A 72089-nucleotide genomic window follows, 5' to 3' on the forward strand; every position below is an offset into this window, starting at 1 on the left:
TCCTATTTTCCAGTCCAGTCTTTCTCAAAGTCATAAGCAATTCGTAAATCATACTAACCTGATAGAATTAAATAAAGAAATTATCTAATTTCCCTGTTTCCTTTCCTCTTATAGTGAACTCAGTAAGCAGTCTCTTGTATAATCAAGTATCCTAAGCTACTTGATTCACTGTCTTCAGCTATCATCTCTTAATAGAGCTTACCAGCTGCTAGGTTTACCAATTTCTTTAAATGCTGTGGATATATTATATATTAGAAACTTTCTTATAGCTCCCATTAAATCACCCACTTACAATACAAAACAGTTACTTTCAGTAAGAATTTGATATTGCCAAAATAAGCAAACAAAAGCACAACAATAAAAACTCCTCAAGACATCAAAAATAAAGCAAAAAAATCTATTTATGATAACATTGACATATCTCACTTATTTTTCCTTGACAAGAATTTAAAGCAGAAACATTTTGCAACTTTGCTATATTCCCTTTTACAAATGATAAACATTTCATTTTATGGATGCCTACTCTCTTAGGAGCATGCTTGTGGACTATCTGTTAAATATTAGATTATCAGAATCTAAATTTGAAGTTCAGTTGTAAACCAGGACACCACTGGAACATTTCCTCTGACCCAATCCAGATTACATTCCAACATCATGAATCACCTTGGCAGTGTTTTGACTGTTGCCTTTCTCAGTTGCATTCCCCGCAGAAAGTGCTTTTATTTGACCAATTCAATCTTTTCAACTTTCACTTACTAACAATAGCTGATTGCTCTTGTCAAAAAATCATGTCATAATAACTATGCACTAAACTCTTAACATGACTGATAGTTGCATACAAGGAGCTGTTGGCATTGAAACAATCCTGCTGTGGAACATAAGTATTCAAAAAATTAGCTCAAAATAGGTAGAAACATCTCCTGTTAGCTCTCCTTTCTTTTTCAGAAATTAATGTTTCCTGTTACATTTCTAGCTGAGGCATCATCTTGTGAGGGGATTAGTTGCAAAAGTGGTAATCACATTTCCACCAACACTTAACTCCTGGTAGACAATTTAAGGCTTCAGAGATAAGATATTTTTTAAAAAATAATGAAACAAACAATGGTTTTATGTGTTTTTGAAAAAGCATGGAAGACAATGTCTATTCTTAGCCGCAAATATTAATTATCATGATAGGAACTACATCTTAGTACCTACTCCTCTGAGCTCCCTCTTGGGTGCATTATCTAATTTAATTCTCATAACAATGCTGCCAAGCAGGAATTATTTTTCTCAATTTACAGATGAGAAAACAATTCTGTAGAGAAAAAAAAATTTTCTCCATTTTCACAGAGTCAATAAATGGAAAGATTACATATTAAATACTGTGTTTGAACAGTACCTACCCCTTTGCTAAACAGTTTCCATTTCCGTGTGTGTGTGTGTGTGTGTGTGTGTGTGTGTGTGTGTGTGTGTGTGTGTGTATTCCTCTTAGTCTTTCTGGCATCAGAACTTAAATCACTCTGCTCTGTTCTAGATGCAGTAAAAATATTCAGCATTTGGAGCAAGAAAAACCTCAAGGACTACTGTATGAATAACCAAAAAAGAATACTTAAGGAAAAACTGTTTTACTTATCTCTGGATTTCATGAGGTAAGCATCATGTCCCCTCTCCTACTGCTAGATACCCTCAAGGTATATCCCCATTTTTAGTTTGGCTATTTAGTTTCCATAATAATAGCTCTAGCATACCCAGTGAATTTGCTGAATTGAACAGGTGTACATCCATTTCTAGCAGAGGTACTTCAGCAGGTATTTTGGGGTATGATTTGTGGGGTTGTAAGTTATACTGTGTAGGTAGCTATCAACTCTGCTGCTTGGTAATCTTGACCCCAAAACTATAGTTTTTCTGGGGGAGAAAAAAGAACTTCTGGAGTGTAGAAAGAGCAACCAAGAGAAACCAAGCAAGAACCCTGCTCAAAGGACTGGTCCATAATCAGGTATGTCTTTCAGAGAAGGTACTTACACATGTAAGGAAAAGATAAGAATAAAGATAAGAATCCATTTAGGAACCAAAGCTCAAAGTCAGATTGGAACAGCACAGGGCTGAAATTCTGAGTAGGATTAGGCTTTTAAAATTCTTCAAACAGCCCCATTACAAAGTGGGGAAAGGATATGAATAGACACTTCTCAAAAGAAGACATATGAGCAGTCAATAGATACATGAAAAAAAAGGCTCAGCCTCACTAGTCATCAAAGAAATGCAAATTAAAGCCACAGTGAGATACCATCTAACTCCAGTCAGGATGGCCATCATCAATAACTCAAAAAACAACAGATGCTGGAGAGGATGTGGCCAAAAGGGAACAACTTACACTGTTGGTGGGGGTGTAAATTAGTACGGCCTCTTTGGAAAACAGTGTGACGATTCCTAAAACATCTTAAAATCGACCTCCCATACAACCCCATAATCCTCAAATCACTCTATGAAAAAGATACCTGCACACACATGTTCATTGCTGCATTATTTACAATAGCAAAAACATGGAGCCAACCATGCTGCCCATCAAAAGAGGACTGTATAAAAAAATGTGTTACACGATGGACCATTACACGGCCATAAAGAAGGACAAAATTAAGAACTTCGCAGCAATTTGGATGGACTTAGAGGATATAATACTGAGTGACCTATCACAGAAACAAAAACCGAGTATCACATGCTCTCACTCATAAGCGGACCGTGAACAACTATTGTAATACTCTAAGAAAGGGATTGGCAGTAGTGGGAAACTGCCAGGAGAGGGCGAGGCTGGGATTAGCAGGAGTGGGAAACTGCCTGGGGAAGGTGGGCACACCTCATCAACAAGGGTACCATCATAATAGAATTTGTATACCTAACCCTGAACTGTACTCCACATATTTAAAATAGAACGTTGACAAATAAAATAAAATTCTTCTAGATTTGTGACAAGATTGGTTCCAGGGTTTGGGGTTGAACAGTTTGGAGGAATTAATCATGAAAACTAAGACTTACACGGACCAGGCCAACAAGCAGACAGCTGAATAGAAAAGCACATAAACATGTTTGTATCTTCTGATTCTTTCATATCAGGGCATAGGTCATTTCTGGCCATCAATTTACAATCAGTATCACCTCTCCACAAGGAGTAGGTCAAATTTAGCTGTTTTGGTAAATCTTTGTTTTTATACTCTTTTTCTCTTTGAACTATTAAAAAAAAAGATGTTTAAGGATGTATTTATTTGTATGCTACATGTCAGCCAGAGATGGAAGGGATTTGTTATGTCACCTAAAATTAGCTTTAAGAAGAAATCTTTTTTACTGTCATGAATTAATATTATAAGGTAGGTGTCCTGATATTTCTCTTCTTCATCATAGTCATCATTCTATCGTCATATGTAGCAGTGGGTCTCAATCTTAGCTGAACATTAGAAGCTCTTGGAAAGATTTTAAAAATCTCAATAGCCAGGCCACGCCCCAAACCAATTAAAACAGAATTACTAGGGGGTAAGACCCAGGCAATGGCATTTTAAAAAACTTCTCAAATAGTTCCAAAGTAAAACCAAGGCTAAGAACATTACTTTGCAACAATTATCATTATAATCATTTTCCATCAGGAGCAGCACATAATTTTTGTTTGATGTCAAATTGTGCAAGGCATCAAGATAGATGATAAAAAAGAAAAAAATTCTTAAAATAATTATCTGCTTTGCCGTTCCTCACAATCTAGAATTTTAGCATTCATTTCTTTCTGTATTCAATAATAAATATATTCAATAAATATTGACCAAAAGGCTAGACACTGTGCTAGATGCTAAACATACAGTGGTAACCCAACTAGAAATAACTCTGACCTCACAAAACTTTAGTAGAACAGAAAAAAACATAAAAAGACCTTAGGGCATCATCAGTTCATTTTAACATCTGTGAACGAAGATGCATATTTTAACATTTCCAAGTTATATGCCTGAAGTTGACTGGAACCAGCCACCATAACCAACAACCAAAAAATCTCCTGCCTAATACAGTAAATAACTGTGTGTTGCTTAATGAAATTCTTGGGAAGGAAAGGGAAGGTATGAAGTACCATATCTGATGTAGCAACAGTCAAGGGAAGAAGACTAATAAAAATCTGAATTCTTTGTTAGCTGAATGTATGTAGTTCTATATTCTTCAAAATATTATTAGTGGATATAGAAATGTTAAAATAGCTATTTCAGCTGAAAAATACATTAGATTGATCTGTAAAACAGATGCACTGAAGATAATTAAATTAGCAAAATGTTTACAGAATGTATAGAAAACGTAAAGCTTTTTTATTATAAAATTTTTCTAATTGATTTTAAAAAAAGTTTTATAATGTTTCTTGGTCAAATATCATTAGCATATAATAAAGGTATCATGTGGCATACATCTGTGTCAAAATTACTGTGGGCTTTGGGGTTCCCTCGCTGGGACTAATACATAGTTGAGCTAATTAGTCTTCTATTGTTCTTTTAACAGCAAGGCCAATGAGATGTTCTTATTTAGAATAGTAACATAAGAATTCTTTTTTTCTCCAGTGGTTATATTTCATAAGAGGTAGTTTTTGAACATGATATTTTAAAACCAGGTATCTTTTAATACAGTTAATTTGTAGGAAATTGCAAGGTTATAAATGTGCAAGGTAAACTATGAATGCTAGAAAAATTTATGAACAAAATAACAAATTTCTTGTTCCTTTATTGAGTGTTATGACACTAAAAAAATCTATAACAATTTTGATGGTTATGGCTGATGCCCTTTTGACTGTTACAATTTTAAAGATAACTTTAGTCAGCTGGAAAGCATATGTTAAAAGGGAACAGCTCGAGTGAAACAAATTCTTCTTGCATTTGTCTCCAAGTGAACTGCACTGTGAAAGGACACAAAATGCATACGCATTGCCTGAGAGAATTGCAGTATGAGATAAGGTGTATCTGTTGAGTAACTGAAAATCTTTTTCTGCTACCAGAAATATTAAAAAATTGGAAAAACCTGTTAGTTTTTTTTTTTAACAAATGAAACAAGTCACTTGGTTAAAAAAAAAAAGTTTCTTTGGAGAAATATACATTTTTCATGTGAGTTGTCCTGGTAGAGTTCCTAAAAGCTGATGCTAGAAGGCAAATATTACTACATGAAGGAATGTATGACTACTCAGGTATGTGAAATGAAGTGTAGCCAAGGAACATTTTAAAGAAAAATTCAAATTTAAGAAATGAAGTTATTAATTATTTTTATCTTAGCTATTAAAATTCTTCATTACAGAATGAGAATGGTTTATTGCTTCATTCTTGCATTGCTTTTCAGTGAAGTTACTCAGACATTATTTATGATCCTTCTTCCACTTTCTCCCCTTAGATTGAAAGATTTTACTCTGTATTTTACAGATATATACATAGAGGGTGCCAAAAATGTATACACATTTTAAGAAATAAAAATATTGTTTTAGAATTGTAATACTCAATATATGCCAATAACAAAAGATGAACACAACTCACATTTGACTTCTGCAATTACACATTGCTACCATAATTCAATTCAACCTCGAAAAGTAATACATAGATAACATTTCCTAAAATGTATATACATTATACATTTTTGGCACCCCTAGAATACACACACACACACACACATACACATATTAAGCTACAGCATATATATATAATATATATATTCATATAGAGAGAGCATATATATATTCATATATGTATGAATAGAGACAGGTCACTGCTTTCAATTTGTTAAGAAATGTTTTTGCGCAATTGATATATCAAAATATATCTGTACATAATGCCAGCTTTCACTAAAGGTCACATTTCATAGTCAGATTCTGAGAGTAAATGTAGAGAATAACTTCATATGCTCTCTCTTTCACACAGTAGAACTTTGCTTAGGTAGATATGATATTGCTTATGTATAAACATCTTTGTTAAAGATTGTTTTACTCATATAATGAGAAATACAGTCATCCAGGAACTTAGGGTATATATGTTCCTTAATTTGATGATTATTAAAATGTGAATAACTGATTATTTGGGAAAGATTCATTTTGAATACCTTGATTTAAAAAAATTAAAAACAATGCAGTAAAGTGCTTCTCTTTGTAGGAAGTTGGTAATGATGTTCTGATTCGGGTGCATTAAATTTTTAACACTGATTTCCAACACCTGACAGATAAATTTAGCGAACTTTTCTCAATTATCTTTCCTTTCACTATTCATTTTCCTCTTCCCCTTGGCCATGATTTCTCTCTACTGTTCTTTCATCATTTACATTCTCTTTCCCCCTAACTACCTAAATGAAAACAAGGTTAAATTTACTAGGAAAAAGTTCATTTTTATTTTATATTTTTCTTTAAGAGACATATACTTTTCTAAGCAATAAATTACTTTTACTGCCAAATCCAGAGAAGAGTCAGTCCTTTTATATGCTTTGGGACAGAGTGCATGTGTTTGGATTTAGTTTGCTTCACTGGAATATTGAACAAAGAAACTTTCAATTTCTTTAGATTATAAATACATGCATCAAATGATTGCAGGTGTGATCATAGTATAAAACATAATTTGCAAAATTCACTTTCTAATCACTAGAAAGCTGATTCAGAACCATATTCCTATTTTTGGTAGATTAGTTTTACTGTCTACTTTTGTACAAGATGACATATGATCTGCAAATAAAGAAAATTATATAATTATTTTCTTGACTGATATTCCTTTAAATGGTAATACTTTATTAACATTATATATTAAAATATTTTAATAGAGGGCATGTTTTAGTTTATCTAGTTCTTTGAATTTTAAAGTATGATTTATACAAGCACAGGTGATATGTTAATGTGAAAATTTGTCATTCATTTTTCTCACGAAAGCAACTAAAACCACAAACTAATTTTATAGTTTATCTTGATACTTCTTATTAGCTTTCTGTATTTCATCAAAATTAGCCAACTACTTCAAAAGAAAATACAAACAAAAAATGTGACATGTCAAATATTAGGCATTCTAGCAGCGAGTGAATCCTTTTTAATTTGAACAAGGAATTAAGCAATGTCAACTAATAAATTAGAGTTCACCTTTCATTAAAAATAAATCAACTAGAATAATTTTGTAAATTGGTATACTGATAGTTATAAGTTACATGTTAAAGTAGGTAGAGTGATAAAACTTACTTTTCTCTAAAGTATTCATGCAAATATCTAAAGTTGCTCTCACATCTGGCCATCAGCACTCAATATCAACTTCCCACTAGACTCCCACTAAAATTCTCCTGCTATAAAAATATGAGGTCAGTTGCCAAAAAGTAATAACAATAATGAGAATGAAGTCTGATTGGTGCTCTAATGCAAGAATCTTCAAAAATTCATAATCAATTATAAGGTATATTAATATCATGTAAATTCTACAAATCACCCTAGATTGCTATGGCCCTCCTTTTTCTTGGATCACTTTGACTCCATCTGGAGTAATCTACAAGTCATTGGCCTTGAGAATCCAAGGCCCCTTTCTCTTGGCCACTCCTGTGCAACCAGGCTGACCAGTCTTACGTGCCCAACTTTTAGTTTCTCCTGCCACCTATGGATTCAAATAAAGTACATGCTTCAGGCCACAGGATGTGGCCTCCTGAACAGTTACCCAAGGATCCAGATGATGCAGCCTGGAAGTGTGATAGAGTTAGCTTCCCCACGAGTACACTTTGTTTACTGGGAAGCGAGAGACAGCAAAAGGCGTGCACATAAATTCCACCCTCTCCCATCTTCATATGGACTGCTGTTTCTCCCTAGAGTTCGGATATTTTCAATATGCTCATCAGAGATACCTGCAGAGGGACCTGCAGAGAGACCACTGCTCCAAAGCAGTGGCCAACATGGTAATGCATCACTGTATTACTTTGCATCTTTCCTCACTTTACTTTCCTTCTACCTCAATTCTAAGAGATGTCATTCCAGAGGCAACTATTTGAAATTTTTTTGGAAACAGTTAAACTGGGAACTGAGCAGACAAATTTGCCCTTGAGACGCAGTTTATACAAAGATATTTGTCACAGTAGAAGAAAACAAGACACTAATCAATTCACACTATAACTGATGATAGATTTTCAATCTGAATATAGTACACTATTTTGGGATATATCCTAAAAGAAAAAGAAATCTCGATGTCAGAGCCATGGACTGAGGAAAAAAGTAATGAGGATAACATTTTCAAGACTTAAAGGTAGCAAATATCTCTGAAAATTCTCTAATAAATGGTCAAGAAGAAAATTTCAGGAAAACATTTGGCATCTGCAATAGGTTGCAAGGAGTCATGGCACTATAAACAGCAGTTGGGATTCATAAATAAAATCTAAATAATATTAAAAGGTGATAGAATCAGAGGAAAAGAGAAGATGTGATAAGAAAGAGCTACAAGAAATTAAAATGTAATAGCAGCATGGAGCAGAAGTGATACTGCAGAAAATTGAATCAGTCATACAAAGGATGTAGTTGAGCAGCTTTTTCAGTCATCGAAGGAAATGAAAAGATACATAAAATAATAAGAAATAAAATATAAATATATATTTATGAGCAAGACTGGAAAGTCAACATGTTGATAATTCTATGTCTGAGGAATAAAATATAACAGACAAAAACGATGCATTAATCAATGAAAAAATAGGAGAACAGATCTCCAAACCATAGACTGACCTGACACAGTGCACATTCCAAGTTGAGCAATTGTAGAGATGCCTAGATACGTCTTAATGTTTTGATCATTATGAAGAAAAATAATTCAATCATAATTCAAGAGGAAAACAGATTACCTACAAAGAAACAAAGCAATATAGTGTTCAACCTCTCTGCTCTGAAACATAAAATTCCCAAATATTCTAAATTAATATCTTAGAAATTTTTGGTATAAAAACAATTATAGCCCAAGATATTTGTTAATACATTTTCATTTATTAGTACAGGCAAGAGATATTAGCTTCAAATGGCAAAATGTTTTCTACTAAGGAACACAGCAATGACATTGACTGGAAGTTGAAAATATTAATGAGTACTAGATGCAATTAAAGATAAAAATGATTAGATTAAAAATCTGGCTTTAAAGCTAAATGTAATGTAGGAATGACTGTTCAATGAAAATTTATGTGACTTGAAAATATAAAATAGCTATAATCAGTACCCAAAATGCTAGTAATATCACCAAAGCTTGAGTAGTGTGTATGTGTTAGGAGTTATTGGAAAGATAGTAAAATTTTCCTCATTAAAGAAGACTCAAATATATTTTTGATGACAATCAAATAAATACACTTTAAAATCCTTTTGAAAACTTTTTTATATTTTAGAAAGATTAAAATTAGGACACATCCACTAAAGCATTAAATAAATCTTTAAAAAGAAAAATAATCATCAGACAAATGAGAAAAATTATAAGCAACAAGCATCTGTATGTACCGGGAATATAAAAGATTAACATAAGTAAAGGTATATTGCTGAAATTATAAATGAAACTGGACTTCATTTACTAAATAGATTCTAAGATTAGATTTTTAAAAATTAAATTACATTACATACTGTTTTTGAGACATTCTAGAGCACACACACAGAAATTCAAAGTAACATAATAGTCAAACTATATCAGGCAAGCATAAACACAAAGAGAACTTGTGTTGATATTATACTGAAAGTACAATATGTTAAGTGGAACAAATGGTCCCTTTATGTTGTGATGATTATAATTCAAAATTAAGATATGACTATCATTAATCATTACAGGCCAACAAATACAAATATATTTAATAATATATTAATAATTTATGCATAATATATTCATAATATGGATATTTATATATTAATATAGATATACAACTTTTAGAAATATTCAGGAAATTAAGTAATGGAAGATACTAATACACCTTTCAATTTTTTCTAAGAATCAGATTTTGACTTTGTTGATCCATGCTGGGCATTTATTTCTAATTTATTTTCATATATATATATATATATATATATATATATATATATATTACCCTCTCATTTAGATTATTTTGATCTTATATGCAAACATTCATTAGGTGGCTTCTTAAAATTTTTAGTAGTTCTTTAATGTTTTATGTATGTATTTAATATCATAATTTCTCTCAATGTATATCTTTTGCTATATCTTCTACCTTTACCATTTTTTGCCTGGTTTTCAGATTGCATAACTTATTTTGCTCTAGTTTCAAATTATTTATCCTGTTGTTGTCATCACTAATCTGTTATTCAACCTATAATCATTTTTGTTAAATTTCAATTATTGTACTTTTCAGTTTCATTTGGGTTTTTATTTTCCATTTATCTGCTAATATTCACCATCTGTTTCTCCACGGTGACCATTTTTCCTTTATATATTTAGAATTCTCTATAATAACTTCTTGAAATAATTTTCTGCTCAATCCAACATATGAACCCTTTTAGGTTTGGTTATTCACTGCTTCTGTTTCTTGCAAGGGGCCACATTTTCCTGGTCTTTTTTTGCATATATATCTAATTTTTATTATATACTGTGTTAGAGTAATATGTTGTAGCAATTCTGGATTCTGCTATCTACCCCTGAAGAATATTGATTTTTTGCTCTTGCAGATAGACCAATGACTGGCTGGTCACAGTGAACATGTGTAGGTTTGGTTGTGTGCTTTGTTAGGGCGGTACTGTGAAAAACCCAAGGTGTTTCTCAAGCCCCTCTATATTGGCAAGACCCAAACTCCAAGTACTTTATCTCCTGAAATTCTTTAAAGAATTTTAGACCTTTGTTATTTATGCCTTGTTATGTCTAGGATAGATCATACTCTAGATTGTGTTCTTTACTACTCAGGTGTGTCCTTTCTGGTTTTAACTAGATATCTGTGTTGGAATTGGGCTGTAACTTATTTCCTGGCACTGTTTGATCTCTAGTTTTATGTTTCCCCTAGACCCATAGCAGTCACTCACTTGTTAGCCTTGTGCAGTCTGGTTCTGTGCCACTACTCAACCAAAGACTCATAGGGAACCCTAAATGAGCGTCTTTCTTTCCCCACTCCCAAACCTTGTGCAACTCTCACCTCTTTAGTTCTCTGCCCCACAGATTACATTCACTTTAGCTGTCTCAAACTTAGATCTCTGCATCCTCATCTCAGGAGGACCACCATGCTCTGCTTGAACTCAAGCTCCCTATGCCGAGAAACCGGGAAAGCATTTCTAGGCAGAAAAGCTGGAACAAATATGTGATTCACCTTGTGAGTATCCCTTCTATCAGAGACTGTGCTTTTGTGCTGCCTACTGTCCAGTTCTTAAAAGAGTTGGCATATGTATTTTTTTCCAGTTTTATAGTTGTTTTGGGGGGACAGAATTCATTTTGGCACCGGTTCTTCTGTTCAGGCTGAAGTCGATAATTACAAGTCATTTTTATGTTTTTCTTTTTCTTGCTCATTGGTATTTTCTTGTAAAACATATATAATACCTGTCGGGGTCCAGCCCGACCTGAGGGGAGTTGGACCTGCTCCAGGGAATCGGGACGGCGAGAAGAAACCACTCGGAGGCAGTTCTTCTGGGATCAGTCTGATCAGGACTGAGTCCAATTTTATTCAAACCTTTTCCAGCTTATATACCTTTTTCTATAACCTCCAGCAGTATGACAAATACCTGCTGGGGGCTTACAGGTCTCATGATGCATAACGTACTTCACAAAAGATTTTTGCTTAAGGTAACAATTAACAATCAAAATTCCATGATGCATATCGTGCTTCACAAAGCTTACATCAAGATAAGGAGTATATGATTTCAGTAATAGTTTTGCTGTTTTCTATAATATTTAATGATTAATCTGTATATTATAAGTTATTCTTATTTTTACCTAATGTAAAATTTCCTATTAATTTTCCATGATTTAACAAAACACTCAAAATCTATACTATTTATTTTAATGTCCAGCAGTAAAAAATATTTCTGTCAGGGACACTGGTGCCAGAGCCCTCTATGAAATGCTAAATAGTGAGAAGCAGAGAACGCTAACCACAGTGTTTGACAAACCCAATGTATACTTTACCATTGAAATCTGCCGGACACTGAAGTCGACACCTTAAAGTAGAAATCCAAAGTGCAAAAGTATATCCAATAATAAGTGAAAGTACTAAGGAATCACTCTCCAACAGGCCTGTGACTGGGTTTTATCACTACCATACACAGGCATATTAGAGGGCAAATTTCAAGCAGAAGGAAGTGAAGTAGCAAGCACAGGTTCACATAGTGTTATATGTGGGTAACTGAACTGTGTATATATATATTTCTAAACTTTCTGATAGAAAATTTGATCTGAGTCAATTAATCAAATAGTAGTTGTCACACTCTTGGACAATGAAATGCACGGTTGCCATGACGATGGCCAGGGGCGGAGGCAGGCTAAGAGTTTCAGCACGTAAAGAAACTAGGAAAGTTCTACCTGGCTAGACGCAAGAAAACAAAACTATTAAAACAATTTTGGTTGCTAATCTTTAGCTATCGGGAGAAACTGCTTACAGAGTGCTTACAGGAACAAAGGCTGCATGGTTACTTCTGAGAAACAGAGACTTAACAATAGCTCAGAGAGTCAGAGAGAAATGAAAACTTAAAGTACAGTATGTTTTCTGCTGTAAGGCCTTACCCAAAATTTTAGTCTAACAGTGTAAAAGGTTTACTTCTAAATAATATAAGCTTTTATGTCACATATACAAACTGGTCACTATTCATATACCAACACTATAGGTGTCACTGATGCTTTTGTGTCAAAAGCAGATCTCCAACATGGGCCTTCATAGGCCTCAACTGTATAACTGTAGATGTTGGCTCCCAACAAATACCTATACCTATATGTTTTAAATTACTTCAAAAGAAAATGTTATTCAAGTCAGAAGAAAATGGAATGTCCTAATAAATTTAACAGATATTATTGAACACATTTGGTTTTAAACTTTCTAATATCATATCCTTGTATGAATATGTTTTTATTTTTCAGCTTTGAATTTTGTTAAACTAAAATAGAGCTTGAAAGATGATTATGAATTTAAAAACAAATCCTTAACCGGGCTCGGTGGCTCAGCCTGTAATCCCGCGCTTTGGGAGGCTGAGGTGAGTGGATTACCTGAGTCCGCGGGTTCGATACCCACCTGGGCAACTTGGCAAGACCTTATCTCTACAATAAATTAAAAAATTAGCCGGGCATCGTAGTGTGCACCTGTAGTTCCAGCTACTCAGAAGGCTGAAGCGGAAGGATCGCCGGAGCCCAGCAGGTTGAGGCTGTGGTGGCCGGGAGCGGCCACTGCACTCCAGTCTGGGAGACAGAGTGAGACTCTAACTCAAAACAACAACAACAATAACAACAACAAACAAATCCTTGAAAAAGGACAAGGAATATTTCAAAATTCTATAACAAAATACACTGCTATTTAGCTAGTAGCTTGTATATACAATTTATTTTCTAACTCCTTGACATCTAGAATTATAAATTTTAGTAACTTGTACATAGTGTTAAATTATACTCTGACATACTGATACAGCTAATGATTTCTAAGATAGTAATACATAATTTGTTGAGCACTTGCCATGTAACAGATACTGTGCTATGTATAGTATATGTGTATTATTTTATTTAATCTTCATTATATTTACCACATATAATCAAATTCATAACCACTTTATTCCCATGAGGAAATTAGCTTGAAACAGAGAAAAAAGCTACCAAAAAATTATTTTCTTTAGCAAAACAATTTTTTCATTCTAGACAAATATGAGAATTGATAACATTGTGTGCATCTGTACAAAAAGCACTCTACATTGCTCTTCATGTGGTCCTGCTATTCAGTGTATAGCAATATTTCCAATAGTAGTTATAGAAGTTTCATTACATTTTTACTTATCAAAAGGACATAAGGGCTGGCATTGTCTGAGGGACTGACTCAAAACTTAGGCATTAAAGCAGTAACAACATCTATTCTTCTTCCTTTTTTTTTTTTTTTTTTGAGTTGGAGTCTCACTCTGTCGCCCAGACTGGAGTGCAGTGGCCGCTCCCGGCCACCGCAGCCTTGACCTGCTGGGCTCCGATGATCCTTCCGCCTCAGCCTTCCAAGTAGCCGGAATTACAGGCATGTGCTACCACACCCCGCTGATTTTTTGATTTATTGTAGAGATGAGGTCTCGCTGCCCAGGCGGGTCTCGAAAATCTATTCTTCTATCACTTTATCTTCAGTATACTTTACAGGTGGCTTTGATTATTTTATTTGTTGCATGCTATGGGTATGTGACTATGCCTTGGGATGAAGAACATGCTTTGGATTCTAAAACCACATTAGAAACAGAAGCACCAGTCTTCCAAAGCAAATTTGTTGCCCAAACTATTTGGATAAATATCCCCATATGTGCAAAAATCAACAATTATTTGAACAAGGGAGAGTTGAAAAGCAGTTCTGGATATGATTACATAGAGAAACCTGAATGAACAAAACCATCTCAGCCATTGGGAAATCTTAAGTATCCAGTTCCCAGATGAGAAGTCATTAAAATTTCTTCTGACTTTGGTTGGAAAAATGAAAAGAGAGATTAGAGAAAATTATTTTAAGTATTTTTAGAGCCTACCTTAATTGGACACATTCTCATGACTCTGTGTCATAATGCTATGGTCAGCCCCATTTTAAGGGTGGTGAAACTAAGAGTTAAAGATTATATAATGTACCTGGGGTTACATATTTTGTGGGAGATTGAGCTAAGAGCTGGATCCAGGTAGACTGATTTTCAAGCTTGTACTCTTAACCACAGTATTCTTTGGAAACTAATTAAATGTAGGAAACAATGCTTTAGAAAATTTATTTCTTTTTAGTCATGTATTTACATGCCAACTGAAATATATTCTAACTTAATGTTGGTGGCCATCCCAGTTATAAGGTTTCCAGCTTTTGGTGAATATTTTCTTAGGCAATTATTTGCTAAGCCTCTTTTCCCCATTGGTACCCTGCCCTTATTTCTAGCCTCATTTCTTCCTACCCTGTCCTACTTTGAGCCCTCTGAGAGCTTCATGGAACCTGTTCTCCAAAAAGCTTAGAGAGGGATTCTATTTAGTCTTGATTTGTTCCTGCTTTAAAGGTGTTTTAGGTTTAAAAACTTTCAATTATGTCATGAATGGGGAAACCTCTCTTAGGATTGGAAGGGGAAAAAAAGTACAGTGATTTTAATTTTTTACCCCTTAACACAGAAAGAAAGAATAAGATTATTTTTCAATTAAAGGCTCTATCTAGGCCTAAGGATTTAAGATATTCAATCTCTAAAGAATTTGGCTTCCCAGGAGTGGGATGTTAAATTTAAGCTATAGAATTCACTTGAATTAAAGCAAATTAGTAAAATGCATAATTTTACTGGAGTTATATAGTTGTGCCTTAGTAGAGATTTAGTTATACGCAATTGCATGTTTTCTTCACATCGCGGTCACACAATCATTTCCATTGTATTAACTGGAAACTCTTTTTTTTATTGCGATAGCAGTTTCAATTAAATTAATCCAAGCCAAATCCCACTGATTCATTTGGGAAACAACAGGGTCACCTGACAACGAGAAAACAAAAAAAGTTAAAGTGTAGAAAGAAATTGCAGAGCTGTGTGGGAGGCATTATATAATTAACTAAGGCATTAGTATTGTTTTTTTAAAAGACCCCCCACAAAGAAAGAAAGCTATAGGTGAATATCAGAGTGTATTTACTTCTCTGCCTAGGTAGGTGGTCTTTGATCACTTTTTCCTTTGTTGCCTCATTCAGCTAGTCTATGCACCTTTGCTTGTTGTTTCTCAACTGTAGTTCCTAAGCTTATACTGAAAGAGGCAGGTAAAAATTAAACCTCCTTAATTAATTGGCCTTCCCATTTTCCAGATTATGTGTCTAGTAGAGTGACAACATAATATGTCATCTAAACTTGGACATTTTGTCTAGTACAAATGCTAACGGAATGAGACTCTGTAATAGTAGGGAAAATCAGAACTATCCTGGGCAAACCCTAAAGTATTACATCGTTCTTGCATCTCTCTCACTGCCAATATCCAGGATCTAGGTCCTTCAATCTCAGTCACTTCCAAGGCATAGTTCTTTCCAGTTCCACCATGCTGACTTAATCCATTAACGCTGAATTTTTGTCTTGACCTTTACTCTTAAGTTTGATCCAGTTATCATTTATGTTCAGTGCCAGAATGCTGCCCTATACCTCAGACTAAGAGACTGACACCCTTCCATAAACTCAACAGTCTTCTGCTCTTGCACCAACCCAGACTGACACCAGTCGCCACTGAACACAAATGTTGCTTGTTGCCTGACTGGTCATCTGCCTGAGGTTTGGAGTACTGTGCACCTGGTTTCCTTTGTTGCTGAACTCTATAAATCTGCTGGAAACATGCTGTCTCATCAGGCACCTATGATGCTGACTGCTTTCTTAAGACTGGCATATGTTTTTATGTTTCAGGGTCTTTAAGACTTATATAACTATATTTCTGGAGTAGGCCTCTTCAGGCAGTTGTTTCCTTGATTTTTTCTCTTCATTTTTAAACAAGTTTATCTCAAATATATATATATATATTTGATATATATATATATATATATATATGTTTTTTTGAGTTGAAGTCTCACTCTGTCGCCCAGACTGGAGTTCAGTGGCTGCTCCTGGCCACCGCAGCCTCGACCTGCTGGGCTCCGGCGATCCTTCCGCCTCAGCCTTCCGAGTAGCCGGAATTACAGGCGTGCACTACCACGCCTGGCTAATTTTTTGGGTTTTTTTTTAATTTTAGTGTAGAGATGAGGTCTCACCTGCCCAGGCGTGTCTTGAATCCGCGGGCTCAGGCAATCCACTCACCTCAGTCTCCCAAAGGCGTGGGATTACAGGCTGAGCCACCGAGCCCGGCTATCTCAAATATTACTCTAATGTTGCATGTATGACCTATGTAGCCTTGCGAGGACCCTCATTCTGCTCACCAGAGGGCCATATTTTACCAATGTGGTAGACAAAATTTAGAGTATAAAGATAAATAGAAATTCACTTGTAATAGGGTGTATTACTAGAGATTGGAAAAACAATTTATGACAATTGTGTCACTAAAGAGAACCAAAATAAAGAGACCTAAAAAAATTGGGAACTGATTTTATATAGGTATTATATTATGTACATTCCAGTGATGGTAAGCAATGCAAATCAACTCTAAAAATTTAAGTGAAAAAGGCACTTGGGAGGACATTGAATTATTATGTAAAATGGAGGAAAGAGAAGTATATTTTTAATACTTTGACCCTTGGCCATCCAGCAATGAGGTCCTCATTCCTCAGCTTCAAGGAGTGTTGGAAGATGATAGCCCTCAACTGACTCAAGTTCAATTTCCAGAGAGGGTCTGAAAATTGAACTTGACTAAAGAAAGCTGACTTCCCAGGAGTGTAACCTTGATTAGGGTCACTCTCTTTAGCCATGTTTGGTTTCCATTCCATGACAGCTTTATGGTAGAATCATATATCTTTTCCTCTTTGACTCCTTGCCTCAACTTGGGACACATCTGATGAACCATTCTAACTTGAGTGTTCTCCATAGTATTGGCTAAAGGCTCTGTTTCAACTGCATTACAGCCCAATCTCTCCTTCTTCCTAGTCTGCTCCATTCTACCCCTTTACAGGTAGGTTTTAATCCCAAGAACAATCTTGTAGAGGATGAAGTTTATAGTTTTACCAGAAAAACTGTCTTTACATCTAGTGATAATTGGATGTCTAACTAATTCTTGGCCAAGATTGGGGCTGGACTGCTGAACTGATCACATTCTATTAAAAGTCTGAAATTTCTTGCCAAACCCCAAGGTCAGTTTTATATATATATTTTAACTGATGGGTTCCAAATGTTGTACCTGGTTCAACAGCCTGGTTTGACAGCATGACCAGAGAGGCATACAAATTTTTTTGGCACTTCTGCTTTGAGCTCTGTCAAAGCCAAGATTTCTCACATAGATCTTGGTTCAAATTAGATATGAAGCACAGTCCTTGTGCATATAAGGGCTCTTGGGAGCTAGCATCTGGATGTCTTTCTGACCTCAGAGCTTGCCTGTACTTACTTTCTTTTATGTCACTGAGTCTTTTGCCTTTATAAAAAAGTCTCCTATAAGTATGTTCTATGGAGTGTATGAGTCCTTTAAATACCCACACATGAAAAACCTTTGCAATTCCTCAATAAGCTTCTCACATGCAGATCTTAGTCTCAGAGTCTGTTTCCTGGGGAACTTCAACCTGTGAAAATAATGAAGTGAATAATGAACACTTTTCGGAAGTGAACTAATCAGATAAGTTCTGGGGTTTTCAGCAGCGGGAAAGTGGAGATTGTCTACTAAGATTTTATAGCTTCCCTTTGACTTCGATGTCTTTGTTATGGGTTAAATTTTTTCTCTTCAAAATTCATATGCTGAAGTTCTAACCCCTAGAACCCCAGAATGTGAGTTTATTTGGAAATAGGATCATTGCAACTATAATTAGTAAAGATGAGGTCATATTGGGGTAGGGTGGACCACTAATCCAATATGGTCAGTATTCTTATATACAGGGGAAATTTGGATATATAGACACACACACACACACACACACACACACCCACACACACACACACAATGCCAGTTGAAGATGAATATAGAAAATGAATGTAGGTGCTACAGCAGAAGCCAAGAAATACCAAAGATTGACAGAAAATCACCAGTAGCTACAAGACAGGAATCAAACACATTTTTCCCTCACAACCCTCAAAAGGAGTTACTAACACTGCCTTTGCCTTGATTTTAGACTTTCAGTCGTCAGAACTGGGACACAATGAATTTCTGTTGTTTAAGACAACCCATTTGTGGTATTTGCTATCGCAGCTCAAGCAAACAAATGCAGTCTTTTCTTAAGATTCAAATTCCCAGGAAAGTCATTCTATTTTATTTCCACTGATCAGAGAAACAATGACAACAAAATGCTACATCAAGAGACAAGAGAGCAAAGAGTGTCAGAAATGACTTTGAAGTATTAGGCCTATTGATTAGTGGGAGGATGATTCCCTTAACTAGAAAACAGAACACTGGAGTCGAAACAAATATACAAAGTTTTGTATATTTGACTTCGTAATAGTGCTGGAACATTGATGTGGAGATGCTAGCAGGTAATTAGAAATGTAGGTTTAAAGCCTGAGAGGGGCTGGGATTAGAGCTATACAATTGACCATCAGACAACGCGGGGGCTAAGGATGCTGACCCCCAGCATCACATCATCTATAAAAATTAATTCAAAATGGGTCCAGACCTACATTTAAGAGCTAGCTTTATTAAACTCTTATAAGAAAACATGGTGTAAGTCTCTATGATTTTGGATTAGGCAATAGTTTCTTAGATATGACAATAAAAGTACAATCAATGATAACAGGTAAATAGCCAAATGAGATAAATGAGACCATCAAAAAAAGTGAAAATAAAACTACAGAATTAAAATAGGGACAAAAGGTCTAATGAGACATTTCTCCAAAGAAGAGATACAAATGGCCAACAGGCACATGAAAAGACGCTCACGTAATTAATCATCATAGATTTGCAAATGAAAACTACCATGAGATACCACTCACATTAACTGGAATGACTATGAAAAAAATGAAAATAATAGGAAATGTTGGTGAAGATGCAAAGAAATTGGAACTCTCATACACTGAGAGACAGCAAGGTTGCCCTGGAAAACAGTCTGGTACTTCTTTTAAAAGGTTAAATAAAGTGATCACAGCCCATTAATTTTTCTCCTAGGTATACACCTGTGAGAAATGAAAACACTTAAACACACAAAACTTGTATGCAAATGTTTGTAGTAGCATTACTCATAATACCTAAAAGTAGATACAATTCAAATGTGTATCAACTAAAGAATGGATAAACAAAATGTGTCATATCCTTGCAACACAATATCAGTTGGTAATAAAAAGAATGACATTCTGATTCATGTTACAGCATGAATGACTCTTCAAAAATTATGCTAAAGAAAAAGCCAATCACAAAGGGCCACACATTGCATGATCCCATATGCATTCATGCATTGCTTAACAACAGGGACATGTCCTAAAAAGTGCATCATTTGGCCATTTTGTGCTTGTGCAAGTATCATGGAGTATACTTACACACACCTAGATGATATAGCCTACTACACCCACGTTGGATATATGGTTTGGCCTATTTCTCCTAGTCTACAAACTGTACATCATGTTACAGTACCAAATACTGCAGGCAACACAATGGTGCATATCTAAACATAGAAAAAGTACAGTAGAAAAAAGTATAGGCCCGGTGTGGTGACTCAGCCTGTAATCCCAGCACTCTGGGAGGCTTAGGTGAGAGGATTGTCTGAGTCCCGGGGTTTGCGACCCACCTGGGCAACTTGGTGAGATCTAGTCTCTACAGTAAGTCTCAAAAACTAGCCAGGCATGGTGGCATGCATCTATCGTTCCTGCTACTTGGAAGGCTGAGGCAGAAGGATCACATAAGCCCAGCAGGTCAAGGTTGCTGTGAGCATACCACTGCACTCCAGCCTGGGTGACAAGATTGAGACTCCAACTCAAAACAAAACAAAAAATCCAGTATAAAAGATTGCAAAAAAAAAAAAATAGTACACTTACCATAAATGAAGTTTGCAGGACTGAAAGTTGCTATGGGTAAGTCAGTGAGTGAGTGATGAATTAATGTGGAGGCCTAAGATATTACTGCACACTGCTGTAGAACTTGAAATCACTGTACACATATTCAATAATAATAAATTAATCTTTGCTTACTATAACTTTTTTACTTAATGAGATTTTAATTTTTAAAAAACTTTTATACTCCTATAATAACACTTAGTTTAAAATACACATTATATAGCTGTACACAATTTTTATATCCTTATTCTATATCCTTTTTTTCCAGTTTTAAATGTTTTTATTTAGTTTTTACTTTCTAAATGTGTTTATTAGAGACGAAGACACAAACATACACATTAGCCTAGGCCTACCCAAGGTCAAGATCATTAATATCACTGTCTTCCACCTCCACATCTTGTCCCACTGGAACATCTTCAGGGACAATAAACACGCATGAAGCTGTCATCTTCTATGATAACAATGCCTTCTTCTGGAATGTCTCCTGAAGGACCTGCCTCAGGCTGTTTTACTGTTGCCTGCTAAAAAATATATACAAGTAAAAGAAGTAAACACTAAAATAAAAAACAAAAATTACAGTATAGGAAATATATACTGTATAGGAAATATATATAAAGCAGCAACACTTGCTTATCATTATCAAGCATTATATACTGTATATAATAGTATATGCCATAATTGTATATGACTGAAAGCATAGTAGGTTTGTTTACAGCAGTATCATCACAAACAAATGAATAATGTGTTACACTATGACATTGTGATGGCTAAGATGTCACCAGGCAACAGAACTTTTTCAGCTCCATTATAGTCTTATTGGACCTTGTCATATATATGGTCTGCCTTGTCATATATGCTGGTATGTGGCACACTACTGCATATAAAATGCTCAGAATAGAGACATCTAAAGGTATAGAAAGTAGATTCCTGGTTACTTAGGCCTCGTGGGGTTGGAGTGTGAGATGGGAAATTATGACTAAGAAGTGTAGGGTTTCTTTTTGGAGTGATAAGAATGTTATAAAATTGATTGCCCTGATGGTTACACAACTGTATTATGCTAAGAAGCACTGAGTTATATACTACATACACTGGGTAGCATATAAATTATATCTCAATAAAATTGTTTAAAGAATCTAGTCAAGGGATGTAACTGTGGGAAGTGTAGACTCAAAGGGTATGTTTCAGGAACGGGTCCAGTGATTTATCTGTGTGAAACATCAGCATCAAATAGGTACCAAACACAGAGCATCATGTTAATTGATAAGGAAGCTGTAAGAAAAATGCCTCTCCGCTCACTAGCAAGGATATAACTGCTTTAGTGAAGAGTATAAGTAAATATAAACAATTAAAAAAAAATCTCAACTGTTCTATATCTCTTTTCTTCCCAACACCATCTTACTCAGATTCCATAACGTGTATACAATTTTTGGTAATTAGAATAGCCTAATTCTTATGCTCAATAATTAGTCCTTTATATTTAAAATTTAAATTTCCTATCAATGCAAGGCTCATCTCTCTTTTTCTCAGAGCAGGCAGGAGCTGTGCAGAGGGGACTGTTGTCTGGTTCTCAGACCTTTTTCACCCCCTTCTACTTCTCTCCTATCTCTTTCCTCTTATCTTTAAGTGGTGCTACCTCTGGGGTAGTGACAAAGGAAATGAAGAAGGAACAATTTTGCCATACTCCAGAGTAGATGCCTAGGTGTACACACAAAGAGACCTGTCCCCATGTCCTTAGCGCTCTGATGAGAACTTGACCTTCAAAAAGGTTGTGGCCATTCCCCACCCATATGAACTGGCCTTTTATAGTCTTTCTCTGGTATCTTTCCAAACACTGGTATTAGTTATTATTTTCAAAGGGTCATAATTTCCCTCTCTTGTTGCTACTTAGCCTTGACTATTATTCCTCATATTATTTTACTCAAGTTCTTGGGAAGAATATTTATTTTAAGCCATTTCTCCTCTGCTCCCAGTCTTATGCATTATATATGATCTGTTAGTTGTTAGTAAAGGTCAATTATATCAGTTTATTAAAGTGGTTGTTACATCAAAGTACTTTATCTGTGGGGTTGACTTTTTTCTGGTATTGTCTTAATTTGAGGGATGTGGAAATTAAATTGTTAAACACATCAGCAGATAAAGTCACCACACCTCCCATCCTCTTCTTTGTTCTTCCTCTTTTTCTTTATCTTCTATTTTCTCCTATTTTTCATTGCTTTCTTCAAAACATCAGAATCAAGCTGAAACTCTACATTGAAATCCAACAGTATCATTGGAAGTCGGAAACTGTGTGTGTGTTTCTTCTCTAATTGTCTTGCTGCTTTCTATAGGGTTAAACCACATTATTCAGGTGGTGGCATGTTGGACACAAGGGCACATTAAGCACTAAATAATTTACTTCTGGCTCTTCCAAACACTACCATATTCTCTGGTGACCTGGGCAGCAATGGTGATTATATTTGTAGACTTGTCTTCTTTGTCAAAAGTGGCAGTGGCTTTTCTGACACCACTAAAAATGACTCTGACAGTACAGAGTCCTTGGGGTGGCTCACATTTTTTTTAAAGAAAATAAATGTCACAGTATTGTGGAAACAATCATATTACTGGTACTTAAAATCACACCTCACCATGCCACGGTAAAAATAACTCAGGACAAGAGATCTGAGTTTGATTAAGAATACTGTAAAGAACAGAGTGAGAGAGAAACCACACATTTTTAAGTTCTAACTAGTTCTCTCATTCCAACTCCACAGGGTGCAGCAACTAACTCAATCTATGAGCTGGTCAGTCATAAAAAAATTCTCACATCACCTTATGTCCTCTGCAAGTAGATAATTTTGACTTTAAAATTGCTAGCTTTTCCAGATGCCAGGCAACATAGATTTTTGGACAACTTTCAGAGCCACAGAGGAAAAATGGGAGCCCACAATTGGGAAGGAACAATTCGACACCACTTGACTTCAGATTCTGAAGTATAACCCTCACTTCGCTAGCAGCAAAGGAAGATGGTATGCTGAAAGAGGCACATGAGTGTAAACAACAACAACACAACATTTAATCATTTGTATTCTTTATACTTGTGTGCAAAAACACTTCATTTAACCATTCTTGAATTTACAATTTACCTGACTGTCATATACATAATAGAAGAAGAAATTGAGTCTTGTTTTTATAATTTAGTACTATTTTTAGAAATGTAAAACCAGGAGATTACAAACCCAGAGGGAGAAATTATACCAAGGTGTGGGATACATTGAGCCTTTGAAATTGGATTCCACCCTAAACTAATGGCTGTGTTTTCCAATTAACTGCCCATTAATGTGTGAGAAGAGCATGCCTCCCTGCACTTGCTCTGGAAAGGGAAGGTTGGGAGAGTAGCCATGGTTATAATAATCTGTTTTATTTTCCCAGACTTGAGGTCATAGCTTTCCTTTTCCTTAGGGGCTGAAGATAGTCTACTAACCTCACTTATCCCCAACCCTGGCTCATGGCTGCATTTTTCTAATATATTTCTAACTCATCTATCTTCTTCCATTTTCTTCTATCTTGATCTTTCTTTTCACCCTATATATCAATATTAGCTAGACTAACTTTCCTAAACACTACTCTTCTTAACACTCCATTGCTTCAGAGTAAAGATGGCTTTTTGTTGTGTAAGAGCAAATCTAGTCCCCTTGCTTGGTACTTTGTCCATATCCACTGATACCCTCCTCCACTCCTATATCCTTACTTTATTCATCCCTTCTCAAGACCTTTCCCACTTCCTCCTCATATTCCTCATTGCTCCCTAGGGTAAATTCCCAGTACCTTAGCTCTCCTCCAGTGTTTGTCAACTATGAAAACCATTAGTTCAACCAGGCTCGGTGGCTCAGCCTGTAATCCCAGCGCTTTGGGAGGCTGAGGTGAGTGAATTGCCTGAGTCTGCGGGTTCGAGACCCGCCCGGGCAACTTGGCGAGACCTCCTCTCCACAATAAATCAAAAGTTAGCCGGGTGTGGTAGTGCGCGCCTGTCATTCCAGCTATTTGGAAGGCTGAGGCGGAAGGATCGCCGGAGTCCAGCAGGTCGAGGCTGCGGTGGCCGGGAGTGGCCACTGCACTCCAGTCTGGGCGATGGAGTGAGACTCCAACTCAAAAAAGAAAAGAAAAGAAAAGCATTAGTTTTCCTGCTCCCAGAGATTCTGGTATGTGCCTAATTCCTTTACTCCATTAAGAACCATGGCTTTTACTAATCCTACCAGCTGGGGATTTGTAAATCTTTGCTTTCCTTAATGTGCACATAAAAACAAAAATTATTCGTTTGGTCTTTGTAAAAAAATATAAAATTCTTGTAATATTGAATATGCATTTTTTCAAGTAACAACATTCCTCTCCAGTTTAAAAAAAATATATGTATATTCTCCCTCTCTTGAAAATCACGGATATGGTTAATTCCTAATGTCCTAATGTCACCTTTATCTATTCTTTCTTTTTTGAACTCCCGTGACACTTACATGTGACACATACCCATTTATTACTTAGTTCTCATGTGTTATTTTTGAGTTTTCAATGAAATGAGTAAACATCTTGAGAGCAGTATCCATGTCGGAGTTCTCAATATTTCTGTCTAGCCGAATGCCGGGCATATGATAACTGTTTAAGTTCCTATTATCAATTCAGTCTGCTCAATAATTGGAACTTTCTGACATTTTAAATGTGTCTGTCTGAATTATGACTGCTAGCCAATTTTGTAAAAAATCACACACACTGATAAACTATGTATTTTATGGAGAGAAGATTACAGTCTCCAGGCTCTGGGCAAATCTTGTACACATGCAAAAATACTCAGCAAAATAACATTAGGGATAATAAACTACATATTTCTGAGTTAAGTGAAGTTTTTAAGGTAATCACTACCATATATTTAATGACAATTCTTCTCAGGGCTTAACAGTTTCTGGGAATTTGTGGGCAGTTTGTTCACTAAACTGTTGCTTACAATCTATCCCAACTTGTTTTTCCTACACTAATTTGTGCCTCACAAATTATCCCTTGTTCAGAGGGGAAAATGTGTATGAGAAATACTTTCCACTCCTCTTGCCAAATCGGTTAAGAAACATTTCATTTGTTCTTCCAAAGTTAATGTTTACCTTTTCTCATAGATATGCCTTTCATCTGAAATCTGATATTTTAGAAGTTTTCATTTACTACTTTAGAAGCAATATTTTGCCCATGTCATATAGGTATTCACCACCATTACTTTCATTGAATTCTGTATCAATATGATTATGAAACAAAACACTGGAATGTACTGACAAAAGATCAATTATTTTCCATCCATTTTAGCATACACTTATAGTACCCTGTATTTGTATAGATATGTGGAAAATTCTACGTTGTCGGGAGAATGCGACTGCAATTAAAAAAATTGTTTTCTAAATAAAGTTTAATGGTGTATTCATAGATTGTGTTATTCTTCTATTTTTGGCTCTAAAGCACTCAAATAAGGACAACAGTCTTCTGGAATTTTATTTACTCAAATGGGTTTTGAAATATATTGTTCAATAGTATTTTTTTCTTTTTTTATGAAAAAAGACTAAATAAGTTATTTCATTGCTTAATAGCTTAAGCACACTTACTACACATTGTTCTTTTATAGAACACCAAGCTGACCTTGTACATTTGTAATAAATGATCTTCAAAGATAATGAATGTTTTTAAGTATATTTTTTGATTTATGTTATTGGCTCACCAACTATTCCCAGGGAAAATGAGGTGGAATACTTTCAAATATGCCCTTCTCACCTTCCTCCTCACACCTCTCTTTCCTGCCAAAATCTTGTTTTTACAGTTGTATTTTGTTACTGATGCTCACTCTGTGTGGTCCTTTTCTAATAAGGAAATAGAAACAGAGAAACACCCTGATTGATTTTCTCTTTACCGTAATCCTGGCCTCTTGGGAATGTGGAGGTCAGTGATTTGCTCTGTCTCTCCCCCTCCTTCTATTTTCCCCCAGATCTAAGTTTATTGGATGGAGAAAGAACATCGGTGCCTCATGACTGGAGGACCAGGCATATGCTTGCCCTGGCACTTTTCTCTAGGTGCGTCTGCACCTGCAGTTCAACCACTGTGGCTGACTTGCCTGATCTGTCAAACAATTTGTTCTTTTTAGTGAATTAATTGGATATTTAGCTAAAATGGCAAGTCAAAGTTCTGAACTGACTAGGTAAAATGGTGATTTGTATAAGGATAATCTAAATTATTTTTTAAAAATTGTAGAGCGGTGTCATCCTCAGTATGCTTCCTGGAAAAATACTCAAATCTAATGTCATCTGACTCTGCCATTGCACTGATAGTGTTAAGTGGATGACAATCCTGCTTTTTATTTATCATCCAGATGTAACATATGAGAGAAGGTTTAAAGGAATGCTTCCAAAATATAACTGTGTTGAACTAAATTCAAATTGGAAGACAAAAATCAGTTATTTTAAAAGAGAAGCTACATTGGAAATTGAAAACAACAAAACTCTAAAAATTATGAGTTTAGCTTAAAACACCATCATTAACGCATCCCTTTGGAATATAACAGAGAACAATACATTCTCACATTGCTATAGTGCCCTTTGTTCTACAATCCTAGAGCACTTAACAGCAAATACAGTTAAAATTAGCAACAGAGCAACAGCTTTCCTAAAGGAATTATTGTAGACAAATGGAAGCAAAACAAATTGGCTTAAAGTTTAGATTGAAGAAATCAAGCATAGGGGCTTTCTTTACTTCATTTCACAATGTCTTCAAAGTCAGAGGATGTGTGACTCTAAGTTTATGATAGAGTTAGAATTTGGCTGGTAATAACAACAACAAAAACAATTAATCTTCATTTAATGCATTATTTACAGGCACTAAGAGCTTAGCATACATTTATTCAATCTCACAGTGATTTCACTATTACATGAAACAGTGTTCGTTTCCTAGGCCTGCTATAACCACAAACTTGGAGGCTTAAGATGACAGTAATGTATTCTTCCACAGTTCTAGAAGTTCAAACTCTAGCAAAGACAGGCTGCTTCTGGGGACTTATGGGAGAATTCTTCCTTTGCCTCTTCTAGTTTCTGGTGGCTGTGAGGATTCCTTCACTTGTGGCTATATCATTCTAATCTCTGTCTGCACGGTCACATTGCCACCTCCTCTCCTGTGTCTCCTCTCTCTCATAAGGACATTTGTCATTGTATTTGCGGGTCACTAAGATATTTCAGAGAGACTTCCTCATCTCAAGATTTTCAGCCTAATTATATCTACAGAGATCCTGTTCTCAATTAAAATAACACCCACTGGTTCCCAAGATTAGGTTGTATACATATCTTTTGGGGGCCACCATTCAACCCACTGCAGGTAGGTGGTATTGCTGTCTCCATTTTATAGATGAAGGAAATGAAGCAAACTAGTTGACATGTATTGGACTACATGCAAGGTATGAACATCGTATAAGTGTTTTACATACACTGTACAACCTATTTTATGTTCATATCATCCAATGAGGTAGGTACAGTTATTATTATTAGAATTTTGCAGATAAGGACTCCAGGGCTGAGATAATTTATTTTGTTTAATATCACCCAGATAAAAATTTACTCCCTTTCTGAAGGGGAATTGTTTGGTAAAAATAAGTGATATTTATTTGCCTAAACAATTATGTATTTATTATAGGTATTTGCATTAAATGTACAGTATGTCAGATAGTTTTAAGGGGCACTGAAAAAAAAAAACAGAGGAGGCAAGGGGGATAGAGAATTCCACGAGTGGATTACATTTTAAGACAGATGATTAAGAAAGGCCTCACTTAGAAGAGATGAGAGAAGAAAGGAGATGAGAGACTGGGTTGTGGAGAAATCTGGGAGAAAAGTACTCTAGGCAGAGGGAACATCAAGTGTGAAGATGCTGGGGCACGTTCAGTAGCTACAATAAACAAAAGTAGCGTATGTCTGGGTAAGTATGTGTGCACAGAAATGAGAAATACCAGCTACTTTTTAAAAAATATAAGCCATGTATTAGGTACTAAAGGAGTAATCAGATATAAGTAGAGTAACATATATGCCCTGAGATCAGGAGCAAGATCTATAAAGGAGAAAAAATTTGGAAGTCGTTATCAAATATAGTACTCCAACTCCAGTGCTCAGTGCTCTATACCAGAAGGAAGCAGTTTAAATAAATAGCACTTTTGTGTGGAAAGTGCCAATTTGTGCCATGTTGACAACTGTCTTTTTAAAAGAATCTGGAATTTAGTGTTAGTCCTGATGTTGGCAAATTCATTGAACTCCATAAAATGAAAACACATGCTCATAGAACTATAAAAAGTTTACATAGGCCTAACCCTTACATGCTAAAATCATGGACTTCAGATGTGGGTTATGTTTATCATCAAAATGCCATTTGTCCTTTGTCACTACAAGGCAGTTGATGTGAGCCCGTATTTCAGCTTCCAGGGTGGTAGTGTAAACAGGCCTGATGTGCAGACAGCTGGTTGAGCAGTTCAGTGGAACTCTGTAAGTTGGACAATATGGATCCATGCAGCCTAATACCTTCCCTGTACCTGAAAGTGGGACCTTTTTTTCAGTATGATTTTGACATTTAATAAAAGAGGAACTTCTTCAGAGCAGAAGCAAAAAATTCTTCTCAATTTATGAGCTCATTCTTGATGGTTATGATTAGGCTATACCTAATAAACATTCAGTACAAACAAAACCAAGTGACTGACAACACATCATTCAGTTTATGCATCCTTACTCTTTATTCCTGCCATTCCTTGCTACAGAGAACATTACTACAGATAAATTATTGTGGGCTGTATACATGCTTCAAGAAGAATTGTGTTTATGGCAGCCCAGTCATCACTACGGAATCACTTTAGATTTTTAATATATATTTATTTGCCTCTCTTTGCAGCAAAAGGAAGGTAGAGATAAGGTGAAGGAATAGGTAGACTGCTTTAGAATGTCAGTCAGAGGTTTAGGAGAATTGTAGTCAGGGCCGAGGCTTAAGCAAAGGATTTGCTAAATCAGTCTTGGGTCATGAACAAAGCTAAAATCTAAGCAGGGAAATTGAGTCTCAGGCCGCCCAGAGAGAAGACAGAAAGGACTAGTGGTGGGATAAGGGTAGTTGCAAAACTGAGGCACAGAGTCAAGAGTTTGGATCCTACGAGCGTCTGAGCGTCAGCAGGTTAAGATAAACAAGACTTGTTGAGGTTGGACACCATCAATGATGGTTCATTTTAACATGGTGCTTATACTAGCCATGAAAACTTTGTTAGTAAATGTGACCTATTAATTTCTAGGAGACATTAGGATAGTTATGATTTTTTTGTGTAGACTATGTACTAATTCTTCTTTCAGAATTTGTTTGCTTGTTTATTTATTTATTGGTTTTCATCTCTTTGTTCTAACTTTTTCTAGAATGCGCTGAGTCCTGATCATCTCATGAATAACTGGTGTTCCTTCCTGCCATTCAGACCTCTCCTGAAGTGTCACTTCTACCAAGAAGCATTCCTGACAGCACAAATTTAAAAAACCATCTAGAACTTCCTTCATAGCATCTCTTTAAATTTCAGCATAGGGTCCACCTGACATTTTTTTCTCTCTTTCTTCACTTTTTTCTCTTTGTTTATCACTCCTACTAGATTGTAAATTCCATGAGAGCATGAGACTTGGCTGTCTCATTTACTATGGTCGCTTTAGCACATAGGAGAGTATGGATCCTTCATATTCCATATCTTAATTAAAATATAAATAGATAAATTTTTGCTGGGCTATGTAATATTTCTTAAATTTGTTTGTTTTGTTTTACTGAGCTTTTAACACTCTTTTTATATTCTATTGAAGAGGTGCCTGTTGGCCATCCAAGAAGGAGTCATGGGATAATATTGATATCCTAACTCACCAATTGTCCAGTGTCACCTAAAAGTATCTGCATTTTATACCATAGGAAATAGGGTGCATTAGTCATTCATTTCTTAGTAGTAAAAAAATTGTATGTAAATGATTAATAACTCTTCCTGTTTACCTGAAACTGCTAGCATTATATGCTTCTAAGACATTTCTCAGGAAAGGGAAAGTGGGCAACAAATAATCATATAAAAGCATCTTCTCCATCCTGATCTTATATATAGGTAGTTGACAGGAGTACTATGAAGCGAGAAATGTTAATTAGGATTCTCATACACAAAAAAATATTTAATTTTTTTCTCTAAGTAAAAAAGATTAAAATTCTCAGTAAAAGTTTTATGTGTCCCTGACCATTTAAAGAGTCAAAACATAAGGTCAAAATTACTAAAGTCTTTCACAACCTCTGCCTGGTTATTAATTAGAATTACCTAGTGTCACCGCAGCCTCGACCTTCTGGGCTTAGGTGATCTTTTTGACTCAGCCTTCCACATAGCTGGAACTACTGGCCTGAGCCACCACGTCTGGAAAAGTTTTCTTGCTATATTGTAGAGACAAGGTCTCACCAAGTTGCCCAGGCTGGTCTCGAATCCTTGGACTGAGGTAGTCCCCTCCTCTCTGCCTACCAAAGTGCTAGGATTACAGTTGTGAACCCTGTGCCTGGCCATGTACATAGTGATGTTGTGATACACATAATTTTAGACTGATCAGACCGGGGTAATTAGAATATATATTATATAAAATATTTATGATTTCTTTGTGTTGAGAACATTCAATAATTGATTGTATTTTGCAGAGTGTGTGTGAACCATACTATCTATATATCAATAATTCAGGTGTGGTGGTGCACACCTGTAGTCCTAGGTCCTTAGGAAGCTAAGGTGGTGGGATCTCTTGAGTCCAAGAGTTTGAGGCTGTAGTGGGCTATGATTGTGCCTGTGAATAATCATAGGCACCCCAACCTCAGTAACATAGAAAGACCCTGTTTCCACAAAAAAAAAAAAAAAAAAAGAGGAAGGGGCGGGGGGAGTAGAAAAAGAGAAAGCTTCATGCTGTGCTGTTGTCCAGGATTCCTCATGAAGGATGCTGAGTTTGGAGATGGCTCAACTTGCCCAACCTCCTTGAGGTGCAGAGTTCTTAGATCTGTTGGGTAGAGGTGGACAAGAATTTTTGTTGCTATTGTTTTCGACTTTGGGACACAAAACTCTTGAAATTCTAGATCTCCAAATGCTACTAAAAATGGAACAGATGAAAACTCAGCACCTTGCATACATCAAAGGAAGAACAAGACTTAGTTAAATGTGTCAAAACAAAACAAAACGAAACAAGTTTGATAATAGTTTCTTTTTTTTCATATTTAAGAGGAGTAAAGGAGAAAAATACCCCTTAGAACTTTGGTTAACATTTCTTGGGCCTGGGTCTGACTCTGTAGGATGGAAAGAATTCTAGTATTGTCCATTAAGGCCTATCAACACTTGTGCTTTTAGAGAAAACAAAACATTACACCTGGAAGTTCAGTAAACACCTGCTCTGAATGATCATGTTTTAAAGGTGAAGTAGGTCAGGCCTAGGAAAGTCCTGCCATCATCCGAAGTCCAAGGCCATTACTGTTCAGTCAGCCTCCAGTCATGCCTTGCCTTCAAAACAGGCCTCGGAGTGACTGACTCCCAAGCAACTCCAGTGAAGTTAAGTCCGAACACTGAGAAGGAAGGGAATCCTGCACACACAGGACGGATACTTCTTATCTAAGTTGAAGAGACCCATAGTGAGAAGTTCCTGCATGCCAGGTTTTGGGCTCTCAAGGATCAAGAAAACACAGACTTTATGACCTGGCCCAGCCTCGCTTGCTGATGTTCTAGGGTGTTTAGAAATCCAGAAAAACAACTAATCTAATCTAAAATACACATAGTGGATGAGGTTGCTATTTCAGCGTTTAGTCAGCACTCAGGATTTTAGTCCTACAGTCCAGTAAAAATTATTTTAAAATGTATGCAAAAAATGAATCAGAAGGGCAAATTTTACATGCTTAATTAAAAAAAGACACTTAGAAGGCAGAGCCTCAATGCTGAGCAGTAGGATGGTGTATGTTGGGGAAGTTTAGACCTTAGAAAGAATAGCAATACATATAAAATAACCAGCACAAGATGTTCTACATCTGCATTTACCTTGGAGGACTTCTATTCAGAGATAAATCAGGTATCTTATTTTATTTTACTTTATTTTATGTATCTTAGCTTGTCAAAGTTAACAAAGGCTGAAGCAAATTCATTCGCTATGGTTGCAAATTTATTGTTCCACAAAATAATGTCATTCATAATACCACTGTCCTGTGAGGAAAGGAACCAGGAAATGACATGTTTATTTTAACTTTATAAATTATAGCTAAAAAACAAAACAAAACAAAACAAAAAACTCATGAACAAACAAAGCAGAAAGAAGTGACTGAGACTTAAATGGCAAATGGGGAAGAGAAACAATTGATAAGAAAAGAACTTTTATTTCCAATTTTGAATGGGTAACAAAAATAATTGAGAATAAAATAAAATAACACTATGTAGTAGGTGACTGTTTCCTTTGAAGTAATCCTATATAAAGGTGTAAAACTGTACACAGCTTGGAGATGCTTGCTGATTCTCAGACACTCAATTGGTTATGGGCAAACAGGCTTTAGAAAGTGGCTGAGTAAAAAGATGTCATTTCCCCCCCTCAAATTAAAGAGGGTTATGAAAGTCAAGTTTTCCTTTTTATGTGTGTGACACAAACAGTGGTGAGCTTTCCTGACTGTCAGCTTGGATCACTGTGATAGGACTTGCTGGTAAACAACACTGCAGGATGGATTTAAAGAGATATCACCTCTTTTTTATTTGACTGGAAGATGGTAATCAGCAGACAAGTGCTCTCCTGATACACATAGGAGGGAGCAAAGCAGAAGATCAAATGCTTCTTACCCTCTACAAATAACTGTCTGCAAACGCATGGCTCTGTCAGGATTCCAGAAGATAGTGAACATTTCTCAGCTGGTGAAACACTGCCTCTTTGACTCTGATGTCTGCATCTTATCATGGTGTGCAAATTATTTAGCAACTGCCACATTATTTATAGGTAGCAATAGCACAAATTAGTCTCATAAATAATTCATTGGGGGACTGTGAATTAAAAAGTGCACAACAGTAAAATAAAAATCTGTTTTTGCAAAGCTGATAACAATCGTCATTGTGAGTTAGATTCAAAATTTTTCCAAACAATACTTTTAGGACACTGCATGTGGCTTTTTAAGATTTAGAACAAAGATTGAATAGAGTGAGATGAAGAATACAAGTATCTAAACAATCTGTTGGAATATTCTAAAAAATATAGATAATTTGAGGTATTAAGTAGGGATTTCTGGTGTGAATTATCCAGACAATAGCTTTACTTTTTCAATTCACTTTGGGTGTACAGAAAGAAACACCCATAATAAATAGCAGCTTTGAATGTGTAAAATTTTTAATGTATCTTTTTCTTAATGAGAGCTCTGAAATCTACAGAGTCATACAATGAAATCGTTTGATGGAGAAGAAAGTAGGTCTTGTCCTAACAGAGTAGCAGGCTGTCAAACTATTTCATCAATCAAAAAACAAGAATCTGACTTAGGTTCCCCAACATTCATTTAAAAAACTTGAAACAGAAGCAAAAATTGTACTTCCTAACAGTAAGACATAAGAATGTCACTGTGGACCTAAGAGAAAGACAGTCGCAAGTTTGTTTGCTAGTAGACTCCTAGGGAGCTGAACACAAAAATCCAATAAATAATTAGCTCTCCTGTGACAGGCTTCTGAATTACTGTGATACATTAATTGGACAAAATTAGCATGAATTAAGGCAAATAACTATAACATGTAATTTATTACTTACTAAGCATGGTGCTGCAGTGGAAGCTTCGGATTTCCCTTAAGATTGCTTTAACAGCTATAATGCATTCCTTAATTTACTCTGTGGAAAATCAATTTTTTCAGAGTTCATTAAGCACCAATATGTTACAATGCAACTCTCTAGAGCATAGAGCCTCAATACATTATGCAAATCCATGCCAAAGTGGTACCAATATGTAAATAGCAGTAATGTTATTGTCAGCTTCCTATTGATAAGTCTGATCAGAGTGAGAACACCTAGAACTTCTTGAATCCGTTGACTTATTTTGTGTGTGTTGGGGCTGTTGCATGCTGTCTTTGCTGAATACAGTGCCAATATTTCTTGCAAGATATAACAAAGATGTTGTCAACGACTGGAAGCAGTGTCATTTTAATTTAATTCTATGCCTTCTTGACTATGTTAATCAATCAATCAACAAGTGTTTGTTAAGTATATATTATGGGCCCAGTGGAGTCACTTCAAATTTTAATTGCTACAAAGGCATTATTTACCATATTTTAGCCAGAGAAAAAATTCAGGCCACCAAAGCCACAATTTCATAGAAGTACATCTCAATTCCCCGTTTCATTTGGCATCAATCCATGTAGACCATGTCAGCAATAAAAAAACTGCAACACATGATTTGACTAAAAATTATTTTGTAAAAATAAGTGTGTTCAAGAAAAGTGCAATCAAAGGCAATTTGATTGGATTTAAGATTTGGTAGAAGAAGTGATTATTACAAAAAAATAATATCCACAATATATGATTTTGTAAGGGTTGGTGATTTTGGTCCCAATAAATAGCAATTCTACAATCTTTCATGTTTTTTCCACCAAAATTGTTATTTTAGTTTCCAACTAATCTTCCACTATTTATGTCTTCTCTTGGTTTTGTGTACCATTAAAAATTATTTAAGTCTTAATGCTAAATAGTTGTAGAATGCTATAGATTGAATTGTATCCCCCTAAATTCATATGTTAAAGCGCTAATCCACAAAGTGAGGATTTGGTGATAGGGTCTTTGGGAGGTAATTAAGTTTAGATGAGATCATGAGGGTGAGGTCCTTGTAAGAAGAGACACTAGGAATGTGTTGTTCACTGTGTCTCTCTCTTGACCATTCGAGGACACAGGGAGAAGGCAGTCATCTGTAAGCCAGGAAGGGAGCCTTTATCAGAACCCAACCATACAGGCATCCTGATCTCGAATTTCCAGCCTCCAGAACTTCAAGAAATAAATTTACGTTGTTTACACCACACAGTTTATAGTAGTTTATTAGGCAGTTCAAGCTGGCTTAGACATAGAATAACTGTTGAAACAATATGAATGTACCAAACCTGATGGGTTGCATAAATTAATTATGTTGATTTTTAAAATATTAGATGGAGTATAATTCCTTTTAGGAGGCTCCCAAGATAACAAACATATATAGAAATGTCGGTAATATATATGAAATGAAAGACACCAAATACTTGAAAATGAATAGAAATGATAAAGCAAAAAATTAAAAGAAAACCATCAAGAAATCTGAAAATGTACAAAAAGGCTTAAAGATTCTTAAATTGCCTTTATGGGATGACAATATATGATCAATTCTCTCTGTCATATCTATATTCCATGGAAGCATGGTGTAGACTTTCTTGTTTTTTGGCCAGACTACTTCCACCTAGTGTGTCTGACATAAAAGACTCAAACTCAGTATAGTTGACACTAATGGTGATTAGATATTTAATTGTATAGAAATTGGTCATTATAATATGCACCAAAAAAAGAGAGCAAGGTTTATAGGCACCAAAAATGATCTTTCCATATCTCCTGTGATAAAGAAATACTTTTGTCAGTTTTCATGGATGTGTTGAGGCAGTGAGTGTGGGTAAGATGTCCTGTGTTTTTTGTACTGAAAAAAAAATGGACTAAGTGTGTGCTACAATTTTATCTAGAAATGAGGGACTTTGAAGGTAAGAGAAATTTTGATGATTCAGCATTTATGTAATTTTTATTTATTTTCTTTAAAAGAGAAAGACGATGGAAATTATGTGAAGAATAAAATTGATGAGGATTAGGAGAAAAAAATACCTCATAATTCAAAAAATTGGAAATGAGGAAAACATTCAAGAAACTACTGAAGTAAAGTTAAAACATTCAGTCAGGCATGCTGGCTTAATCCTATAATCTCAGCACTTTGGGAGGCCCAGGTGAGGGGATTGCTTGAGCTCACGGGTTTGAGAACAGCCTGGACAACTTGGAGAGACCTCATCTCTACAATAAATCAAAAATTAACCAGGTGTGGTAGCACGCGCCTGTAGTTCTGGCTACTTGAAAGGCTGAAGGGAAGGATGTCGGAGCCCAGCAGGTCGACGCTGGGGTGGCCGTGAGAATGTCACTGCACCCTAGCCTGGGCGACGGAGTGAGATACCAACCCAAAAAGAAAAAAAAAAATCACTGCTAAATTTTATATAATTTAATCTTCAAAAAGAAATCACTATATGTTATCTCCTTGAATAGGAAACATCGTGTATCATCATTGAATTCTTAGTATCAAGAACAGACTGAAAGAGGAGTTAGTCAGCAAGACTAGAGTACTAATCTTCAAAGAGTATCAAATCATGATTAAGGCATCAAAATATTTTATTTTTTTCTTAGGAAGAATATTCTATGAGACAGAAAAAATATTGTGTTGTAGTTGAAGAGTGTAATAAAATATGGTGGCCTCTTATAGGTGCTGGTGTGGTTGGTTCTTTCTGGGGCTTTGGTTTTACTATGCATCTATGGGACCAACCTACTTAACCAAGACTAAGAGGAGGTGCTAATCTCCAAATTAATCTAACCATCCGGAACAATGGGCCCTTTCCTCTTTTCATCATGAAATTCCCAGCCTCTACCCTAACTACATGGAGAAGAGATATTTAAAGAATATCACTTTTAAAGGATATACTGGTGATCATGACTTGTTCCAGTATCTGCTTTCACAATTCTTTTGTCCCTACAACACATAAACAATATACTCTTCTGGTATAGTCACCATCACACTCGAGTTACTGAAAAAGTTTTCAAACCACTGAGAAGAAATCAAATGGCAAAGAGACTAGGGAAAAAATACATTTGCTTGTGGAAGGTTTAATTCAATTATTTCATGATTTTATATGGATATAGATTATGTGAAAAAATTCCAACACCTCTAAAATATTTTGCCCACCGCTAACTAAATTTTGACAACAAGAGCCCATAAATATTTATTTTACAATGTAAGTCTTGTGAATGTGTTTGAGAAACACATATGATGGTAAGGTCAACAAAGCATGCCTCAAAAAGTATTTATGGGACAGAATGTTTTGATATATTGTATCAGAACTCTGATTTATATGGAGTATCCAGAAATGAATTTACATGATAAAATAGAGCATTTACTGCCTGTAAAGTATATAAAATATGAAGCCAATTTGTACTGAAGAAGTTTATATGACTTTTATTACAGGTACTTTGTTACTATCTGCTCGATAGTTATTTCTTAGGGTCCTTGTAATATTCCTTCTAAACATTAATATTCCAAAATTAGATTAAAATCTAAGTGTCTGTAAATAACATACATTGTTAAAAATTACACTGTGAATGAGAACATTTTCTGAGCGTGAGACAGCTATGAAATCTTTTTATGATTTGTTATCCAAGGATGATTATTAGAATGAAAGCTTTTAAAGATGCCTAATTTCCTGAACACTTTCCAAGTAATCTTTTTATACTTTATATTACATAACTACATATTCTAAAAGTGCTTTGGATAATAGAATCTTTTGGTCTGAGATTAATAACCACATCTGCTATTTGTTTACTTTTGTGTTTAATAATAATGTCATATTTATATAGCAATTCTAATGTACTTTCACATCTATTATGACATTCTGTGCTTACAATAGTCATACAAACAAATCATGTTTTCGTTAAGATCACTTCATATTGGCCATTTTTATACAAACATTAAGTCAAAAATATGGGTTCAAATCCAGACTTTGCTTTCTACTTGTACAGAAGACATAGTGGAATAGCAAACATTTATTGAGCAAGTACAACTGCCAGCTATTATGTTTTACATAGTTTATTTAGTGACTCCTGACATGGGCACCTTTATCATTTCTTCTTTATAGATTAGGAAATTGAGGCTTAAGGAGATTAAGTAATTTGCCTAAGGTTACACAACTTGTAAATGACAGAGCTATTAATGGAACGCTGGACTGCCTGAACCCAAGGTTTAATTTTAATCACAACATAGACTATATCCCCAAAGTAAATAGGGACGTAGTTCTCACAAACAACTCTTTGCTCTAGACAATCCTGCCTATCCTAGATCTAAATTGTGGGCGATATGAAGCCACATCAGGAGCTTAATGTGAAGTAGGTCTTTTTCATAGCCATCACTTACCTTTGCAAGAAAATTTGCCACAGAATTTGTTACTATCTCCATTCTAATATTCCCCATTCAAAGGGAAAACAAAAGGCCTAAAAAGAAAATAGGGCTCAAAACACCTTCCAGTTTCTCAGTCTAAATGTTACTATTTTTACCTCCTGGGGATTGTATTTCGTTCTAAGTGAGAGAAATCAGATTCAGAAGCGTCTTCCCAAAGTATGGTGAGAGAGAAGAGTTCTGGCGTAAACTCAACAGGGCATGTTCAGGGACGCACAGCATGAAGGAGACATTCAAAGACGGTGAGTAAGGAACCATGAAGATAGAGCCAACTGTCAAGTCTGAATGGGAAATCAGAAAACAAGACTGGAGGAAAACTATGAAGAAGGGCTTGGGTAAGCAATTTAGGTGGTAGATGTCACCTGTGCATGCCATGATTTGCATTACAAGAGAAAACCCAAACTTAGGGTATTTAGTATTTTATAACAGACAGTAGGCATGCCAGTTTTTGCTCTGGACAGTAAGTATTATTTTTATCTTACTGGTCAGTATGTATGCCTGGAGGAAGACACCATCACTATCTTCCAAGGCTGCTTGCTAAGCAACCATCCTTCAAAAGATTATACAGAACAAAAACCACCAGATCCCTTGCTCCCAGGACTGGCAGATACTTTAGGGACCGACAAAGACTTGTGTTCCCTAATATCTACACCTTGTTCCTATACTATCTTTGCACATAGCAAGTTTTCCACTTCATCGGTAATTCTAGTGGTGTCACTGATTACTTCAGCTAAACTCAGAGACAAGTTCTATGCCACCTTCTGTAATTAGAAGACTTCCATCCTACGGATAACTGTTCACATGGTGTAAAACAGTTATTCCTCCTGGAAGTCTCCCTGAGTAGTCTAGCTTTGGAGAACTTCCCACGGTCATCTGAGAGTTTTTTGATCCACCGGTGGTATTTCCTTCAACACTTGAATGTCTTTTACGAATTCTTCTAAGGAATACATCACGGTATTTAGGAAGGAAGTAAGTTAAAGGCTGGTTTGCACACAAGAAGCCCACTCCTGAAGATAACACAGTGTCCTGGAGAGAATGCTATTTATAATTATTTTGCCTCCCAAGTGGGACCTACATCAGTAGGAAGATACAGGTTGCTGTAGTCTCCAGGTCTGCTAGTCTGTATTAGTTCTACCAGTTCAGTTCATATGGTTGAGACTAGTCTTTGTATTTTGAGGGAGAGCCTGAGGAAGTCAGTCTAATTTGTTCTATTTTACTTTGTCACCTGCCTGGTGACATTCATCTGTCCCATGAAGTGATAAAGTCTTGGCTAGGTAAATGGGGGTATTGAAAGGTGATTTGTGTGTGAGCTTCAGGAGCTGGGACTTCCCACACTCTTTCTGATGGAGTTCTCTGTAGGGGTGAGATAATGATGTTTAAATCATGGTAATAGCAGTCGGGAAGGCAATGCAGACCCAGGCAGTCATTTAAATATAAGGCTGTTGCTACAGATTGGGAGACTTGCACCCATATATTTTGGTGTAAGAGGAAACTTCCAGAATAGCTCTGACAACAGATCATAATGTCCCTACCTCTCCTCTAAGAGTTTCATTCATTCCCCACCCAAGGGCCAAAGCTGTTGCTCTCCCTCCACAGCCACAAAGTTAGCATTTCCCATTCACATTGCTTTTGTGCCATTTGTTTCCCAATCATCTTCTATTTGCATCCAGATCTTTCACCTGGAAGAATCAAATATATCAAGTATAAAGGGACCAGTGCATTTTTACAAAACTCAAAGAGACATGTTATGTTGCCCACTTTTGCCCGAGTAGGCTACTATAGGAGACTTGGCTAACAGTGTACTTATGCAAATATTAATTATCCTTATCATCTAAGGCCATACAAATCTAGTACAAGAATCCAAGGAACTGACCACAATTAAGTTTGAGCCCCCAGCCTCCCTTTCAAGCAGGCTGATTGCCGGAGAGGATAACAATCCGGCCTGTCTGGACTTAGTTAGGAGAAAGAAATTACATCATGTCCAGGAATGATCAGAACGCCAATTTTTCAATATATATATACATAACTCCCCAGCTTTTTTTACCTGCTCATTTCCCATGAAGCAGATGAGAGGAAAAGATCCCTTTTTGAAGATGATTGCTTTTAGTGACCAAACTGTCTTGCTAACATTGTGGACGAGGGGGAAGTAAGAAAGGTAAAATCAGGAATATCTTTTGATTTGATTTCTGTGAAAGCGTTTTTAAGGCTCAGTGATAGCAGATACCTGAGGATGCATGGAAAGTCTCTTGACTATCTGGAATATAAGTCCATTTTGGAGTGGCCTTTTCAATAAAAGGTGAAACACTGTCATCATGTAAATTGCTTGAAAAACCATATATATGACACAATTTGAAGGGCCGTAATGGTACAGCCAGAATCGGCTGACCTGATAAGCATATTAACACTGTAACCTGTGTCAGAGGGGAGAGGTACTGCTAATAGCCCCCAGAGGGTGGTCAAATGTGTAGTTAATCTGCTAGGAGAGAGAGGTAATAATGCCCCTTGCAATATGTCCTCTCTCACTATGAGATAAACTGTCAACTTTTGGCGGGAGTCACAAGTCTGGCATGCAGTAGGAGCATCAGCAAGTGCTTTCCTTTGTGCTTGACTTGTAATTGTAGATGCGCTTCCATGTCCATTAAGATAATAGATTCAGGCAGCAGTCACAGCCATGTGAGTGGTTCAGGCTTTATCAGCTGCTTGATTCCAGTCGGTCTCATCAGAGAACTGGCACTTACTGTAGGCATCTATATGAGTCACCCAGAGTTTGATCAAAAGCCACTATTTGTTTATATAGTTCACAATTATGAAGAGAAGGAGTGTCTTTAATCTGCTAATCTGTGGTTTTTCAAAGGACAGATCAGATAACTAGACTATTGGCAACAGCCCAGGAATTAGTAAAAATATACCAAGATTCATCAAGGAGAGTATGGGCCAGAGCTTTGAGTTCTGCCCATTGAGCAAAAAAACCAAATCTATTTTGGTTGTGCTGTAGCTGGTACTGAAGTGAACAGCTGAAGCAGTGCAGTGGACAATATAAAGATTCAGTTTAACCAAACTGTTAGTAAACCAGATCCAGACATTTAGGGTGATCTCTATGAATTGGGGGCTCCACTGAGTTGGAAGCCTTACTTCCAGTGGACAAGTGAAGAAGAAATCTCCCTCATAGGAAAAGTTACCACTGTTTCATATAAAGCTGAGATACCGTGGCCAGATTGGCTCTGTTCTTGGCTATATCAGTTCCATTTGACAAGAAAGAATTATTGCATTTTTTTTATTTTGCTAGTTATTGATTCCAAGTTGACTCACTGTAAAATGAGAATATCAGGTTAGACAGTTACTAGGCCTTCTTGGGTCAGGTGTTCCATTTTGGTAAGAATATAAAATTAAGTATGACATGATACTTTCATCAGGATGTACCTGCTAGTCATGTCAGGAAGGTGATGTATGGTGGAGGTTACCACCATTTGCCAGAGGCTCCCGTTGGCTAAATCATTGACCACAGGTACTGTAGCTCAAAGGAATCAGGAGATTTGTGGGACTCCAAAGACACCAGAACTTCTCTACATGTTACTCTTTGCAGTCACAAAATTCTCCCCTGACACTGTTGGTATGAAAACGTACAAACATATGGCACACCAATTCCTACTGCACATTCAGATTTAAAAGAAACACAAACATTGAATTGGCCCAAGTGACAGCACGCACAATGTCACATTAGCTTTTCTTCACCTTCATGAAACCTATCTAAACCGCATTAACTCCCAAAACATGCAGAAAAGGAACACCCATGGAACACTTTCTCCCACTGCCTAGTATTTTCCAAACGTGATCAACCTTGATGCTTCTACACTATTGTTCATGAAATGATCTCTGCCTCTTATATCATCCTCCTCTCTCTCCACCTGTCAAGTTTTATCTTTTTTTTTTTTTGAGTCAGAGTCTCACTTTGTGCCCAGGCTGGAGTGCAGTTGCACTCTCACAGCCACCACAGCCTCAGCCTGCTGGGGTCAGGTGATCCTTCTGCCTCAGTCTTCCAAGTAATAGGAACTACAGGCATGCAGCACCATGCCTGACTCATTTTTTGATTTCTTGTAGAGACGAGGTCTCGCCAAGTTGCCCAGGCTGGTCTCGAACCTGTGGGTTTAGGCAATCCTCTCACCTTGGCCTTCCAAAGTGCTAGGATTATTCAGCCTAAGGGTCATCTTTTAGAGTCCAGCTCAGGGGCAGTGTTCTCTGTGAAGTATTTGCTAGCCACACCCCTCAGGTTGCACATACTAGCTTTCCCTTCAGTGTTCCCATTGCCCATTTCTGTCGTGGTAAGACTTTCACTGTGTTATAATTACTTGTTTACATGTCTTTCTAGCCAGTTAGCCTGTGACGTTATCTGATTATCAGTTATCCTGAGCCCTCCATTGCTCATCTTTCTGTTTTGGTGTCTGGTACCACGTGTGTTACTAAGTACTCTTCTGAGTGGTGGGCTGAGCTCTGAGAAGTAATCTAGGTTCCCTTGGAGCAGCACCTGATTTCCTTTCCATTACTTTCTGCCATTTAACAAAATAAATCAGCCAGGCTCTGTGGCTCAGCCTGTAATCCCACGCTTTGGGAGGCTGAGGTGAGTGAATTGCCTGGGCCCACGGGTTCGAGACCTGCCTGGGCAACTTGGGGAGACCTCATCTCTACAATAAATCAAAAAAATTAGCTGGGTGTGGTAGCACATGCCTGTAGTTCCAGCTACTTGGAAGGCTAAGGCAGAAGGATTGCAGGAGCCCAACAGGTCGAGGCTGCGGTGGCCGAGAGCATGCCACCGCACTCCAGTCTGGGCGACAGAGTGAGACTCCAACTCAAAAAATAAATAAAATAAAATAAATAAATAAATCTTGCTTCTGTCCTCTTATTGAAATTAAATGTATTTCCTTATCAAAACTGTGTATAAGAAAATAATGCTAGGAAAAGACTTATGGCTTATAGATTTGATGGTTAATATACTATAGATGACAAGCTCAACATCAGTTGACTTCATAACCATTGCAAACGTTGGCTAGAAGAAGGTCTGATAGGCAAATTATCATACTATGTAAGCATTCACTGAGCATCTACAAAATTATAAACAGCATGTATTTGTGGTTAGTTGAGACAGATACAGAGCCAGAATGAGTTCCCACCCCGGTTCTATTAACTACTAACTGTAGTCAAATTATCTATTATCTATCATTTCTCTGTCTCAGTTTTTCCTTCTGTACAGGGTACATAGTAATACCATACATTTTAAGAAATTGCTGGAAAGAATTGAAGTTAAGTCAGTACATGTAGGAGCACAGAATATGCCTGGTAACAATATATGCCCAATAAACTACAAAGCAAGGATTGAGTTAGGATGGGATACTAAAAAAACCATGCACTAATTATGTAGCTTTTGTGTCAATGGGCCCTAATAACTTTTGTGTACTACTCTATGTTTTATTGCATATTTTCTTTTTTAAATCTAAAATACAACTGTGGGACAGACAGTGCGGGCAACATTCCCACATCTTTTTTTTTTTTTTTAATTTCTAACATTTTAAATGTTAAAGATGTGGGGAACAATTCAGGGTTAGATGTACAAATTTTAATTATGCAGGTAACCTTGTTGATGAGGTGTGCTCTCTGCCCCTGACAGTTTCCCACTACTGCCAATCCCACCACAGCCCCCTCCCACTTCCCTGGCAGTTTCCCACAACTGTCAATCGTAGTATTATGATAATTGTTCAAGGTCCGCTTATGAGTGAGAACACGTGGTACTCAGTTTTCTGTTTCTGTGATAGACCACTCAGTATTATAGACTCTAAGTCCATCCATGTTGCTGCAAAGTTCATAATTTTGCCCTTCTTTATGGATGTGTAATATTCCATCATGTATATATATCACATTTTTTTAATCCAGCCCTCTTTCAATGGGCAGCTCGGTTGGTTCCATGTTTTTGCTATTGTGAATAACGCTGCAACAAACATGCATGTGCAGCTATCTTTTTCATATAGTGATTTGAGTTCCTTCAAATATATTCCCAGCAGGGGGATTGTGGGGTCATATGGAAGGTCGATTTTTAGATCTTTCAGGAATTGCCAAACCGTTTGCCTCAGAGGTTGTATTAGTTTACACTCCCACCAAAAGTGTAGAAGTGTTCCTTTCACTGCATTCTCTCCAGAATCTGTTGTTTTCTGAGTTATTGATGATGACCATCCTGACTGGAGTTAGGTGTATCTCAGTGTGGTTTTAATTTGCATTTCTTTGAGGCTGAACATTTTTTCATGTATCTGTTGGCAGTTCGTATGTCTTCTTTGGAGAAACGTCTATTCATATCTTTTGCCCACTTTGTAATGGGACTGTTTGTTTTTTCTGTTTAGTACATTTGCCACATCTTGTTTAATAGTGAGGAAACAAGGTCTGAAATAGTGATGAATTCATTGTCACACAACTTGTTATTGACAAAGTCAAGATATTTAGCCAGAATTTTTTTGCATCATTGTCTGATACCTATTGCACATGACTACCCTATCTTCATTTATTCCTGTTTATTTATTTATTCCTGTTTCATCCAGAATCATAATGTTCAGTGAGTCTACTCAGTGTAGAAACATTGCCTTCAAACAATTTCTGAGATTTTTCTGGCTGGGCGCAGAGACTTATATCTGAATCCCAGCACTTTGGGAGGCCAAGGTAGGAGGATGACTTGAGTCCAGGAGACTGAGACCAGCCTGAGCAACATAATGAGACCTTGTCTCTATCAAAAAAGAAGAAGAAGAAAAAAAATATTAGTTGGGCATGTTGGTGTATGCCTGTAGTCCCAGCTACTTGGAAAGCTGAGGTGGGAGAATCACCTGAGCCTAGGAGGTTGAGGCTGCAGTGAGCCATGATCATGTCTGGGTAATATCATTAGACCCTGACTAAAAAAAAAAAAAAAAAAAAAAAAAAAAAAAAAAAAATTACACCTCAAGTTCTTTTGGGAAATATAATGATTGTAAAAAGTGAATGTAAAAATTATTTTTTTTTGTTAAAATCGGTATCGTCTCACCAGGGTGTTTACAACGTTTTACTAACTGTGTTTGGTGTGCATCTCAGTCTACCTTCAACTTCCTTGTGTTTGTGGTTTGCCTTCTAAAGTGCTCTGTGCTTTGCTGTTCCTTCTAATTTAGTTGCTACTGCTCTCAGGAATGGTTCAGTCTGTGTTGCTTTGCATGTTTCAGAGGCTTAAAGACTTCTTTCAGCAATAACTAAAAATTTGCTTATTAAAACTGGGGTTGACTGTCTTTCCTGAAAATGCTTATACACACATTCCACTATTTTCCACTGGTCTTTTTTTCCCCCTGTGCTATTTTTTTTTTTGGTCTGCTTTTGTTCCAGACAGGATCCTATGGTGGATACTTCTTCACATGCTTAACTACTTTGGTTCTTTCATGGCCAAATACCTGCTTGATATTTGCCCAGGCTCCAATGACCGACACAGACTTCTTTTACTGTTCTTACAGCATGGGAGGGACTTTCATCCACCCTTCCCTCAGGAAATCCTCTCTTTTGAGCTGGGAAAAAAATACTGCTGAGCAGAACCACTTGAGAGTCAGCTCCTTTCAGGAAATAGCAAAACCGTGTCTGGTGGGTACTTCCCTAGAATAAAAAAGGCTATACATAAAAATCTGTGCAATATGCCTAATTTCTCCCATGTTCAACTCTTTACCATACACTACTTGGGAATAAAATAAATATACTAATTCAAATAAATCCATTTTAAAAATGTGTTCCAGGTGAGGCAGAGGAAAATGCAAGATTTTCTGTAAATAAAACATGTTTTTAGGGTAAACTAGTTGCTGTGATTTGGAAGATGCCATAAATATTAATATTTGCTATTGGCATAAATAGTTAATATGTTTTTATTCAACATCAGGTATATATATTAGTGAAATAAAGTAAGGGTCATTTTAGTCTTAAAAGAAGAGAAAGAAGGTCACTTGACTGGCTTCTCCACAATCCTCTTCAACCATTGATCACTTTATTAAGGGCAGAGAAGAGGAAAAATGTGTCACTTGAGGAGGGAACCTGGAACGTTTACATCTTCTCAGAGAACAGTAATGAAGATTAACAAAGTAAGTTTATTTTATTTGGCCTTCATGGGCTCCTTTTTCTTAAAATCTAGACCTATCTTCAAAAGATTATTTTAATAGTTTAAAAGTTCAAATTCTCACACCTTAAACAAATAAAACATTGGAATTACTGTTTGCTACTAAATGGTTTTATGGAAAATGAATCTAACAGTTCAGAAAGTTCCATTATATTGAGCAAAGCATACAGAGGACATGGGTGGGGTTTAGGGCAGGAAAAGGTGCAACTGATATCAACATCTACAGAAAATACAGTGGTCCCCTCACTATCTGCAGTTTACTTTCCACGGTTTTAGTTATCTGTGGTCAAGGTGGTCCAAGAGGTGAGTACAGTACAATAACATACTTTGAGACAGAGAGACCAGATTCACATACTTTTATTAAAGTATATTGTTGTAATTGTTCTAGCTTATCATGAGTTCTGTTGTTGTTAATCTATTACTGTGCCTAATTTGTACATTTACTGACTTTATCATATGTATGTATAGGCAAAAAGATAGTATATGTAGGGTTTGATATTTTCCTGAGCTTGAGGAATCTATTGAAGGATCTTAGAACATAACCCTCACAAATAAAGGAGCACTGTGATATCTTGTCCTTATCTCCACAAGAGGTGGGTTTTTTTTCAAGCATGCCTCCAAGACCCTGTGTGAAGGTCTAGAATTTCTCTGATCCCCTATGCGACATACAAGCTCTGTGTAGACTTGTTTAGGGTCAGCTTTTTTTCCTTCTCTCCTTCCTTCCCTTCTTCCTTTCCTCCCTCCCTCCTTCCTCCCTCTTTTCTCTCTCTCCTTTCTTCATTCCCTTCTTCTCTCCCTCCCTCTTCCTTCCCTCCCTCCCTCCTCCTTCTGTCCCTCCTCCTTCCCTCCCTTCCTCCTTTCCCTCTTTCCTTCCTTTCTTCCTTCCTCTTTTCTCTCTTTCTTCCTCTACTTTCTTTCTCTTTCTTTTCTCAGTATCACATCCTTATCATCTCACATGTCACATTTACATCCTATTAGAATAAAGAGACTGTTGGGTCAATGATATTACACTTTGCAATATTTTTTGCACAATATCTTTTAGCATGATTTTTGTAATGATATCAAATTCAGAAGAAAATAAATTTAAAAATGCACTTTTTTGTGGACAGGATGGGTGTCATCTAGTGTCACTTATTATGTCTTCTTATTCAGTGGTATCCCATAAGCCCAGGTGAAAGGTTTACTATCTGTCATAATATTGTCAGAACGATTGCCAGAGAGATTAGGCAGATGATCTTCAGGAAGTTCATTGACTGTATAACTGATCAGTGTGTGTATGTGCTTATGACTCCCCCTTTCTGCCACTTCACACTTGATGCCTGTTCCTTGGGGTTGATTTGTGAACTGAGGACACAGAGGTCAAGAACAGTCTTGGCCCTGAGTGCCCACAGTGCACAATCTAAGTCTGACTCTTTTCTGAAAAGTCTGACATCACAGGGCACATGAGTCACACATGACTACAGGTGATGGAGCTGAGCTGTAGTGTTCATTTAGTTGGGACATTGGCTCATCTATTCAAAGGAGATTTACCAATCCTGCATATTCATTTACATGTCTTGATTAACCCCAATAGAAGGACAACATCATTTCATACCAGTATTCATGTTTATTTATTTATTTATTTATTTTTGAGTTGGAATCTCACTCTGTTGCCCAGACTGGAGTGCAGTGGCCTCTCCCGGCCACCGCAGCCTCCACCTGCTGGGCTCCGGCGATCCTTCACCTCAGCCTTCCAAGTAGCCGGAATTACAGGCATGCGCTACCACGCCCGGCTGATTGTTTTATTTATTGTAGAGATGAGGTCTCGCCAAGTTGCCCAGGCGGGTCTCGAACACGCAGGCTCAGGCAATCCACTCAACTCAGCCTCCCAAAGCGTGGGATTACAGGCTGAGTCATTGAGCCCGGCTCATGTTTAATTTTTTTATTGAAGAATAATATGCATAAAGTATACACATATTTATGCACAACTCCCTGAATTTTTACAAACCAGACAACCATTAATCTGCATCAGGATTAAGAAATAACATGTTTAGAACATCTCAGAAGCTTTTGTATGCCCCTTCAGTGACTACTCACCCAAAAACACTATCCTGATGTCTAATTGACCCTATTTTGGATGCTGTTTCTGGAATGTTTACTAAGTGTTTAAATATGTGTTGCCTCCTTTGATCCTTACAACAACACTGGGAGATTGGTAGGGTTGGGTAGTCAGTCAGGTCAACAATACCACTTCATTCAGCACCATCTTTCACTGCCTTCGTGATGACATTCTATAATTTGGGCAGGATAGTTTGTGAGCAACCTAAACAAAATCCACCTGAAAAGCCTCCTAACTCACTGACATAACTAAACTTGGAACATTATATAACAGATAATAAAACCCTTCTGAAGGTACCTGTTATTTCCAGCAGTGGGTGACTTAGTTGTAACTGAATTCCTCTTTTCCCTCCATCCTTTATTCATGTTGCTTGTTTTAAGAGCTCCTGGATCTTGCTCTGATTAGAAACGAAGAATGCAGTTATAAGAACATTTGTTGCAGCTGTATGTTTGGCTCTCAAAATTCATATATTAGTAGGACATTGCAATGCCTGTGAAAATACATAAAGCATTATTGTTAAGCTTAGCATGAGCCATGTAATACTTCCATTTGGAGAATTTATTTTGATGGAAATAGCTCATTAGACCAGAAAATGCCTATTTTGTTTTCATTTCATTAAAAAAAAAAAATCTGTGTATGTTTGTATAGCAGGTAGAGTTAAATATTCAGTGTAGTAAGACTTCAGCTATTTTTTCTTCCCTTTCAAAAACCATAACAGAAAGAGGAATTTATATATGATATACTATAATTTACTTAAACATAATAAATGCATACCATTTTGTATTCTCAAGTATTAATTATAGAGGAATTTACAGTAATTTATAATGCATTAGAAGATTATTTTTTGAAGAGACCTTAGCCAAAGCCAATGGCAACTCTAGCCCTCATTTATAATAATGGAATAACTGCATTGAAACCTGATTTTTTAAATCCTAATCATATAATTGAAAAATAACATTTAACATGCTCCCAAACATAATGAACTCATTAAGAAGCTTTTTATTTGTTATTTTACAATATTTAAAATAATTATAATGTTTTAGACAAAATTTTAGCCATTATTTTTCTTAGTTTTTTATAGACTGACAAATAGTAATGGAGTTGTTTCTTAAATTATGCCACTGTGTATAGCCAAATAAACTGGAAATATATTGAATTATAGTGCTCTATGGTTCTGTCTAAAAACTTTCTATAATTGAAAACTTGTATGATATATGCCTCAATAATTAGTCAGACTTTTTTCTTTTACATAAAAGAAAGCTAAAATTTTTCAAGGTTGGTATAAGAAAGTGGAATCAGTTATTGAATAGTGGCAGTTGGGGTTTATGGTCTTCTTTTGGTGGATTTTTCCATATTTACTCCTACTATACTCATAACACTAACTTTGATTCTAATTTTGTCCTGAAAAGTGGATGTGGTGTTCTGGCTATTCCATTCAGATCCAGTTGTGGACATGTAATCTTTTTCTTTATAATCTGCTGTGCAGTTGAAATCAGGCAGTCAGAACTTTATTAAATGTACACAAAATAGAAATAAATTTAGCAAAGTGGTATAAACCGGACTATTTGGCTTCTGGGGCAGAGCATCATTTCAGCTTGTATTTTACTAAAGGGACACCACAGCTCTCTTCTGGGTTCCTACATGCCTGTACTTAAATGACAGAAGACATATTTGACCACTGCCCCTTGGAAACACCCCTTACAAACATTTCGAATGCTCAAAGTCAATTGAATGATCTAGAGGCAGAAACAGAGTTGTCTCTTTCTGCTTTCGCACTTCTTGTCTAACGACTTACCTCTCCTCTCAGTGATTGATTAACAGACCAATCCCTCAGGAGAGATCTCACCTTTCTGTAGAAGCATGCCCTTGGCTTGCAACCTCCATGGGAGAACTATTTAATAGTCTCACCTCTACCTTTCAAAATCACACAAACAGAGCACTTGTGTAGACGAGGGTACACGCTGTGTACTTTTGACCCATAAGAAATCCCTTCATTTCTATACTGCAGAGGTACACCCATAGTCCTTGCTATCTACTGAAACAAAGTTGATCGATTTAGCCTCAGTGAGGGGGATTTTTTATTTTTATTTTTTGCCTGCATCAAGAATGATCAGCTAAAATCTTGACAGGTGTTTGTATAGCTATGCAACATAGTCATTTCTGGTCCATTCCAAACCATGGGACCTCGACACTTTGTACCAACTTTCTCCCTTTTCTGAGGCACTGCCCTCTCTGGTGAGGGTGCTTCCTCAACACTCTGCCTCATAATAGATAGGGGGTTTGCTGAGATCAGGTTTCTATCAGCTTTGGTGGGGGCGACAGGGTGAGTGCTGGCCTTTTATATAAAGATACTATAAATTAATAATGTATTTTTGACTGTAGTTTGTGCACACTCAACTTAAGCTGACTAAGAAAGAGGAAACTGATTGTCTTACTTAACTGGGAAGGATACTGAGATAGTTCTTTCAAAGAATTTCAGAAAAATATTTCTGAATATTCATTCAGAAATTACTGGAACCAAAGATCCAACACTACCTGCTCTAACCTTGTTTGGTTGGACTTCCATCTCTGCAGCTCTCTGTTTGGTGGTATTCTCTATACTCCCTCCCAACTATGCTGGTGAGAAGAGCTTATTTGCCTCAGCATCCTTTTATTCATTCTAGGATGGAATGGTTGATTTTGTTTATGTCATGGGCTCATGCCTTGGGACAACCACTGTAGAAGATCAGTTCCAAACACATGGGAGAGGGTTTGGGACCAGAAGAAGAGGGGATAGGATGAGAAAAAAAGCAATCTATAACATCCTTTCAGAAACGAAACCCAAATTCACTACAATAGAATCTGAATATTTATTTACCCAAAGATTGATTCCTTCCTCAATCTCCCCCCAATTAATTTAACCTCAGAAATTGATTAATTGCTTAAAACAGATAGTTTGGCAACACAATAGGAGAAAAACAAATGAATAAAAACAGACATTTACTGCATTTACTGACTATTTCCGTTGGGGAGAAATGGAAAAAATATTTTATTTTGACCATCTTAATAATTTCTCTAGATAGTAACATGATTCATTTGATGGTAGCATTGAGTTAATACTGAGTAGGAAGGTGGCCTAAATATACAGAATAGTCATGCTATGACCCAGCTTACCCATGTTGTGGAATCTATGCTACTTTGAGAAAAAAGGATATTCAGGGGACATACTTTTATACCTTTAATCTTGAGGAAAGAAATCCACACCTGGTGTAATTTTCCATTAAGATCAAGCATTCAGGTATAGGGGAGAGAATATTCCTCTCAAAATTTGTTACTAATAATGAAAGGAAACAGATATATCTCTTACTTCTTTTGTGAAAGCCATAGAGAGCTGTCACTATTGACATGTATTATTTTTATTGTCTCAACCTTTTTGAGGCTACTGAATATTCCTTTTGTGAAAAAGAGATGTCCACTAATTTAGAACATTACTTTAGAAAGGAAACAGACCAATTTACATAAAATAATTCACAGAAAGCCAATTAGCTGACAACTCTTTTGCTGAAAGCCAATTTGCCAAATGATCAATTTCCCTAAAGCTAATTTGCTAACAAATCAATTTACTGAATGACCTATTCTTCAAACTATTAAGGATCAAAAATAATTTTTGGTTCCACCACTGTTCCCACTTCTGCCACTACCCTTCATAACCACGTACCCTTCATAACCACCTTTGCCCCTGGTCATATATCTGCTTCTAGAAGCAAAACAGCTACAAACTGTGAAAAGGCCTATTTCAAAGAGTATGTTTGACAGGCACTAGGGTTTATGTCTTCCATTTTAGAGAAAAATAAACTAAGGCTTACAAAAGTTAATTCATTTGCTTATTTAAGTCAATTAAGTTTCCAGACTATTATGTACATATGTTTCTCTGGGTCCAAAGCATCTGCTACTGTTAATCATGGTGCTATGCATTATTTAGTCATCTGCAGTATTTCATACTATGAGCATATCTGAGAAGAATTATTTTGAGCAAAATAAGTTCTCAATGACCAGAAGTGTTCAGGAAAATAAAGAAAGAAAATAAAAAAATCCAGTGTTCTTTCAAATATAATACTGATGTAATATAATATAATATAATATAATATCAATATTCTAGCTAAGACCCTGCATTCTATATAATATAATACCAATGTTCTATTAAGATTATGTAAGGAATGGGATATTGAATTGATTAAATATTCTGTTTTAAATAATTTTGTGTACTACACTTGGTAGAGTTATCTAAATATTACATATAATATAACGATAACATAAAAATACATAGTTCTACATCTCTAGGATAGGACATAGTGAAACTTTATTATTTATTTTATGTAGACCCAAAGGACTGCTGAGCTTAGAGTCATTCTTCTGACCAAGAAGAAGTTTGGATTAGCTCATTGTCAGAGTAGCATCTTCCAATGGTTGGAGGAAGTTACTGATTCTCTTCCAGAGTTGGCGCCTAAGATACATCTCAATGCAAACAGTGAAGCTGAGACCAAGGTAATACTGATGTGATGTGCTGGGGCATCCATAGGCCTAGGCAATCTTATGTCATTTTTCCCCCAGAGTACCTACAGTAGAAAAGAATCCCTAGATGTAATGCCTGCTCTTTTGCAAAGGAGGATATTTTTCTGGCTAAGAGCTCCTAGTTCTTTAGGAAAAAGAGAGGATTTAAAAACTCTCTTCTGGAATTTAGGTGGGAAACAGGACCACCGCACTATATATTACACTATATATCTCACACTCTGTGATGCCTTTGAATAAATTAAAAAATGGAGCACTCTCGAAGAATCCATACAGTTTGACCAGGGAATCAGGGCTGGCTCCAACTCCCCTATTCCCTTTGCTGAGAGTCTTTGTACAATGCACAAACTACTCACCTATGATTTCCTTCCCCATGCAATAATCGTGACCAACAAAAGAACCATGCTAACTACAATCTAGTTTCTAAAAGACCTCTCCTTCAAATCAATTCTATATGCTCACCAAATATTTTATAATATAATTAAGTTCTAATTGCTTATTGCCTAGTCTTGATTATTCTTATTTATTTAAAGTAAATAAATTTGTTTTATACATGTCAATGTAAAAATGACCTGCCATCACTGTATGAAAAAATATAACAGTACAGAAAAGAGCAAAGAAAGGAAATTCTCTCTCGATTTTATTCTCCTCTTTTAGAAACAGCTACTGTAGGATTAGGCATAGGAGATTAGATGATTTGCTCAGGTTCTGACCACCAGTAAACTAGGTAGGGAAGACAGGTTTGACTCAGGACCCTTAGACTCAGGGATCCGATAATTCACTTCTTCTTGAGAATGTTCAATCTCTTTATTTTTTCTTTGGATTTACTTCAGTTATTGCCATCAGAAAGTCTCATCTTTCTTACTTCTATTCTCTCTTCCTTTTGTTAGTTGGGAATCCCATATGATCTCGGTCAAGTCAAGCGAGTACAAGAATAGAGCTAATGATATGTCTTCATTAAATAAAATGAAAGTTTTACCTTTTGTAGTGAAATTAGATAATTTTTGGAAGCAGTGGCATCAACCCTTAAAATATCTTGAATCCTCTTCAGAATCTTTAATGACATCTTCTTCTACTGTCTCTTCCTCTTATAATTAAAATTTTAATTTAATTTACGTTAAGCACCAATGTTCAAGGGAAATTTCTTATTAAATTTTATTGTACTTCTTATTTTCCAAATGTATGACAACTTTTACCTCACTTTATATGAATGAATTTGAATATTACCTCCGACTTCTTTCTTAAACTCAAATACCTCTTTGGAATTTACGTAAAGTATGGGATAGAATCATCAAAGGAGCTTTATTTCTATGTAGCTGATGGATTTGTAGAAGGAGTTTATCACATTGTAGTCAACATTATATGCACTACAGGATTATACTGCACTTAAATGCTTTCCTTGTATGTGCTCTCTTATGCCTTTATGTATTTAGTTTTCTTCATTGCATTTCAGCTTTCTACTTTATGGCACGTATACTTACAAAATAGACTGTTGGTTTATTTTAATAAATTTTAATAAAAATTGCTTCTATCATTAGCCATTAGGCACAAAAAATTTTGTTAGAGAAAGTGATTTAACTCCCATTTTACAGAGTTTATTAATGTTGGGTATTTAGTAAGCTATACTAACTTTATTCAAAAAAATTCAGAGTGAAGCATTTTGGCAGAACATAGGAGTAACCACTTCTATTCAATATTTAGCATCCTGTCCATGACTTAGAACACCTCTAGCTTTTGTCTTCCTGCAGAAGAATTGAGAAGGGTGGGACCCAAGAAATTCTGGTCTTCAGAGCTGTAACTTTTTCCTTGAGACACAATGTGCTCTGTGACCAGTTATAGTTTACTCCTCCATACTCAGCTATAAAGTAGGAAACATCAGTCAACATAATAATTACTATATTGACTTAAGATTAAATGTAAACTTAGCATTAATTATAATTTATAATATTTAAGTATGGGAATTTTTAAAAACCACTTGTTTGTTCCCATAGATTTCATTTTTTTCTCTTTTATACGTTGTGTTTTTATGTATTTATGCATTTTTAACCTGCATAAATGGTATACTTTAGATCTCGTTTCTTTTTGTCTTTTATGTAACACTATACTTTTAAGATCTAACTATGTTTACTATTTGCATTTCTAGTTCACTGCTTCTGAGCAAGGCACAATATTTTATAGTATGTGCTCACTGTATTTTAATTATGTCCCTTTTAGCAATTGTGAGAGAGATTCTTTGGGGAGATAGTCTGGAGACAGATGTTGGGTTATTGGTTACTCCAATTTTCACTAAGTATTGCCAGATTGTTCTCCAAAATGACTATATTAGTTCTATTTCTACATTTTGTCTGACTTTTGATATTACCCAACTTTCTAATTTTTGTGACTCTGATAGATATGAAGTGTTATTTTAATTTGTATTTTTCTTGTAATTAGTCAGATTGAGTATATCTTCATTATGTATTAGCTGTTTGTATTTTCATGTAGACATCCTTTTCCTGCTTTTGTTCACTTTTTTCTATCAGGTTTCCAGACTACTTATTGAATTTTTGTAAGAGTTTCTTTTAGAGCATAAATATTAACCTTGAGTTAATTTTTGGCTTTGAAATGTTCGATCTTCCTGACCTGTCAACCATTAATCTGTGGTAACTCTGATCAACAGAAATCCTAAGTTTTGGTTTAGTTTTTACCTTACTGACCTTGAGTCTTGATTAAGAAGTTCCTTCTCATTTCAAAGTTACAAAGATTTTTTTTACCTATAATTATTATTCACTTTATATTTCCTCCATTGATTTTTACATGAAAACAACATTTTATTGAACATCACAGACTACTACTATATTCTTTCCTCAGAGTATCTGATCTGAATACCTCCATGATCTGGTAAACCAAGTTCAGCATTTGGGTAGAAAGCATATCCTGAAAGTACACTAGTTTTTCATGTTTAACTTGAATTTACATTTTTAAGACTAAAAGATAAAAGAGATTTTTGAAAATATCTACATTTTTTTAAAATAGGAAGGATACAATTATAAGTGTTTATAATTCTTGATCTGATTCTATGCAAGCAGGCTGGAAGCAGAAAATGGTGTTTAGTGCATTCAAACAGGTAGCCTTGGAGCAGAGGCAAATGTTTGTATTTGCATGGGTAATAGAAATCCCATTATGTAGCAGGAATTTAAGTGGATTCCCTGTTGTGTATATAGCATTTTTCTTCTTAAATATTTTCCATTTCTTTCTATCCCCCTTTCGTTTTGTGACTTTCAAATAATAACACAATTAAACATGTTAGAGTTGCTGTAGCCTCAAGTTATGACTTTGTGGAAACTCTGAACATATTTTTTGCTCTACATTTTGATTTTTTTTGCAGGGTTGTTGTCTGCTCAAATTCTTAAATTAACCTAATTTATAAATCGAGCTCTATTAGTCCCCATTTATTTTCTATTGCCTGAAATTTGTGTCAAAAAACTCAGAGGATATGGCCCCAGAGGAAACAACCTATTTCCCAGTTTTAGATATGAACTCACTACAAAATGTATTGGATTTTAATTTTATATTTTATTTATTTTTTTGATCCTACATCTCATCTTAAAAGTGAGGTCTGGGAAGAGTGTTTACTGGGGGTATTAGTCTATCCTCTGAAGAAAAGTACAGAGAATTTATACATATTTGGAAAACTTTCACAGTTGATTTCATCATTGTCTTCTGGGGAGTTTGGCTTTTTCATGCACCTGCCATTCCTGATGTAGCCAGAGATAAGTAAGCGGAGACCTGGGAGAGGACTAGAGGGTACTGACACTGCAACCTCCTGAGCTAGCTGTGTGATCACCCCCTTAATCTGCAGTCATTTTCCAGCTGTGAGGAAGAAACTCTGCAGCAGCTGCTCAGAGCAGAGTGCTCATGTCCAGACTGGCTCAGGCAGGTGGCCTCTTTACTTATCTTCCCTTTTATTTTTTTCTTTTCATAAGCACAGATGTGTGCTCAGATGTGAGGCAGCTGTTCAAAGGACATCCTGGGATGAAAAGTAACTTTTATGCAGTTATTAGGATTGAGTCTTCAGAATTCATTAACTTAGTAAATATTAATGGCATCACTCAATAGAATCCTCCAATACTTGCCTGATTATTTTCTCAAGTAGGTTACTGTGAGCAAGACTCTTTCAAAATTACATTTTCAAAATATCTTACAACTATCCTCATGTTTAAAAATATGCATTTTTCAATGTTTAAACCCCTGCCTGCCAGGGCTGGCTCTATAACTAACTTGTACAATTTAAAGAGTATAAAAAGGCCATTCTGTTCCTAAATAGTTCACTGACTTTTTATGAAACCTGAATTTCTCCTGGAGATGCACTCTTTTCATTAAGATGTTCTTTCCAGTCCAGGGTACATACATAGATCCCCTTACAACATAGTTGTCATATTGCAACCCTGAAATGGGAACACACTAGGTTTTGGACCAAGGATGCAAATGGGTATAGGATAATTTAACAGCCTTTTCTGTTTGGAAAGGCGGGACATGTATATTGAAAGTGAGATAAAATGACAAAGGAGCATCTGTGTAGATCATTACATTTATCTGTGTAAATCATTCACATGTTATAGGAGTTTTAAAAAATCTTCAAGGGCTGGCCTTCAGAGAAGGGTTAATGGATGTCTGAGCATAAGAGGCGGATCCTGAGGGAAGGTAGAACTGAGACAGAGAGACAACAAAGAATAGTCTAGACCAGGAACAAAGGAAGAGAGGTACACAAGTGAATAGAATGTTCTGGAAAAAGAGGACAGACCAGGGTGACTGGTATAGATGAGTTTGTGTAAGAGGTTGTAGATAGGGAAAAGATGTTGAAGACAAGAGCTTATGTGATCAATAAGTGGCCAAATGAGTGGATATTTCTTGTCATCTATTTTAGATCTAACCTATGAAAAGTCTAATTTTTAAAAATGTACACACATCACAGACAAATGCACACACATTCTGTTTATTATTTGATCCTCTAAAAGAATTAAAGAAGACTTCATATAGATGACAACCAGGAATCTTCCTAAACAAGGCTGTGAACTCATAAAATCTGTTTTTGATTCCTTGTCATCTTTTTTCTAGAAACCCAATTTGTTTATCTGATTATTTGCTTTCTGCTTTTCCTTCTACTGGAAATGATCTGAATATCTTTGGGATTAGCCCACTGTCTGGCAATCCATGGGGATTTTGTATTGGGGGACAAAGAAACCTACTATCCCTTGCATCCCTGCTATCACTGGATACTCAAATAGAAATTTTTACTCATTCTCACAGTGCTGTGTATTTCACATTGCCTGACTCCTGTTTCCACTGTACTTCTCTCCTGAGCATTTCACTGCACCATCTGAATCTTGTTACTCCTGCCTCCTCAAATTCTTTGTGGAATGTTCCTTTTCCTTCCTGGTTGTCCTAGATACTTAGCAATCTCCAAAGGTGGAAGTTTCACAACTGCTCATTTGAGTGAGACTTTACATTCTCTCACATGCCAAAGGACCTAGGGTAGGGTTAGCACCATCCCCAGTGTCTTTTCCACAGAAAAATTTTCCACAGAAAAATCAAAACCCTCAGTCCTTTGAAGCTCTTTATTTGCTTTAACCAACTTATGTACTTCCAGTCATTCAGGTGTTTACAGCTGATTTACTATTTTCCCTTCCAATCCAACTCTTTCCATCATCCAGAATGACTTGTTTCCACATTTGTGTTATAATACATTAGTGTTTAGCATGTTTCCTCTTTGTCTTTCTTTTAGTGACCTTCATATCCAGTGTATTTCGATACCTCTGGGATCACACTCTTGGAATTTACAATGGTTTCTCCTCTGAATAATACATTAAAACAGTCCCTTTTTTTTTTGGTAGCAAGTTTCTGTCTTTCAACTCTTCACCAAGTTACGAACTCTCTTCTTGTCTTTACTCTCTTAGGGATATCTCATCTTTCTATTGTTCTTTCCCATATGTCAGTCTACACTTGCCTTTCTGTTTTTTCTTATTCTGATTGGATGAAGCAGCCCATTATTTTATTTTATCTTATTTTATTATTTTTATTTTTATCTTTGAGTTGGAGTCTCACTCTGTCATTCAGACTGGAGTGTAGTGGCATGCTCCGGGCCACTGTAGCCTCGAGCTGCTGGGCTCCGGCGATCCTTAGCCTCAGTCTTCCAAGTAGCTGGAACTACAGGTGTGCGCTACCATGCCCGGCTAATTTTGGATTTATTGTAGAGATGAGGTCTTGCCAAGTTGCCCAGGCGGGTCTTGAACCCGTGGACTCAGGCAATCCACTCACCTCGGCCTCCCAAAGCACTGGGATTACAGGCTGAGCAACTGAGCCCGGTCTCCATTATTTTAATATGTCTGTATCTTCAGAACTTTTAAGCCATTGTCCTTCTGTCTTATTCAACCCTGGCTCAATCCAGCTATATTCTTTCTTCTTAATAACTATCAATTGATGAACTGCTGGAAACACACACATATAGACATACAATTGCATGGGCTATTGCCGCCGTATTCCCAGTTTCCAACTTCAATTGTCATCAACGTTCCTTGGCATTTCTTCTGGTGTCCTCCTTTAGCTTTTCCTCTGCTTCCCACGATGTGATTTCAGATCTTCTTTATTTCTCTGACTTCTAGGCCCCCAGACTCTCCCACTCCATCCCGTTCCATGTTCTCATTTTCATCAGATGACTTTGACTCTAGGTTCACAGACAGAAGACCAAAAATAAAAAAAAATCCAAAAAACAAACAATGAATAGGAACTCATTAAATTTCCCTTCCTTACTAATTTAACTGTATGAACACTATCATTTCCTCTTTCTCTTCTGTTGTATCAGAAAATTCACACCTTTTACTTGAGGATTGCCTTTCCCATTGTGTTTTGGGTTCCAGCTTTGTATATGGCTGTGAAGATTAGTCATCTTTCATGTATCTTCAGCCTCTTCACCTAGTTACCATCAGTTCTTCTTTGTCCTCCTCAACCCCATTCTCCTCTTTAACTATGGTTCCATCCTTCTTTCTCTCACAAGCAGAATTCTCCAAAGAGTTGCCTACACTTGCTGGAGGCTTTACTCACATCCCCATCCACACTCTTTCTTTCACTCTTACCACTCTATGAATTAGCTCTTTTACAAAGCTGTGGGTGTTCATTCCAAAAGACATTTTTAAGCCCCCAACTTCCTTGTCTTCGGCACAGCACTGATATTTCTGCCTTGCTCCTCTTTCCCGAAATAGTATCCTCTTATACTGCATTTCCCATCAGATTCACCATCAGATGTGGGAACCCTTCAACTTGCCAACAGAATCCACACACTCAAGTTTTCCTTCTTTCTCTCTGTTGTAAAAGAAGAGGAATTTTCTCTTGATTGAGGCTCATGCTGTCACCTACACATCTGCCTCAGCCCAGAACCCTTCTCCTCTCTATCTTGACACAATCTGGCATCATGTCCTACTGATTGTACCTCTTTACCATCTCTTGAATCTGCCCAGTCTCCTCATCACCACTTTAACTACTCTGGATCAGTTTACCATTGTCAGGTTAAAATGGCATTTCAACAGCCTCCTCAGAAGCCAATATATTCCTAACCTAATGAAGCGTTAGCTTTAGGGTACTGCATTTCCACATGCCCTAACATATGCCCTGGTTTTAGAATTTTGTATTCTTTGTCTTATAGAAAGCCTCCAGTTTGTCTAAACCCCAGTAGCTACCACCCCTGGAACTGCCCCCAAGATCAACACTTTCTGTTGTCTCTGGTATTGTGCTATACCAACCCATTCTCCACATTGTCGGTAAAGCAATTTTTTCATTTGAAAATTATACCATGCCACTGTCTTGCTTAGAAATCCATCCATGGCTTCTTATTGTTTTTAGGTTTCAGGACAAATTCCTAAATATAATTTTAGGTCCATTCTGACTTGACCTATGTTTGTGTGTCTGGTATAACTTTTGACTCCATGTTTTTCCACTATTGTCTCATGTACAGTGAAGTAAGCAAGACAGGTTCTGCTCCTCTTTAAAGATAACAAATATTCAGCTCAGCGAGGTTAAAAGATATTCCTAAGCTTATGGAGCAAATGACTTATGTGGTTGAGATTTGGGTTGAGCTCTTTTGATTCCTTTTGATATTTATTTTTCCATTATGAATAAACATGTGACTTCTATGTACAAATGTGCTCATTCTGGGACTATGCTGAAAACAGAGAAGTCTTTGTGAATAATTCCTGGGTCACATATTAGTTGATAAGGTTTTCCCATTTGATTTATGTGAAAACAAAATTAACTAATTTTAATGTGCAAAAACTAATCTTCTAATTATTATATTTTAGTTACTTCAGTACTTAAAATCTTCATTTTAGCCTTTTGAAGACTGGCATATTTTAGGACATGTGTTTCCCAAAGAGATGCATTTATTAAGGCATTTATTAAGGGAATGCATTTATTAAGGGGATAGTTTAAGTGGGGATGCATCATCTCTGTGTGAAGCTACACTAATTTCAGAATAGTGTACTGACAGCGTAAAACCTGACTAAACTTTAGACAGGTTTCTTCCTGACTATGGCATTTGACCTTCCTCTAATTAGAGCATTTACTTAAAACACAAACAAAAACACAAACAAAAAATAAACTTGTGGCCGGACTCGGTGGCTCAGCCTGTAATCCCAGCGCTTTAGGAGGCCGAGGTGAGTGGATTACCTGAGACCGCGGGTTTGAGACCCGCTTGGGCAAGCGAGACCTCATCTCTACAATAAATCAAAAAAAATTAGCCAGGCGTGGTAGGCGCATGCTTGTAGTTCCAGCTACTTGGAAGGTTGAGGCGGAAGGATCGCCAGAGCCCAGTGGGTTGAGGCTGCGGTGGCCGGGAGCGGCCACTGCACTCCAAACTGGGTGACAGAGTGAGATTCCAACTCAAATAAAAAAAAAAAATTTAAAAAATAAACTTGCAATTTTAAATACTTTCTCTACCCCTTTGAAATGTAAATCTTCCTAAAGAAACAAAATTATCAAGAAAGACGATGTCCCTAACTCTCAGTCTCTGTGGGAGGGTGGGGGCCTAGCTTCTTTTTTTTAAAAAAAATTATTTTAGAGATGTGGGGAACAAGTCAGGATTAGCTACACAAGTAGGCTACATGGGGTGAAGTTTGGGTCTTCAACTGGTCCTCATGTCCCCTGATTTAGGACCAGGTACCCTTTGTGTTGCTATGTGCCTCCCCCCACCCCCCATCCCCTGGCAGTATTCAGCAACTGCCAACCCCTTCCTTGTGCTAATGTGATTAATGCTCATTTCCCACTTATGAGTGAGAACATGCAGTATTCAGTTCTTTGTTTCAGTGACAAATGAATGGTCTCCAATGCCATCGAATTTGCTGTGAAACCCATGATTTCATTCTTCTTTATGACTGTATAATACTCCATTGTGTATATACACCACATTTTTTTTTTATCCAATCCACATTTGATGGGCAGTAGGATTTGTATCATGGTTTTGCTATTGTGAATTTTGCACTAAACATACATGTACAGGTGTCTTTTTGGTAGAATGATTCATGTTCTTCCAGATATATTCCCAGGAGAGGAATTACTGGGTCATATGGAAAGTCAATTTTATGTTCTTTTAGGAATTACCATACTGTTTTCCATAGAGGTCAAACTAGCCTGCACTCCCACCAGCAGTGTAGAAGCATTCCCTTTTCTTGTACTCTCAACAGCATTTGTTGTGTTTTAAAGTTGCGTTAATGATGACTATCCTTACTGGATTTAGGTGGTATCTCATTGTAGTTTTGATTTGCACTTTTCTGAAGATTAGTGAGGCTGATTATTTTTTAATGTATATGTTGCTGCTTATATATCTTCTTTTGAAAGTGTCTATTTCATGTCTTTGGCCCACCTTCTAATAATTTTTTAAAATCTCTTTTGAGTTCATCATAGATCCTGAGCATTAGACTTTTGTCTGGTAAATAATTAGAATATTTTTTTTCCATTCTGTGTGTTACCTTCCTACTTTCTTGATCGTTTCTTGTGTTGTATAAAAGCTTTTCAGTTTGATGAGGTTCCATTTAAGACAACTACTAAGCAAATTAAAAAAGGTATTGACTCTCACACAATCATAGAAGGAGACCTAAATACACCTACTAATAGCTTTAGATAAATCATCAAGGCCCCGCTTGTCTAGCTTACAACTAATTCCTGATCAGCACTCTAAATGCCCACAAGAGATAAGATAGACAAGTGAGACCTCATCAAACTGATGAACTTATGCAACCCAAAATAAGCCATCAAGAGACAGGGAGACAGCCCACAGAATGGGGAAAATATTTGCCAACTGTATATCTGACAATTGCCTAACATCTAGGATCTACAAGGAACTCAAATGCACCAAAAAGAAAAAAAAAACTGTCCCATTAAAAAGTGGGTAAAAGACATGAATAGGCACTTCTCAAAAGAAGATATACTGGCAGCCAACAGACACGTGAAAAAGTGTTCAGCTTCACTCATCATCAGAGAAATGCAAATCAAAACCACATTGAGATACCACCTAAACCCAGTAAGAATGGCCATAAATAATAAAACAAACAACAACAAATGCTGGTGAGGATACAGAGAAAAAGACCACTTCTATGCTGCTGATGGAAATGCAAACTAGTGCAACCTCTTTGGAAGACAGTGTGGCGATTTCTGAAAGAGCTAGGAATTGACTTTCCATATGACCCAGCAATCCCCCTATTGTGAATATACCCAGAGTAACTCAAATCATTCTACAAAAAAGATACCTGCACATGCATGTTTGTTGCAGCTCTGTTCACAATAGCAAAAATGTGAAACCAACCATGCTGCCCATCAAAGCTGGACTGGAAAAAAAAAGTGGTACATATATACAATGGAATATTATGCTGTCATAAAGAATGACAGACGTCTGGACTTCACAGCAATTTGGATGGATTTAGAGTCTATCATACTCAGTGATCTATCACAGAAACAAAGAACAGAGTACCATATGTTCTCACTCATAAGTGGACCTCGAACAATCATCATAATACTGTAAGAAAGGAATTGGCAGTAGTGGGACACTGCCAGGGGAGTGGGGTGGGATTGGCATTTGAGGGAAACTGCCAGGGAGGGAGGGCACACCTTATCAACAATGCATAATGGCCATTTATACAAATCTAACCCTGAATTGCATTCACAAATCAAGAAAACAGAAAGGTCTCAAGTAGATAGGCTAATTTTACATCTGAAGCTGGAAAGACAAGATCACCTAAAAATCAGGAGAAGAATTCAGATCACCAAGATAAAATCAAAGTTACAGGACATAGAAAAAAAAAATATAGAAGGGACTGATAAGACCAAAAGTTGAATCTTTGAAAGAATGAATAAAATTAAGGGTCTCCTGGCCAATTGATTGAAAGAGAGGGAGAGAGAGAGAGAGAGGGAGAGAGAGAGAGAGAGAGAGAGAGAGACACCAAATCAATACACTTAGAAATGCAAAAAGCAAAGTCACAACTGACTCTGAAGATATTCATGATTATCAGAGATTACTATAAAAACTTGTATGCAGCCGGGCTCGGTGGCTCAGCCTGTAATCCCGCGCCTTTGGGAGGCTGAGGTGAGTGGATTGCCTTAGCCCGCGGGTTTGATACCCACCTCGGCAACTTGGCGAGACCTCATCTTTACAATAAATCAAAAAATTAGCCGGGCGTTGTACTGCGCGCCTGTAGTTCCAGCTACTTGGAAGGCTGAGGTGGAAGGATTGCCGGAGCCCAGCAGGTTGAGGCTGCGGTGCCCGGGAGCGGCCACTGCACTCCAGTCTGGGTGACAGAGTGAGACTCCAACTCAAAAAAAAAAAAACCAAAAAAACAATCTGTATGCAAATAAACTAGAAACCTTAGAGGAAATGAATCACTTCCTGACATCATACAGCCTCCCGAGATGGACACAAGAAGAAATTGATACTCTAAACAGACCAATAACAATTCAGGAAATTGACTCAGTCATAAGAAATCTACCTACCAAAAAAACCACTGGACCTGTTAGCTTCACAGCTGAACTTTTCAAGACATACAAGAAGGAACTTGTACCAATCTTAGTGAAAGTATTCCAGGCAATCGAGAAAGATGGAATGCTCCCCAACTCATTTTATGATGCCAACAAAATACTGATACCCAAACCTAGAAAAGACTTAACATGGAAAGAGAATTACAGGCCAATTTCCTTGATGAACATAGATGCAAAAATTCTATACAAGATTCTGGCAAACTGGATCCAACAACACATCTCAAGAATCATCCACCATGACCAAGTGAGCTTCATTCCTGGGATGCAGGGCTGCCCAACATTCGCAAGACCATAAACATAATTCAGCACATCAACAGATGTAAAACCAAGAACCACGTGATTATATCCTTAGATGCAGATAAAGCATTTGAGAAAATGGAGCCTAAATTCCAAAAATGTGAATTAGCAAACAGATGGCAAAATCACATTCATAAACCTACATTTTATTTATTTTTTAAAATTTATTTATTTATTATTATAAAGATGTGGGGTACAATTCAGGGATAGGTATACAAGCATTGATCATGCATGTACCCTTGTTGATGAGGCATGTTCCTCCCTCCTCTAGCAGACCACAAACCTACGTTTTAAAGTCCTCTAGTGCTTTCCTCCTAATTCACCCCAGTGCTTAAAAGCCCTCCCACCTCTGGTTTTAATGGAGTTGAGTTCAATCTCTCTCTCCTATTGCAATAATATTAAATAAAGTCTTCCTGCCATTTTCAATGTGACTAGTGTATCTTTTCTCTTATAATACCCACTTATAAAAGTATTTATAAGACTATGAGAAATATGTCGGTGAGCAAAACGCAGTTACTGATCTTCGTTCTTTTCATTTCACTTGCCAAAAAGCATTTATTCTAGATATTTGCTATTTGCACACAAAAGATAGAAGTATAATTCTTAAAGATCTTCCAAAGCCCATAGATTTGTTTAGCCATTCCTCTCTTTAAATGAATTCAGACAAAGCTTATCACTTTGGTTCATGCTCCTCTTTACCTACTGTGTAGTATAGTTTATCGCAACATTTTCTTTAGCATATAAGAGCAGACAGCATCGTTTTCCTTGCTGACAGTGCCTTGTGTTATTTTATGACATGGTTTCATCTGTCTCCATAAGAGCAGGAAAATATTGCAAAGGATGAATATAAGGAGAGGCCGTTCATCCCAAGCTCTTTCCTTTTAATGCACCCTGGAGAACATTTAATTGCTTCTTGAATGACCCCCAAGGTCTTCCTAGAATGAGCTTGTTGTCTTCTTTGTGGAAGAGACCATCCCCATTTCATTCGAACTCATTGTGACTTAATTATAGGATACATATAATAAATTGGAGGCAATCAGTAATCCTTAATCAAACGGGGTAAATTTGTTTCACATGCAAGACACAATGGGCCCTTGTGAAATAGATGGCACACTTTCATTTACTGAACGATACCCAGATTAATTAACTCACCTGATAGCTGTGGTTCCAATTTCCCAACCCAACTCGAGTCTGTCTTATGGCTGTCCTTCTTTCTTCTCTTTCTTAACATTCCATGATACTGATCTTTAATAGTTTTTCATATTCAATGATTATAATTTCTTTCCACATTTATTATCTTGTCATTATATGAAACAATGCTTATATTTGTCTACAAACAAAACAATATGCACATGTATTATATATCATATATTATATATGCCTAAACACACACACACACACACACACACACACACACACACACACATACACACACACCTGCATGCTAACACACATTCAGTGAAGAAGCTGGATTATTTTTGAGATAACATTTCTTTAGTTTCAACTCTATTACAAATGTGAGTTCATTAAGTCTATTTCCAGAATTTTACAATAATTTCTTTAAGCCTCCAGCAGTGCCTAATCACTTTCTAGAGCTGAGATTTTAGCTTTGGTTTCTGCTGGCTGTTTTCCCTGAAAATTAATGCAAGATTTAATTGATTTCTATTTCATTTATCTTCCAAAAAGTTGAGGTTTTTATTAAATTTAAGTGTCTGTTTAGTGCCTCTCATTGTGTATCCTGATTACTTTTAGTGACTCAGTGTAACATTTAATAACTATTAGTTTTCTTTTGAAGAGTTCTTAACCAGGAAACAAGAGTTCTTACAGCTACATAGATAATTAACTTGAAGCTTGTCTGTCTCCTGAGAGACATCAAATATGTAAATGAGGAATTTAAGCCTTAACAAGACATGGTAAGAAAATCACTAAAAGTTTTATCACATGAAAGCTAAAATCCGTGGTTAAAAAAATATCAATATGCTTTGAAGAACTAATATACGCTTCTTGCTTAGGATTTGTGAAATTTATGGGCTTTAAATTCTTTTTCAAAGCAGCAGAAGCCAGTCAGATCTGTTAACAAAAAACTAAAATAGTTAAAAAAGAAAGAAAAAAAAAAACAGAAAAAAAAGCAAGGAGAAGAACCACATGTAAACGCTACACAATGTTTACCATATTATTGGAGCTCTGCAAATATTTAATAAACTTGTACTAAATTTTTCTTTTTTCTTTTACAAGTTCCATTTGTGGCACCAAACATTCTTTCAATCTTTTAATCATACTGCCTTTCAGAGCTAACCAATAATTGGTATATTTAGTCTGTTTTTATTATTAAAGATTTAAAGAGGGAAGAGCCATTCATGTTTATATTTTAAACATGATTAACCAATTTTCTTCATTTTCTGTACATGCCTGTATTATATGTTGTCACACAAGAAAAACATGGAAGAAAAGACCCTTGACACTTCTGTGTTCAGTATTTAATCTGAAAAGCAAACATTCTACCATCACTAAAAGTGTTAGTTATCTTAGAAAACATAGCTTTTGTTATAATTTATGGATTACATTTCTTTGAGACAGAGTAGAACTAGTGAATGGAATGGTTGAGAAACTATTTGTAAATTCCTTCCAGAAATGATTTTCTTGAACAGTAGATTTTTTTTAAAGAAAAGGTAAATTATTGTAAGCTGTTTAAGACAATTTACTTGGCTTTCAGTGGGTTGTACATTTTTAACAAGTGTCCTGATTCTTTCCTCAGTCTCTAGGTGGGCATGCAGATGGGATATCTGATATTCTAGAGTTATAATTAGGAATAACACCAAACATAGCTACAGACATATCCCCTACCTGGGACTTGGCTAGAAGCCTCTGTGGTTGGTGCCACGGTACCTGTCTTACTGGGTCTGGAGTCACTTCATATTTACACGGGGCCATTGCTACAGCAGTTTTTCCCTCTGCAGGTCTGAGCCACATGCTCAGGTCTAACTTGGGCTAGAACCAGGATTAGTAAGGAATGTGCATGATTTCCTTAAGGAAATTGTCTGACTCTTGAGTAAACACATTAAATAGCACCTGAACAGGAATAAAGGGCATTTGTGTGCTTGATCAATTTTCTTCTGCCAGAATTTAGTGAATACCTCCCATGTCAACAGTGGCAAATCTGATCAAAGGCAAAATGCCCAAGTGAGAAAAGGCAGTGTTGAGAAAAGGGCTACAGTCATGTTTTCTTTCCAATATTGAAGGTGGATTCACTTACTTTTTACCTAGAATGCTTGTTTGTTAAATTGCCAACATGCACTTCTCTACATTGTAGTATTTCTCAGTTTTCTAAAGGATAAGATATTGCCAAAATTCTAGTCACACCATCAATACAAATTTTGATGACAATTACTAATTTTTTCTTTAAGTTTATCTCAAAGATTTCATAAGCATGATGTTCTGAATTGCTGAATGGCCCTGGGCCATGGATTGGTTATCACTGAAGTACATGCTGGAAATCACTGTGGGGGGTATGAGATGTTCCATAAGCACTTCACAGCTACATAGGGAGATAAAATTCAAATTATGCATGTTCACTAGCTGGGGTGGAATGGATGTGACTTTTTCTTGACTTGCAACCTCTCTTCAACATCTTTTGGATCCTTTAAACTTATAATAAAAACATCTTACATTGGTATTGTACTTGCCTGGTCATAAAGCTCCATCATAGTCAAGGTCTCATTTGATCCTTGTCGCATTGTGCTATCATTGGCTACTTACTCTTTGGCTTCCTTAATAGAAATAAAAAATGTTTTAAGAGACAAAACCTCACTCTGTCACCTAGGCTCCAGTGCAGTGTTGCATTCATAGCTCACTTCAGCCTCAAACTCCAGAGCTCAACCAATCCTCATATCTCAGCCTTCTGTGCAGCTAGGACCACAGGCATGGTCTCATTTTTTTTTTTTTGATTTTTTGTACAGAGGAGTGGATCTTGCTATGTTGCCCAGGCTAGTCTTAAACTCCTGGTCTCAAGTAATTTTCCAACTTTGGCCCCCAAAGTGCTGAGATTACAGATGTGAGCCACTACAACCAGCTCAGCAACTTTAATTTCTAAACTGATTAAATATATTGTCAAGCTCTAAAAATAACAGCAGCAAAATGCTTTTGTAGAAAAAGAAAGAGAACCAGCTCTGTCTCAGAGCAGTAATGTTGTGATAGTTGTATTTTGGTTCCATTAATTGATGTAAGAAAGCTCTGATCATCCATTTATACATTGATATATAAAGAGCTTGACCAGTTATCCTCTAATTATTCCTCAGTTCCTTCTTCAGAGTCATTCTAGAAAAGTCATTGTGAATTGGCCCACTCCATTAAAAGGGGAAAAAAAATCAAATGAAGGAAAGAAGGAAACTCTGGTTTCCTATTTAATTCATTAAGTAAAATGTGTCTTTTAATCAAATGAATGATTTCAAATTTTGTTACAAATATTTCCAATTAAAACTAAACAAGGGATACTTTTAGGGATAAAAAAATGAGTTTATGGTTTAACATTTGGTCTTAAAAAGATAATTTAATTTTGCTTTCCTTCTAAGTAAAGGAAAAATTTCAAACCTTTAAATTATTAGATCACTTGGCTTTTGGGAATATAGTAAGAGGATTATTTTTAGTTAAATTACTGGGACCATCCTTAATAATTTATGATAGCTACATCATTCATGACTTAAGATTGCCTTAATTAGAGAGGATTCTATTTCATTTCACTTTTCACTAGTAGTACATACTACTGTTTTAACTTTCTCTTTGGCACTACTGGCATCATAGCCATCTTTTTACATGCCAGATACACAATTATTATTTATGTTTAAATTTATGACATTTAGAAAACTACATAATACAGATAGATAAAACGTAAAAGAGAAAGGTACTTTTCCCTAAAATTCACACAAATGTATCAATTCTAGAATGTGTGGTACCTTGGTAATTTCAGTTTCATTTGGCTGTCAAAACAACAAGGTACATTGTGACTATTTTCTCTGGTTAAGTGATACTTTAGAAAGAAGCATGAATTTTTGGAATGACTCAAATTTTAGAATATTTCTGGGAAAGTTGATATTTGTTGTTCTTTCTTAAATTGTTTATAAATGCTAGACCTAAGAATAATTAGAGAATAGGAGCTAACTCTAACCCTAAGAAAAGTTCTATCTATCTGTCATTGACTCTCCTTGTATTTCTTATTCAAGGTAATTCTTTGAAAAGGTACTTGTATTGTGATAAATGAACAAATGAAATAACTTTCAAATTTGTTTTAATACATCAAGTTCATTTGTGAAAAGGTGAATTCAACTACTTGTGGGGCTGAAGTTTTTTTTCTGAAAGAGAAAAGTAAGTGATAAAGATTTAGCAAATATTTATTCATTGTTATGGTAACTAAATAAACTATTGGAACAATTTTGTTTCGGGATTTTAAAAATGATACAGGGCAAGTAAGAACTTACTAGTTAAGTATTGAATCCATATTTTAAATGTATTTTGTTACAGAGAGTCAACAGAACACTATGCAGCTATCTTATAGATGCAATTCTATTTCTTCAGTTTTAAGTTTCTCATGAATGCTTTTTATATACATTCAACGTTAAGCATTAGTCAAATAGCATTTTTAATGCACTATGATTTTAACCAGGGATTTGTTTAATAAGTTTGGTTTTGGAGCTTGTTTGTATGCAAACACACTATCTTTGATTTAATTTTTCCTGACACAGTGCCCACTGTGCAGTATTAAAAAAATGTGTAATTGTAGTTTTGTCCTTTATAGCACAGGACAAATAAATGTCAAAATCAAATGGTGGTGTCCCCCAAGGGAAAACACACTTCAGTGATGAAATATTCTTCCTCACTTTCCATTGCTATTTCTCTGAACACCCAGGTGAAGCCGCCTCAGGACCTAATCAAATGCTGCTAATTTGCATATAATAAAAATCCTGCCATAAGATTTTAGAACATTAGGAGGAAAAGCGCAT

Source organism: Carlito syrichta, unplaced genomic scaffold (assembly GCF_000164805.1).
Source record: "Carlito syrichta isolate Samal-C Ts95f unplaced genomic scaffold, Tarsius_syrichta-2.0.1 Scaffold301704, whole genome shotgun sequence".
Lineage (NCBI taxonomy): Eukaryota > Metazoa > Chordata > Mammalia > Primates > Tarsiidae > Carlito > Carlito syrichta.